Below are 72,089 nucleotides of genomic sequence, written 5' to 3'. Positions count from 1 at the left end.
AAAATTATGATTAACTAACAAATGACACATGCATCAAACTAAACTAAAAATGCGAAGATGCTTTACTCATTAAAACAGATGGAACAAGGAACAAGGAATAAAGAAGATTTAAACTATACTAATACACAAAAATAAATCGTAAAATTAACAGAACGCTTAATGAAATCAAAACTATAACTAAAACTTCAACCATGCAAGTAAAAAGAAACAAGAAAGCTCACTGAAGCACGAGAAACTCCGGCCAGTTGCTATCGTCCGAATCTTTCCAGATTTTTGACACATAACATCTCTAACCATGTGTTTTTACAAGAGAACACATGGTTAAGGATATTACGGTCCAAAATCACAGAGATTTTGGGTTAGAGTTTTGGCCAGAAATTCTTAGATCTGAAATTCGAGCCGCTTCACCGAGATTCGAAGGAAAATGGTCATGGATTTGGGTTGAGGGAAGTCTGGGGATGGTGTGGTGTGATTTTGGGCCGGTTTGGATGAGTTTGCGACTTGGCCGGAAAACTTTAATCGGATATTCGACGAGCTCCGGCAATATTCGAGGGAAACCAATAGCAGGAATGGAAAGAGGGATTCATGGGGGATCTATGGTGTTAATTTGGGGCTTTTTGGCATGGAAATCGTTTGCCGGCGTCGAGATTCCGGCGGGGCTGGAGATTGGTACGAGGAAGAAGGGTTGATGTCTCTAGGGTTAGGGGTTTATTCGGACAGTTTTATGTCAAATGGGGGAAGGGTTATGGGCCGTCGGATTAACACGATTTAAGGGCTCAGATTTAACAACGCCAAACGGCGTCGTTTGGTTGAAAGAGGGTTGGGTCCGGATGGGGTGACATTGGGCTTGGGCGGATAACATTGTTTTGGGTTGTGGCGGAATTCAATTGAAAGAGCCCAATTGTGGCTTTGTATTAAAAACCTCTTTATTTATAAATATGCAAGAATTAAAATAAAGTCCTAATATTCCAAAGCTACGCTAATTAAATTCTGAAATTATTTTAAACCTATTTTACGCCAAATTCACGACTTAAACAATTAAAATGCAAAAATGAACTATTTTGTAATTTTTCATGCTTGGTTCTAAAATAAACCAACCCCTAATTGATCCTAAAAGTATGAAATTATATCCTAAATACAAATGCATATTTTCGTATGAATTAACATGCACACATAAAACGCAACCAATATCAGAAAGTGATACCAAAATGCACAAAAATTATTTTGTTTGAATTTTTTGGGAATTATTCATATATAGGGCAAAAATCACCTGCTCACAGTCATGTAGTACCATATAAAATTAATACATACATTATTATTTTATTAAAATATCCAGGTTAAAGAAAAGCACATATTTTCTTAATTTCTAATTTTCCTAATCTCATATAAAGAGTAAAAATTTTCGTACGCTTATTCTTAAAATGGTAAAAAGATAACCTTCTTTTCTTGTGAGAAAAAATAATTTATATCTTTACAATAAAGAAAATCTCATAAGCTTTTCTCATATTATGAGTATAATTTACCATATCTGAAAATATTAATAATGGTAACTATCCAAAATTATACTCATAAAACTTTTACTAAAATATTTCACTTAAAAGAAAGTGCCACATTAACATAATACCTAACAGTATCAATGTTGTTAAACTTACAGAGTCTTACAAATCCATTGATTATTTATTTATCTTTCTAATTAAGTTGTGCACCTCAGACTTTAAAACTATGCAACTAGCAATTCACTAGAATTGGAAAAATTTAAGACGAAACGTGATATTACAAGTTGTAGAAATCATATTATTCTTGAAATGCAACCTTCCATTCCCATTTTCTGCTCAATAATAGGAAACTACTTTTACTTTCAAACTTAAGAAAGGAACTCTTTATGAAATTCGGTACTAGTAGACTTTTGAGTAAAGTATTTTATTTTTTTAAAATATTATTTAGGAATTTTTTTTTCAGTATTCGCTAAAACATATTGAATATATATATATATATATATATATATATGGAAAAACATTATATAATGGGATATTCTATTACCTTGAAATTAATTAGACTGTAAGCCATTCACTCTACATAATATATTCTCCTAGCTCAAGGAGGCTCGAATATATTCTTCATATTGGTTTTTAAAAATATTCAATTTTGATAAATAAAAAAAAAATTAGACATATTATTGGTGATTCAACACTATAATAAAAAAGAAAACCAAAAGCATTTTTCACGATTAGTAATTGCATAATATGAGACAGAGTCCTCTTTAGAAATGAAGATGCTTTTCCCAAAAAACATACTCCTCATTCTCACAAATTCCACATAAAAAGTAAAAATTACGCAATTAATCAAGCATTAAGATGAACAAGAATTATGAACAGACAATAAACTTACAGGATCTCATAATAATAATGTCTTAAATCCTCTATAACTTCCTAATAGATATAATCCCTTCGAATTTATGTGGATTTACTACGGCATATCCTAATGCTAAGGTGCGGGATGTAACAGATTTGTGGAAGAGTTTTCATTTATAGTAGCCCCGTTAACCTGGTTGACCCAGAAGGGTGCCCTGTTCAGATGGTCAGATGAGTGTGAGGCGGGCTTTCAGAAGCTCAAGACAGTTTTGACTACAACACTGGTGTTGGTTTTGCCCACAGGTTCAGGGCCTTATACGGTATATTGTGACGCATATTGGACTTAGTGCGATGTTGATGCAGGGTGGCAAAGTTATTGTATATGCTTTAAGACAGCTAAAGGTTCACGAGAAGAATTATCATGTTCATAACTTGGAGTTGGTAGCCATTATTCACGCGCTGAAGATTTGGAGGCACTATCTTTTTGGCGTGTCGTTTGAGGTGTTCACGGATCATCGGAGGTTGCAGTATTTGTTCAAGTAAAAGGAGCTCAATTTGAGGTAGAGGAGGTGGTTGGAGCTATTGAAAGACTATGATATCACCATCTTGTATCATCTTGGGAAGGCCAATATGGTGGTCGATGCTTTGAGTAGGAAGTCAGCTAGTATGGGCAGCCTTGCGTATATTCCAGTCTGTGAGAGACCGCTTGCATTAGATGTTAAGGCCTTAGCCAATCAGTTCATCAGGTTGGATGTTTCTGAGCCCAGTCGTGTCTTAGCTTGCTCAGTCGCTCGGTCTTCTTTGTTTGAGCGCATCAGGGAACGGCATTATGATGACCCTTATTTTCTTGTCCTTAGGAACACAGTGTGGCACGGTGATGCCAAGCAGGTTACTGTTGGAGATAATGGAGTTTTGAGAATGCAGGGTCATGTTTGTGTGTCTAATGTGGATGGACTTCGTGAGTTAATTCTAGAGAAGACCCATAGCTCCCGGTATTCTATTCACCTAGGCACCGCCAAGATGTATCTGGACTTGCGGCAGCATAATTAATGGAGGAGGATGAAGACGGATATTATTGCATATGTAGCTTGGTGTCTAAATTATCAGCAAGTAAAGTACGAGCATCAAAAGCCTGGTAGTTTACTTCAGAAGATAGAGATTCCTGAGTGGAAGTGGGAGCGTATCACTATGGATTTCGTTGTTGGACTCCCACGAACTCAGAGGAAGTTCGATGCAGTTTGGGTTATTATGGATAGACTGACCAAGTCAGCGCATTTCATTCTTGTGGCAGTTACTTATTCTTTAGAGCAGTTGGCAGAGATTTATATCTGTGAGATCGTTCGTCTTCATGGTGTGCCCGTACCTATCATTTCTGATTGAGGTACGCAGTTTTACTAGCACTTCTGGAGGGCAGTGCAGCATTAGTTGGGTACGCGGTTGAGTTGAGCACAACATTTCATCCTCAGACGGACGGACTTTCCGAGGGTACTATTCAGATCTTGGAAGATATGCTCCGCGTATGTGTTATAGACTTTGGGGATCGTGGGATCAGTTCTTACCGCTAGTGGAGTTTGCCTACAACAACAACTATCAGTCGAGCATCCAGATGGCTCCTTATGAGGCATTATATGGTAGACGGTGTCGGTCGCCTATTAGATGGTTTGAGCCGAGGAAGGCTCGGTTATTAGGTACATATCTGGTACAGTATGCCTTGGATATGGTTAAGATCATTCAGGATAGACTTCGCACAGCTCAGTCCAGGTAGAAGAGTTATGCAGACCGTAGGGTTCGTGATGTGGCATTCATGGTCGGAGAGAGAGTGTTACTTCAGGTATCACCCATGAAGGGTGTAATGAGGCTTGGAAAGAAGGTCAAGTTGAGCCCTAGATATATCGGGCCTTTTGAGATCCTTGAGCGAGTGGGAGAGGTGGCCTATAGACTTGTGTTTCCACCAGGTTTATCAGTGGTACATCCAGTGTTTCATGTGTCCATGCTTCGAAAGTATCACGACGATCCATCCCACGTATTAAACTTCAGCACTATCCAGTTGGACAAGGATTTGACCTACGAGGAGGAGCCGGTAGCTATTCTAGACCAGCAGGTTCGTCAGTTGAGGTCGAAGAGTTATCCTTCAGTTCAAGTGCAGTGGAGAGGTCAGCCTGTTGTGGCAGCTACATGGGATTCCGAGTCCGATATGCGGAGCAGATATCCCCACCTTTTCACGAGCTCAAGTACTTTTCTATGTCCGTTTGAGGACGAAAGGTAGTTTTAGAGGTGGAGAATGTAATGATTGTTAATACCCAATTTTTCCCTCATATTTTTAAATTTTATATATATACTTTCAAAATAGTATATTTGCATTATCATTTAGTTTATAAACCTATACAGGCATTTTCTATAATTTTTCATAATTCTTAGGGCTTTAGATCAATTTATTTCTGCATTTTATTTATCCTTCAAATTATTTTATGATGATTTAATCATCTAAACTTATCATTTACACCCACTGAATGTTTTTAAATATTTTACTATATATTTTTTTATAGTTACATTTGCATTTTTAGGACTAATTGCATATTTTTACAATAATAGCCCATATTAATGTATAATTATATTATTTATGCAAGAAATGACTTTTATATTTGTATAATATTAAGTAATTATTCTTAATCATTTTTAGTTCACAAATAATATTTTTGTTATTTATTAACTATTTTTATAAATTATTTTGCTAAATATTGGGTATTTAAATAATAGCCTAATTCTAAACCTATTTTCGAACCAAACAATGGCCCAAAATCACCCAATACACCAGCCCAATACCCCAACCCAAACCAATGACCCCTAACCCAAAAACCCGATCGGTACCCGCTTCTTTATCTCGCCCAGTCCCATTTTAAAATCCTGGTTGTTGATCTCTAAGATCAACGATCTGCAATTAACCTACCCTTTTATTACCCAACCCCAAACCCTAATTCCCCATTCCCTCTTCACCCGCTGCCTTTGAACTTTCTCAAACCCCCCTTTTCTTTGTCAAACCCTAGTCATCGTAACCCTTAATCTTCTCCGATTCCGGCTCAAACATGGAATCAATCCATGATCTACTTACCTATTTCGTAATACTCTATCATTATATGTATGATTTTGGCATCACTTAGTTCTTGCCCTATTACTTTAGTATTATTTTCACTAGTTTTTTCCTGTCACGGGTTTAATTCTGGGGTTGGCTGAAAGCCAAAGCCCTTCCCCCTAAGTCTCTTATATCAACCTCCCTAGTGTGAGCACTGCCCTGGGTTCTTGAAGCCTTTGGGAACTCTGAAGCACTAGGGTCCAAGGTTCTTTGTCACTTTTCCTAGAATGTCTACCTATAGGATGTATAATGTCTACTTTGTCAACTTAGAAACCATGCCTATAGGAAATCACACACTTCACTTAGCTTGCCTAATACCTGTACATTATTCAAAAGCATGATCGTTTGACTAAATATTTAACCTGCTCTTATGTCTATTTTTGTTCGATCATTAGATATCATGACTATAGGGAATGAATGCTAATAATAGCCCTTTCAATCTGCACCACACTCAATAGATATTATGCCTATAGGATTTTAATTACTTAAATTCGATGTTGCATCAAACTGTCCATCTAGAAAGCATGCCCATAAGAGATAAATATGTATAAAATCAGCTCAAATTGTCAACCTTTAGAAAGCATGCCTATAAAAGTTAAATATATGAGGATCAATCCCAATCGCCAGTCTATAGAAATCATGCCTATAGGACATCACTACTTGCTCTTCAAACGTTATTATCAACGCGATTATTAGGAGGCATAAGTAATTTTGAGCATCTCCAATAAGTTTTATTGTCCTACTACGTAAATCACATAGAGATCATGTCTGTAGGTTTAATAACTTAATTATAACCTATAGTGTCAATAATCAGTGTGTCATACCAAATACTCCTAAATTGTATAATCTCTTAGAAATCATGTCTATTGGTTTCATACCCCCCCCCCATAATCTGCAGATCAGTTAACTTGGGACATCAGCATCACATATACGATATTGAGTTCAGTATCACCTAAAATCCATGCATATAGGACTCTAAGTCTCAAATTCTGAAACTATGTATTGCTTAAACTGCCCGCGTGCATTTGTTTGCTTATGTGTGGAGGCTAACTTGAGCCCTTAATTGCCTTTATATGAAGTCCAACTTATTTTTGTGTGCCGCCAAGTTTTGTCATTTTTGAGCAGCCTACGTAAAGTTTAGAACTACCTAAATAGAGGTTCAAAGCCTCCTAGACCATAGGCATGAGACAGGTAGTGCACGCATAGGGTACGAGTTATAATTAAACTAGTACACTTTAGGTAACAACTTGAAGATAGTAATCGGATAGAAGGAGATGGTATTTTGTGCCCGCTGAATAATACAAATAAACCCCATCTGGAGGGAGTTACAAAGTATTATTTATGTTGCACAGGGTGATCCTTTAGGCTAAAAAACTTAGGACCCCCCCCCCCCCCTCTTTCTTCCTTTTCCTATTAGAATCAAAATAATTGTACCCTTTGTTCAAAATCTGTTTATAATAAACTTCTTAAATTTTTGTGCTCTTTCTTTGTTTATTTGATCACATAGACTAATTCATATAATTCGAGTTCGGCCGGGAACCACAGTTGTGGACCTCAAAGAGTGCCTACCACCTTCTCTTTGAGGTAATTTCGAGCCCTTACCCGATCTTCGGTGAAGCAAACTAGTCAAACAGAGTTATATACAAATAGGTGCCCTAACACACCTTAAACCCGTTAGGTGGAGACTCTCTCTTTTAACAACCTTCCTTAAAAGAGTTGCCACGTGTCGAAACCCGATTTCGCGAGCAAAAGGGGCGCGACAATGACCCAAAGGGTCATCTTATGTTTTAGAACTCGATTCTGCACTCTTAAGCCTTAAAAATCTCATTTTTACCCTCCTCGATTTGCATGCACAGTCTGGGGGTATTTTCAGAAAGCTTTTATGTCAAAAGTTGATAAAAATAATAATATTTGCCTAAAAAGATAATTTTAGTTGACTTTGGTCAATGTTTTGAGTAAACGGACCCGGACCCGTATTTTGACGGTCCTGGTAGGTCCGTAATAAAATATGGGACTTGGGCGTATGCCTGAAATCAAATTCCGAGGTCTCCAGCTTGAGATATGAATTTTCGTTAAAAATTGAAAGATTTAAAATCTAATGGTTTTAAGAATTTGGTTAATATTTGAACTTGTTGGTATCGAGTTCATATTTTGGTTCCGGAACCCGGTACAGATTCATTATGATATTTAAGACTTGTTTGTGAAATTTGGTGAGATACGGAGTTAGTTGGACGTGATTCGGACGTCCGGTTGAGAAAATAGATATTTTAAAGTATTTTAGTTCTAGGTGTTATTTTGGCGATTTGATCGCGCGAGCAAGTTCGTATGATGTTATAAGACTTGTGTGTATGTTTGTGTGATGATCCAAAAGGTCATCTTATGTTTTAGAACTCAATTCTGTGTTTCGAGGCCTTCAAAACCTCATTTCATCCTTTCTCGATTTGCCTGCGCAATCCGAGTGTGTTTCCAGAAAGCTTTTATGTGGAAAATTGATGAAATAATAGTTTTTGGCCTAAAAAATTGGTTTTAGTTAACTTCGGTCAACATTTTGAGTAAACGGACTCGGACCCGTATTTTAACGGTCCTGATGGGTCCGTAGTAAAATATAGGACCTCGGTGTATACCCGGAATTGAATTCCGAGGTCCCTAGCTCAAGATATGAATTTTTGATTAAAATTGAAAAACTGAAATTATAATAGTTTTAAGAATTTGGTTAATATTTGATCTTGTTGGTATCGGGCCCGTATTTTGGTTCTGTAGTCCGGTACAGATCCATTATGATATTTATACCTTATCTGTGACATTTGGTTAGAAACGGAACTGATTTGACGTGATTCGGACCTTCGGTTGAGAAATAGAAGTTTTAAAACTTTCATGAAAATTTCATGCAATTTGGTGCTAAATTCATAGTTCTAGGTGCTATTTTGGCGATTTGATCGCGCGAGCAAGTTCATATGATGTTTTAAGGCTTGTGTGCATGTTCGGTTTGGAGCCCCGAGGGCTCGGGTGAGTTTCGGATAGGTTTCGGGATGTTTTAGACTTAGAAGAATTTGATTTTCTGCATCACACAACATTTGTTGGTTTCCTTCTTCGCGTTCGCGAAGCTTCTCTCGAGAACGCGAAGGTTAAGTTGGGCAGGGGTGATTTTCCTTTACACGAACGTGTATACTAGGTCGCTAACGCGGAGCAGTGGGGGTCTTACCCTCCGCGAACGCAACCAGGCTATTACGAACGCGAAGCATGGGACCTGGGGTAGGGGAAAATAACTCATCGCGAACGCGACACTTGGCTCGCGAACGTGGAGGTTGGGGGAGTATGCTTTCGCGAACGCAAAGGGTTTCTCGCGAACGCGTAGGTCAATAGGCCATAGCGTCGCGATCGCGACAGGCCTCTCGTGAACGCGAAGAAGGCATGTCCAGTGATTTTAAAACAAACTTCAAAACGGGACTTCTTCCCAAATATCATATTTCATCTCTAGAACTCGACCTAGGGCGATTTTGAAGAGGGAATTCAATACCAAATCATAGGTTTGTGTTCTTTAATTCATTTTCTTTAATTTTCATCATCACCCATTAAATTTCTAGTCCTAAATCTTGTTCTTTCATGGTAGAATTAGGGATTATTGGAAGAATTGGGATTTTTTATAAATTGGGGATTTAGACCTCAATTTGGGGTCGGATTCCAGAACTAATTACATATTCGTGCTCGGGGGTGAATGGGTGAATTGGTTTTGGTCCGAACCTCGGGTTTTGACCAAGCGGGCCTGGGGTCAATTTTTGACTTTTTGGGGGAAATATTGAAAAACTTATAATTATGTATTGGAATTGATTTTTTTAGCGATAGTTGATGTTATTAAGTTAATTATGACTAGATACGAGTGGTTCGGAGGTGGAAACTAAAGGAAAAGCGGTAATTGAGCTTTGAGTTGGCCGTTGGATTAAGGTAAGTGTCGTGTCTAACTTTGACTCGAGGAATTAGGGATCCCCGACTTAATTGCTATGTGAAAATCATGTGTGTGGCGTAGAGTTGAGGTGATGAGTACCTATGTGCCGCTAATTTACATGTTTTGACTTTTCCGTTCTCGTTCTTTATATATTGTTCCCTGTCTTAACTGCTACATGCTTTATTGATATTCCATGATTTTTGCTACTTGTCGGATATTATTTTCGTTGTTAAAAGTATTGGATATCACGTAGTTTCATTGTTTCATATTTTTGGTTTAAGCTGGTTATTGTGTTATTAGTATACTTGGATTGGTTTAGTTGAGTAGTATAGTTTGAGTAAAGTTTCATAATGGTACTGCTTTCCGTTTGTTTTATTTGAGGTTTAAACATTGTGGGGAGATTGAGTTAAATTGTGAAATTTCTGTTCTTATTGTGTGGTTGGTACTGATATGGTGGGATCGGGTTGCACGCTGCAACAGGAGGAATAAGGGTGAAATATCATGATATGGTGGGATCGGGTTGCGCGTCGCAACAGGAGGAATAAGGGTGATATATTGAGGAGTAATAAGGGTGAATTGCTATTGTACGGTGGGATCGGGTTGCACGCCTCAACAGGAGGAATAAGGGTAGATTGATATGGAGTAATAAGGGTGAATGTTCATATTGTTACTGATTATATGGTGGGATCGGGATACGCGCCGCATCAGTTTATTGTTTATGTATCCTTCTTCTGCTGTGAAGTTATTCAGTAGTTTTGCATCTCACTTAAGGATTGGTTATAGCTGGGTGCTGATAAGATATTTGAGTTCCGTATTCATTTTGTTGCAAGTTACTATTTCATTTTGTCCCGTACTTCTTTTTCGCTTTATTACATACTATATGCATGTTATATTATAATTGCTCTGTCGTAGCCTCATCACTACCTCGTCGAGGTTAGGCTCGGCACTTACCAGTACATGGGGTCGGTTGTACTGATACTGCACTCTGCACTTTCTGTGCAGATTTCGGAGCAGGTAGTGGCTGATTGAGAGATTGGCTGCAGGTTCACAGTTTGGAGACCCAAGGTAGTCTTGTCGGCGTCCGTAGGCCCTGGCGTCCCCTTCTACATTTCTACATTTCTATTTTTTTTCTTTTTAAAACATATGTAATTTCTTTTAGACCGATATTTGTAGTAAATAATAGTATGTTCGTGGATTGTGATACCGGATTTTGGATAGTAATAGCAATGTTATTGGTATTAGTATATGGATAAAAAGGTTTTTTACTTACTTCCGCATTTCATTCTACCTATTCTAGCTTGTTAAATTGTATTAAATGAAATGTAAAGTAAAATGGTTAGTAAAACTCTAACATTGGCTTGCCTAACAAGTGTGATATTAGGCGCTATTACGGTCCCGTTGGTGGGAATTCCGAGTCCGGGGTCCATTTTTGACTTTTTGGAGGAAAGTTTGAGAAATCTAAATTTATACATTGTAGTTGATTCCTTTAGCAATAATTGATGTTATTGAGTTAATTGTGGCTAGATACGAGTGGTTTGGAGGTGGATACTAGAGGAAAAGCGGTAATTGAGCATTGAGTGGCCCGCGGAGCGAGGTAAGTGTCGTGTCTAACTTTGACTCGAGGAATTAGGAATCCTTGACTTATTTGCTATATGAAATCCATGTGAGCAGTGTATAGGTGAGGTGACGAGTACCTATGCGCCGCCCAATTTATCTGTTTTGCCTATTTCCTTCTCGTTCTTCTTATATTGTCTTTTCCTGTCTTAACTGCGACATGCTTTACTTGTACTTTCATGCCTAATTGCTACTTGCTAGAAATTGTATCTCTTTGTTGAAAGTATTAGTTCTCTGTAGGTTCGTTATCTCCTATCATTGTTTGAGCTGGTTATTAGTACTTTCAAGGCATATTATAGATTGGTCTCGCTAAATAGTATTATTTGTGTAAAGTCTCATAGTGTATAATCTTTCTAAATGTTTTGGTTTGAAGTTGAGCCTTGTGAAGAGTTATGTGATTTGAATTGTGTAATTTCTGTACCTGCTGAGTAAATGATATTGATATGGTGGGATCGGGTTGCGCGCCGTAACATGTGGAATAAGGGTGATATATTGAGGAGGAATAACGGTGAAATGCTATGTACGGTGGGATCGGGTTGCACGCCGCAACATGTGTAATAAGGATGAACTGTGATTGTGATTATTATGATATGGTGAGATCGGGTAGCATGCCGCAACAAGTCTGTATGCTTATATTTCCCCTTAACTGTGTTAGCTGAATGGTGGTCTTAAACTGTACTTAAGGATCAGTAATAGCTGAGCACTAATGATATGTTCGAGAACTGTATTCATTCCTTTCAAGTTACTGCCCTATTTTATCTTGTCTTTCCTTCTGCTTCTATTATACATTGTATGCATATTATATTGTGAATGCCCCGCCGTAGCCTCGTCACTACCTCGTCGAGGTTAGGCTCGGCACTTACTAGTACATGGGGTCGGTTGTACTGATACGACACTCTGCACTTCTTGTGCAGATTTTGGAGCAGGTTCGCGTTGATCGAGAGGTTGGCTGTAGGATTCACTTGCTTGGAGACCCAAGGTAGTCTTGTTGGAGTCCGCAGGCCCTGGCGTCCCTTTCTATACCCCATACTTTGTTGTTTTCCTTATTTCCTAAACAATTGTATTTTCTTTCGGACAAATTCTTGTAGTAAAATCTTAGAACGCTCGTGGATTGTCACACCAGATTCTGGGTAGTAATAGTAATAGAATATAAACAAAGAGGCTATTTACTTACTTCTGCATTTATTTTGACTCGTTTAGCTTGTTTATTGTTAATAAATCACTGAAACGTAAAGGAAATTGGTTAATAAAGTTCTAACGTTGGCTTGCCTAGGCGTTATCATGGTCCCGACGGTAGGAATTCGGAATCGTGACACATCTGTACACCCCTATCATGGACATTAACGGATCTATCAACGTCTAAACTTATGGAAAGGGTAATTCTACAAATATAGATAGATAGAAATGCAATCTTGTAGTTGCAGTATTTTCGAAAATTAGTTTACATGATATGTCCTTCACATTTCGTCACAATGACAACACTATTTAGTGAATTGTATAAGGTTCTAGCCTTGTCGAATGACAACATTGTCACCTCACCAAGTTCAACATAGTCGAAGTGGTGGCCTATTTCATTGGCACCCCTGTATAACTATATCATACTATATTTTAACATGCTTTTAGAAATAAAACAGTAATCTATTTTTTATAGTATAACCTTTTGAAAATTAAAATTTATTGACCCAACTAATCTAAATTGCATCTCTCGAATCCATTTTAAAGGAGATACATTCCCTATCAAGAATTTTTTTTTTTTAAAGCTTGAACCCGGAATCTTTAGCTAAAAATAAAACAAAAAAATTATTCATCATACCACATCTCTTTGTGGTAAACAGTAAAATAATTAATAGGCTTCCTAAAAGATATACTCCTTGTTTGTGTTTCCGTTTTTTAGACAAATAATATAATCATAATATAAATTACTTACTGTATCGAAAAGCGACGGACGAAAATTACCATAAGATGAACAACAGAAAAATATAGCAAGGCCTTACTTGTACTTTCTCATTTTTTACTTTTGAGGATCAACTATACAAATTATCCTCCTTTTCAGGTGAACAGAAGAAACAAACGTAAAACTTGAAAATAGTCAAAATCGCGTTATTTACCAGAACTGGAAAGAATTATTAATAAAAATTCTCTTGTTAAGAACCCAACAAGGTAGCTGCAAACAACCCGCATTGTTCTTTGCAAAAGCTAATTTTAACATGTGACCAAAAAAAATCAGTAATAAAACTAATTTCCAGGGGTTTGCTTCTTCTTTGCGTAATAATAATAATAGCATTTTCATTGCTAAACAGGCAAAACATTCTATTTTTTTAATTTTATTTATAACCATTGAGTATTCAGTATCAGTACTCACTAATAAAGATTCGAGTTGCATCAGGTTCACTTAAGGGGAAAACATTCTCAATCTCGAACTCGAAAATTCTAATTAAGAGTAGGCCTACAATATTCATCCCACCATACTCTTCCTTCGGTGGACACATCCAAAATGTTCAGATGCATGAAAATGAAATATCATTGTCTTTTGTGCTAAAAATAAAATAAAATAAGAGCAATAAAAGATCTCAGCAACCAATTCAAAGTTCTCGCTCGTAACTTTTTTAACAGAGAAATTATGATCACATGGTTGCAAGTATATGAAAATAATGAGTTAATCACATGCCAACATTTACAGGTTTCAGCTAAACAAACGCTATCTCTAGAAGGAAAAAAATATTTTTATCCATGAATCGTAATTATTGTTTGAAAGAAAATACACAATTGTTACAAGAAAATACACATGACTTTACACCATAACAACCTATATTTTTAAGTTTTACCTTACCTAGTCTATATTGTACATATTTTGAAAGCATTAGCAAATTCAAAATTTGTGTTCTTATAACCATTGTTTCTAAAAGCTATGGAGTTAAATCTCACAACTATTGCTTTCACTCTCTCTTCTTCTTACATCTTCTACATATGCTTCAAGGGGTCGTGTATTTTCTGCTTCTCCCCCTGCTCACAATGTCAGAAAATTGAAGAGCAGAAGTCCATCATTGAAGGTCATTCAAAACATTGCTTTCGAAAATAGGATTTTTTGAGTTTGTTAGTTGTTTGGATTGGGTTTTGTTCCAATTGATTGAAAATATCAAAAGGAGTTCAAAATTTAAATTTGAAGTGATTTGGAGTAGATTTGAGCAAAATTTGAGTGTGAAGTTGAAAAAACGCAAGGTAGAAAACGAAGTCAGTTTTTTGTATAATCTTGTATAATAGTATATATGAGTGTATAAACACATCTTATACACTATTATACACTTTTATACACCTTTATACAAGCATTTGTAGACGAACTTCTTCCACGATTTTCAGTTACAATTCTTGTTCAAAACTAGTCCAAATCTCCATTAAATGACTTCAAACTTTATATACAACCTCCTTATACTATTTCTAACAAGTCTAAATAACACCCACTCTAAATTTCTCACAAAATCAAATTCAAAATTTAAACCCACATATTTTAGCTTGTTAAAAATCTAATTTTCACCACTCAAATGGATTTGGTTTGTTGAACTAATATTTGAGTCGCAGTTATAATTCAAAAATTAACTTAAAAGCTTGAGCAATCTTTTTTAAAAATTAAATAGCAATTTCAAAAATTTATTGGAGTTAAATATTGGGTATTAGCCTATTATTTGTGGGCTAGTTGGTTGTAAATTGAAATATGGGCTATAAAGTTGAAAAGTAGGGAGCCTAGTTATTCTTATGTGAAATATTCCCATATGTCCTAATTATATACACATCATTATACCCAAGATGTAATCTAATCCCAAACTACATATTTGCAGGGGCAGATGCAGCATAGAATTATTGGGTTCAATTGAACCCAGTACTTTCGATGCGGAGCACAAATTTATGTGTAAATAATTTCTAAAATTACAATAAATAGTAGATATAAACTCATAACTTTAAATATTGAACCCATATAACTAAAATTTTACATTCGCCTCTGCATATTTGGGCTCTGATATTATCTTAGTTGATTTTTTTTGTCAATAAATGACACGTATTATTAATTTTGGCTTAAAAATTATATGCCATAAGCTCTATAAAAATGAATAGATGATGAAAAGCAAGAAACAATAATACTTCTAATAATTTTTCTTCCGTAATGAATTTTCAAGAACCTTTTAAATGTTTTCAATTATCAAAATTTTGTGATTTATAATAGTTTTCATATAATTCCAATATGTATATTTTATTTCATATATAAAATTCAAGAAATAAATATTCAAGATTATATTTTTAAATGTCATAACTTTTCTTTTTCAAGCTCGATCATAGTTGATGGCATGATGACAAAAGGATCTGTGATTAAAGCCTCGACGACCATAACTTTTTTGGACAAAAAAGGTAGCTAAAAATAGAATTCTAATAAAACAAGGTAAAATTATCAAAACAATGCATTTACTACACAAAAATATCTTAATTTGTGTAGATAGACACATTTACACTTTTTTCTCGTAATTTAAAATCATAATTAAAAGTAGATAGACACATTTACACTTTTTTTTCTCGTAATTTAAAATCATAATTAAAAGTAGATAGACACATTTACACTTTTTTATTCAAATATTTTAATATGTAGTCTATTTACACTTTTTTCTTGAAATATTTTAATAGGTAGAATTCACTTAGTTCGACACTCGATTGTTGTTAAGAGAAAATAGAAAAAACTCAGCAAACGAATAAGGTACAAATAATCCAAAATATAACGAGATGTGATAAAACAATAAAAGTAGAAGAACAATATTGCAGAGAAAGAGAGTGAGGAAATTCTTATTGAATTTTGAGATGATTTACAATGGGGTAAGACACCTCTATTTATAGGGGGAAAATGACTTAGCCACAAAGTAAAATTCTCTATAAGATAGACATTCACTCTAAATAAAATTCTATGCATAACACTCTCCCTTGAATGTCTACTCGATAAGTAATGTGCCTCATTAAAACCTTAACTAAAATAAAACCCAATGGAAAAAAAATCTAGTAAAGGAAAAAGAGTACACATGTTTAATAATACATCTTTTGGTTGCCTCGTTAAAAAGCTTGCAAGGAAAACCCAGTGGGATAAAATCTTGTAAGGGAAAAAAGAGTGCAACGCGCATTAACTCCCCCTGATGAGAGCATCTATTCACATCCTTGAGCCTTCGCATCCCGATTTTGTACACTAGCTTTTTGAAGGTTGACGTTGGTAGAGATTTTGTGAACAAATCAGCCATATTATCACTTGAACGAATCTGTTGCACATTGATATCACCATTCTTTTGAAGATCATGTGTGAAAAATAACTTTGGTGAAATGTGTTTTGTTCTATCTCCTTTTATGAATCCTCCCTTCAATTGAGCTGTGCATGCTGCACTGTCTTTATACAAAATCGTGGGTAGTTTATCACATTTCAAATCACATTTGTCTCGAATGAGATGTATTATAGACCTTAGCCACACACACTCTTGACTTGCTTCATTAATAGCAATTATCTCAGCATGATTAGATGAAGTAGCCACAATTGATTGCTTAGTCGATCGCCAAGATATGGCAGTGCCTCCACAGGTAAATACATAACCTGTTTGAGACTGAGCCTTGTGTGGTCAGATAAATACCCAGCACCAGCATAACCAACCAGATCGGGACTGTTGTTGCCATAAAATAAGCCCATATCGGTAGTCCCTTTTAGATACCGCAATATGTGTTTGATTCCATTCCAATGTCTCCTAGTAAGAGCAGAGCTATATCTTGCTAAGACATTAACTGAAAAAGTTATGTCAGACCTTGTAGTATTAGCAAGATACATTAGTGCATCAATTGCACTAAGATATGGTACATCAGGACCAAGTAACTCTTCATTCTTTTCTTGAGGTCGGAATGGATCATTATTCACATCAAGTGATCGAACAACCATCGGAGTACTTAATGGATGTGCTCCATCCATATAAAACCGTGTCAATACCTTTTCTATGTAGGCAGATTAATGAACAAAAATTTCGTTTGCCAAATGTTCGATTTGCAAACCAAGACATAATTTTGTCTTTCAGAGATCTTTCATCTCGAATTCCTTCTTTAAATAATCAATTGCCTTTTAGAGTTCTATAGGAGTTCCAATAAGGTTTATGTCATCAACATATACGGCAAGTACAACAAATTCCGATGTTGTTTTCTTTATAAAAACACATGGGCAAATGGCATCATTTATATAGCCTTCCTTTAATAAATACTCACTAAGACGATTATACTACATTCGTCCTGATTGCTTTAGACCATACAACGATCTTTGCAATTTGATTGAAAATATTCCCGGGGCTTTGAATTATTTGCATTTGGCATTTTAAATCCATCGGGAATTTTCATATATATCTCATTATCAAGTGAGCCATAAAGGTAGGCGGTAACCACATCCATTAAATACATGTCAAGCTTTTCATGGACAGCAAAACTAATGAGATAGAGGAAAGTTATAGCATTCATAACGGGTGAATATGTCTCTTCATAATCGACACCAGGCCTTTGTGAAAATCCTTGTGCAACAAGGCGTGCCTTATATCTTTGTACCTTATTTTTCTCATTTCTTTTGCGTACAAAAACCCATTTATAGCCAACAGGCTTAACACCATTAGGTGTTTGGACTACATGCCCAAAAACTTCACGTTTTGCAAGTGAATTTAACTCTGATTGGATTGCTTCTTACCATTTTGGTCAATCAAGTCTTTGTCAACATTCTCCAACAAATTGAGGTTCAAGATCCTCACTTTCTTGCATAATGCTAGATGCAACATTATATGCAAAGACATAATCCACCACTATATCCATTCGATTCAAATTTGTCTCAATATCGACTGGGTTTATTGATAGTTCCTTATTTTCTTGAGTCTCGGGCTCAGTGGATTCCTCATGAATCTCAGAATTTATTAAATCGTGGATTTCTTCATGAGATTCTTTCGTAGTGTCATTTTGATCATTTGTTTTCCTTTTATAGGATTTCGATCTTTGGAACCTAATGGTCTGCCACGTTTGAGGCGTGCTTTTGACTCATTAGCTATGACACTAGAAGATTGTCCAATAGAGACATCAATACGGATTGGAACATTCTCTGCAGGGATATATGATTTTGTTATCCTTTTCAAATCCGTAAATGCGTCTGACATTTGATTTGCTATTCTCTGCAAATGGATAATCTTTTACACCTCTTTTTCACAAATAGAGGCACGTGGATCAAGATGAGATAATGATGGATTTTTTCACAAAATTTCCCGTTTGGTTTCACCAACTTCTCCCCTAATTTTGGGAAAAGTATCTCATCGAATCGACAGTCTGCAAATCGTGCAGTAAACAAATCCCTCGTCAATGTTTCGAGGTAGCGAATAATGGAGGGCGATTCAAACCCAACATATATTCCTAACCTTCTTTGCGGACCCATTTTGGTGCGATATGGCGGTGCTACAGGCATATATACTGCGCATCCAAAAATTCTTAAATGGGATATATTAGGTTCATGACCCAAAACTAATTGCAACAGGGAATATTTATGATAATTTGTCGGTCTGAGACAAACTAGCATTGCTGCATGCAAAATGGCGTGACCCCAAACAGAAGTGGGCAGCCTCGTTTTCAGGAGTAACAGTCTTGCTATCAATTGCAGACGTTTAATTAAAGACTCTGCAAGACCATTTAGAGTGTGAACATGAGCTACATGATGTTCTACTTTTATCCCAATTGATAAGTAATAATAGTTAAATGCTTGGGATGAAAACTCAGCAGCATTATCAAGTCTAATAGACTTAATTGGATTATCGGGAAATTGTGCCCGTAATCGAATTATTTGTGCCATTAATTTTGTAAATGCGAGGTTGTGAGATGACAATAGGCACACATGGGACCATCTAGAAGATGCGTATATTAAAATCATAAAATATCTAAACGACCCACTAGGTGGGTGAATAGGTCCACAAATGTCCCCTTGTATACGTTCCAAAAACGCAGGGGACTCAATTCCAACCTTTGTTGGTGATGGTCTAATAATTAACTTGCCCTGATAACAAGAAGTGCAAGAAAATTCATTATTTAAAAGAATATTTAAATTCTTTAATGAATGCCCATTTGAGTTTTCTATAATTCGTCTCATCATAATTGATGCAGGGTGTCCCAATCGATCATGCCAAAGTACAAAAGTATTGGAATCAGTAACCTTTTGGTTTACGGTAGAATGTGCCTCAATTGCACTAATTCTTGTCCAATACAGGCCACAAGATAAAGATGGGAACTTCTCAATAACCCTCTTTTGGCCAGAGACATTCTTGGTAATGATGAGATATTCAAGATTATTCTCATCTATTGTCTCAATATGATATCCATTTCGACGGATATCTTTAAAACTCAACAAGTTCCTCTTGGACTTGGAGGAAAACATTGCATTCTCTATGATAAGTATTGTTCCCTTAGGCAGAGTTATAGTAGCTCTTCCAGAGCCTTCAATTAAATTACTACTACCAGAAATTGTAGTAACATTTGCCTTACACATACTTAAATGAGAGAAATATTTCTTCTCTTTGAATATTGTATGTGTCGTACATGAATCAATTAAACAAATATTTTTACAATTGAACTTTGATCCAAGTTTGTTTTGTGAGATATCCATATTTGCTTCTCATTGTTTGACATACAAAAGAAATATATGAATAAATATTAGTGTTTTCAGAGAAATAAATTAGGCTTACAGACAATTTGCTTGAACACAAATATTAAAAGTACAGTATATTTTTTTGAACTACTATCGGACTATGTACTAATTTTATGTGTTAATAATATTATAGTACTAGCATTTAATTATACTCCTTTTGGGTGGAGAACAGAAACAATTAAGTTTGATACTACTGGTAAATAATGAAAACTTTGTTCTCTAGTGACCAAACTGTTATTTTAACGAAAGAGACATATTTAAAATAGTTGTACATATTGCCATCTTTTAGTTAGATATGTATGTATAACAGAAATAGATAAGCCACATACGTTAGTTTATGACGTTTAAGTTATCGTCTTCTTATATGGTTGATGTCAAAATAATCACTATACTATCCTTGAAAACTAAGCAACTGAAATGTTATCCCATAAAATTAATACTACTAATTGATAATAATGACTACTACTCATGTAAAAGACTATGATTACATGATATTTATTCACTAACTACAACGAATAGGTAAAGTAAAAATAAAATTAAACTACTCAATCTTCTTTAACCACGGATCCATCACCGATCAAGTGGTCTATTTTTTCATCAGGGCGCTCAAAGAAGTCTGCCGCATCTAAGTGGGTGATGTCAAATTCATTGTCATAGACAAAGTTAGCTTCAGGGCCTTTGTTCTTTAGAGATGCTTGATAAAGCTCAAACAAATATCTTGGTACACAACAAATATTCGCCCAATGGCCTTTTCCACCGCAACGATAACATTCGGTTTCTGAACCATTTGCCTTTGGTTTCTCATCTTTCCCTTTTCACTTTTGGTGGTTATTTTTCTTTGGGGGGTGATTAACACCAGGAAAATTTCTTCCTTGTCCACGACCACGACCACGAATAGGGCCACGGCCTTTTTCACGCTTAGCATAATGGGAATACACCTCATCCACTTCAGGCAATGTTGTAGATCCAGTGGGTCGATTTTCGTGATTTCTCATGAGCAAGTCATTGTTTTGCTCAGCCACAAGGAGAAGAGAAATCAGCTCAGAGTACTTCTTGAAACCTTTCTCTTTGTACTGCTGTTGCAGAACCATATGGGAGGCATGAAATGTTGTAGATGTTTTTTCAAGCATATCATAATCAGTGATAGTATCTCCATAGAGTTTCAATTTAGAAGTAATTCTGAACATTGCAGAATTATATTCAGAAACAGACTTAAAGTCTTTGAGCCTCAGATGCACCCAATCATATCGTGCTTGTGGAAGAGTGACCAACTTTAAGTTGTCATATCTTTCCTTTAAGCCATTCCACAAAACAAGTAGATCTTTATCTGTGAGATATTCTATTTTCAACCCTTCATCAAGGTGATGTCGCAAGAAAATCAAGGCCTTAGCACAGTCTTGGGTGGATGCTTTAGTTTTGTCTTTAATGGCGTCTCCAAGACCCATTGCATCTAAATGGATTTCAGCATCTAACACCCATGTCATATAGTTCTTGCCCGAAATTTCAAGGTAACGAACTTTCTTTTCATAATATCAGTCATAATTAAAAGAGGAGAAAAGTTGTACCTTAATCTTCTTGAGACGGTTGAGTCTCATGCTGATAACGGGTGATAAAACAATAAAAGCAGAAGAACAATATTGCAGAGAAAGAGAGAGAGGAAATTCTTATTGAATTTTGGGATGATTTACAATGGGGTAAGACACCTCTATTTATAGGGGAAAAATGACTTAGCCACAAAGTAAAATTCTCTACAAGATAGACATTCACTCTAAATAAAATTCTATTCATAACACGAGAAGATAAAAAATTATATATGTATATATATATATATGTGTGTGTGTGTGTGTGTGTAAAATTGAGGGAACAGAGAAGGTGACTTGGCACCTCTCTTAGACTAGGATTGCTAGTATCTTTTTTTCTTTTTTTTTTGTCCAAAATTTTGTATTCCTTTCAATGGGCTTTTTTCTATTAATACAATTAATAATACACTTAATATTTATTCTATTATAATTTCTAATGCACGTTACTCTTTTTTAGCAATTACTTAATGTATATCACTCTCTTTATATGATAGACCCTTGTGATTCGGTCCTTTCTCGGATGTGCATAGCGAGAATTTAGTGCATAGGGCTGCCCTTTTATATCACTCTCTTTATAACCTATCATTATTATCACTTTTAAAAACACAATCGCCATTTTAGTGAAAACAAACATATGGCACGGAGGAGTCGTTTTAATATTTTCATTCAATTTGTTTAATAATTTTTATTAATTATCCTATTTATTACATCTCATTATGTCCGTAGAGTTACAAAAAATTCTCCATATCTATTTGTTTTCTCTACGTAACACGCTCTTTTTGGCTCCCTTGAGACTAACTTCTTGTAGCTTTCACCCTCTCTATGATATGAACAACATGAAGAAATGTGAACAACATGACTAATATGTCAGGGCGGTTATTTTTTTCTCTTTTCATTTTTCCCTTTTCACTTCTTTTTTTTTTCCTGTCAAATGTCTTGCTTGATTTCTTCTCTTTTGGTGCATCATACGTTGGATCAGCTAAGGATGCTAATTATAATTTTGCAGTATTTTGTTACTTTTTTATTTCTTAACTTGTATTTTGTTGGTTGAAGAATGAGTTTATTATATCCATCAAAAATAATTATTCTTGAGCATTCTTATTTTCATATTAGTTTGTGTGTTAGCCCTAGGATATGAGGACAACCGCTCAAATGGACATGTATAAATGACAAAATGATCATCCTGTTTTTTGTAGCTAGACATTCTCTTACCAGATTTTAACTTATCTTTCTTCAAAAGAGTCAAATTACGAAAAACTTATCTTCGAACCTGATATATATTATCATGGTAGTTAAGTTCATAAGTTTGACACTCCTTGAAGACCAAAGTTATTTTTTACATTTGCCTTTTTGCTTTTCTAACCATTTGCTTTATTCTGTTTTCCTTTTTATTATCTTCATATTGTTATAGTTGTAATATAGAAGAAAATATAAAGTTGTGAGTAAAATAAAAATTTGTGGCAGGCGCAGATAATAAAAAGGTGCAGTATATGAATAATTATCTCCTCCCTTTTTACAAACTGCCTATGTATCTTAAGGCGGGTTTTTTTGAGTCCATTTTCTTGACTTTATTTCATATGCTTTCTTCTTTTTCTATACTTTGATTGTTAGATTATTTATATCCCAAAAAGATCTTGCGACCATTATAATACGAATAATTTACCGCCAAATAGAAATAAAACATGAAAACTTAATTTCTTGGTTGTCAGATAGCATTGCACCCAGTAAAGCAGTGCGAATCTCTTGCTCGTGCAGAAGTACCGATGAGATTATCGTTCGTCCTTCCTTTGGAACTAATTACGTAAAAATGAATAGGTCTCAAATATATTTGCCAAAAAAATATATGATAAACTATTGCGCAAAAATATTTTTTTTTCTTTCTTCTCTTTTTCTTGTTCTTTTTGATTATGCGCTTCTCCGAAACTTGCCTTTCTCTATGTCTTATTTGGAGAGTTAATTTCTCTATTTATAAGACGAGTGACTAAAATGTCGACATATATGAAAATTATATTGCATGTTTTGTAGGGAATTACGAGGAATTAGATTTGTAAGCATAAAGAAGGGAGCAAAAGTGTTTCTTTTGGAGTAACTGTGGGAGAGAGGGAAAGTCGGTAATAAGGGTTGTTTAGATGATTATAAAATAAGAGGGATTAAGGAATGGTAACAAAAAGAAAACAAAACAAAATAGAAAAAAAAATCATAAAAGGAAAGGGATATAAAAACTTATTTTTTCCCTATTAACCTTCTCCATGAAACAAAATACATTAATTTTTTTTCTTACAAATTCTTTTTTTATTTTAACTTTTTTTTGACAATAAAATATAGTTTACTAAGTTTTAATTCAACTAAAAATATTTATAAATTGATTTTATCAGTATATATAGTTAATTGTTTATTCATATAGTCGATTTTTTTGCCTTTTCTACGTTAACTAAATATATAAATTTAGTGGCATTTTTTTAAAAACTTCACTAGTGTTATAAATATATTATATTATGGATGTTCATTTAGTACTCCGTTGTAAATAAGCTTCTTGAAGAAGCTTATCCATATGGGACTCCACCGTAAATATGTTTATCTATTTAGTACTCTATTGGAAATAAGCTTCCTGAAGAAGCTTATCACTTCGGTACCCGGTTATGGATAAATATTACCCCCGGTAGAAGATTATCCATACCGGGTATAATAAGTTTATCCTTTCAGTACCCAATTATGGATAAATATTACCCCCGGTAGAAGATTATCCATATCGGGTATAATAAGCTTATCCTTTCAGTACCCAGTTATGGATAAACATTACCCCCGGCAGAAGATTATCCATATCGGATATAATAAGCTTATCCTTTCAGTACTCCGTTATGGATAAACATTGCTCTCAGTAGAAGATTATCCATATCTGGTATAGTAGCAACTTACACAACAACTTCCTTTCTTCTATAAATAGAAGAGATTTCAGTTCATTATGTACATCAGTTTGAATTCGAATAATATAACAGTTTCTCTCTATACTTGTCTTTACTTTACAGTCTTTATTTTATAACACGTTATCAGCACGAGACTCTGACATCTCGAGCAAATACTTTGAAAGTATTAGAGGTAAGAACTTTCTTTTCCTAAATAATGTCAAATCTTTCTAAACTTGAATTTGTAGCCCTGGATATATCGGGCAAAAGCTACATGTCTTGGGTGCTTGATGCTGAAATTCATCTTGATGCGATGGGTCTGGCAGACACCATCAAGGATAAAAATCAGGCATCAAACCAAGACCGTGCCAAAGCAATGATATTCCTACGCCATCACCTTGATGAGGGCCTGAAAATGGAATATCTCACTATTAAAGATCCAGTCATACTGTGGAATAATTTGAAAGATAGATATGACCACCTGAAGATGGTCGTTCTTCCACAGGCACGTTATGATTGGACTCATCTAAGGCTACAAGATTTTAAATCTATCAGTGAGTATAATTCTGCTATGTTCAGAATTATTTCCCAATTGAAATTATGTGGTGATAATATTACTGATCATGATATGTTGGAGAAAACTTTCACCACTTTTCATGCCTCGAATATGCTCCTGCAGCAGCAATATCGAGAGATGGGATTTAAAAAGTATTCTGAACTTATCTCACATCTTCTTATAGCAGAGCAACATAATGGGCTATTAATGAAAAATCATGAAAGCCGACCTATTGGTTCTTGTCCATTCCCTGAAGTGAATGAGACGAACTTCCACCAAGCTAAACGTGGAAGAGGTCATGGCCCCAGTCGTGGTCATGGCCGTGGTCGGGGAAGAAACCCCAATCATGGTAATAATAATGCACCAAAGAAGCCTCCTCACCACCAATAGTGGAAAAGGAAGGAACAAAAGCATGAAGCGGTGCAAGCGCCAAATGCAAAAAATGCATGCTATAGATGTGGAGGAAAAGGGCACTGGTCACGTACCTGTCGTACGCCAAAGCACCTGGTTGAGCTTTATCAAGCTCCCTGAAGAAGACAGAGAAAAATGCTAAAGCAAATTTTATTTCTGAAGATAATTTAGACTTCATGCATTTGGATGTAGCTGATTACTTTGCACTCCCAGAAGGAGAAACAAGTCATGTAATCGGTAGTGAATCTGTAGAAATGTAAATATTTTAATTTTTGTTGTTTGTAATAGATAGTATGGTTATGTAATTGTTGTACATAAATAAAAGTTATGCTTTGATAATGATGTTTACTATAATATATTTTATTTATGTTATTTTGAAGAATATGGATAACCCTCAAATTATGTTTGGATCAAAGACAAATCATGAAGATATTTGTGTTATTGATAGTGGAACAACTCATGCCATATTCAACGATCAGAAATACTTTTCTTATTTGCATAAGGAAAAAGCAAATGTTTCAACAATTTCTGGTAATATAAGTTTGATTGAAGGCTCCGGAAGAGCCATAATATTTCTGTCTAAGGGAACAAAACTTATTATAGACAATGCATTGTTCTCCTCCAAGTCCCGAAGAAACTTGTTGAGTTTTATAGATATCCGCCGAAATGGGTATCATGTTGAGACAATAGATGAAATGAACAGGGAATATCTTTGTATTACAAAGAATATTTCTGGCCAGAAATGCATTGTAGAAAAGTTACCAACTTTATCTTCTGGCTTATACTATTCAAAAATTAGTACAATTGAAGCACACTCTATCGTAAACCAGAAGTTTACGGATTCAAATACTTTTGTGCTTTGGCATGGCCGTTTGGGCCATCCCGGATCAATAATGATGAGACGAATTACTGAAAATTCGAGTGGGCATCCATTAAAGAACTTGAAGATTCTTACAAATGACGAATTTTCTTGTGATGCTTGTTATCAAGGAAAAATGATCACTAGACCATCACCAATGAAGGTTGGTATTGAATCCCCTGCCTTTTTAGAGCGTATACATGGGGATATATGTGGACCTATTCACCCACCAAGTGGGTTGTTTAGATATTTTATGGTCCTAATAGATGCATCTTCAAGATGGTCTCATGTGTGCCTACTATCATCTCGCAACCTGGCGTTTGCAAAGCTATTAGCCCAAATAATTCGATTAAGGGCACAATTCCCAGATTATCCTATAAAGGCTATTCGCCTTGATAATGCTGGAGAATTCTCATCTCAAGCTTTTGATGATTATTGTCTATCCGTTGGGATAAAAGTTGAACATCCTGTAGCTTATGTTCATACTCAAAATGGCCTTGCAGAGTCATTTATTAAACGCCTGCACTTGATAGCAAGACCACTACTTATGAAAACAAAATTGCCCACTACTGCTTGGGGCCATGCTATCTTGCATGCAACATCACTTATCTGTCTCAGACCGACACATTATAATAAATATTCTCCGTCACAATTAGTTTTTGGTCATGAACCAAATATTGCCCATCTACGAATTTTCGGATGTGCTGTATATGTGCCAGTAGCACCACCACAACGTAGTAAGATGGGACCACAAAGAAGGATAGGAATATATGTTGGGTTTGAATCACCCTCTATTATTCGCTATCTTGAACCATTGACAGGAGATTTATTTACTGCTCGATTTGCAGATTGTCGGTTTGATGAAACAAATTTTCCACAATTAGGGGGAGAGAAAAAGGAAATCAAAAGAGAAATTGTGTGGAAAATTTCATCATTATCTCACTTTGATCCCCGTACCCCTATATGTAATCAGGAGGTCCAGAAGATCATCCATTTACAGAATATAGCAAATCAAATGCCAGACGCATTTACTGATTTGAAAAGGATAACTAAGTCACATATCCCAGCAGAGAATGTGCCTATCCGAATTGATGTCCCAGTAGGACCATCTACTAGCATGAGAGCTAGTGAACCTAAAGCACGCCTGAAGCGTGGTAGGCCTTTGGGTTCTAAGGATCGAAATCCTCGAAAAAGAAAATCGACAAATGATCAAAACGATACTATGAAGGGATCCCCTGAAGAGACCCAAAATCTGATTAGTTCTGAGATTCCTGAAGAAATCAATGAACCTGAAGCTCATGTGAGTGAGGAACTTTTAATAAGTTCGAACGGTGATGGGATTAATTTAAATCGATTTGAAATAGTGGTGGATAATATTTTTGCATATAATGTTGCACTTAATATTATGCAAGATAGTGAGGATCTTGAACCTCGATCTGTCGAAGAATGTCGACAAAGATCTGATTGGCCAAAATGGCAAGAGGCAATTCAATCGGAATTGAAGTCACTTGCTAAAAGAGAGGTCTTTGGACCAGTAGTCCAAACACCTGCTGGTATAAAACCAGTTGGTCATAAATGGGTTTTTGTGCGAAAAAGGAATGATAAAAATGAAGTTGAAAGATACAAAGCTCGCCTTGTTGCACAAGGATTCTCACAACGACCTGGAGTCGATTTTGATGAAACATATTCACCTGTTATGGATGCCATAACATTTCGATATCTCATCAGTTTAGCACTACATGAAAAGCTTGAAATACATCTAATGGATGTAGTTACAGCTTATCTGTACGGTTCACTTGATAATGAAATTTATATGAAAATCCCTGAAGGATTTAAAATGCCTGAAGCAAAATCTCAGGAAATGTATTCAATCAGATTACAAAGATCTTTGTACGGTTTAAAGCAATCTGGGCGCATGTGGTATAATCGCCTTAGTGAATATTTGCTGAAAGAAGGTTACATAAATGATGTTATTTGTCCATGTATTTTTATAAAGAAAATGACATCAGAATTTGTTATACTTGCTGTTTATGTTGATGACATAAATCTTGTTGGAACTCCAGAAGAGCTCCAAAAGGCAATTGAATATCTTAAGAAAGAATTTGAGATGAAAGATCTTGGAAAGACAAAACTTTGTCTTGGTCTGCAAATTGAACATTTAGCAGACGAGATCTTTATCCATCAATCTGCCTATACAGAAAGGGTCTTAAAACGCTTTTACATGGACAAAGCGCACCCATTGAGTACACCAATGGTTGTTCGATCACTTGAAGTGAATAAGGATTTGTTCCGACCTCCAGAAGAGGACGAGGAACTCTTTGGTCCCAAAGTACCCTATCTCAGTGCAATTGGGGCACTAATGTATCTTGCTAATGCTACAAGGCCTGACATAGCATTTTCTGTTAATATACTAGCAAGATATAGTTCTTCTCCTACACGGAGACATTGGAACGAGATTAAGCATATATTGCGATATTTAAAGGGAACTCTTGATATGGGTTTGTTTTATGCTAACAAAGATAGTGCAGACCTTGTTGGTTATGCAGATGCAGGTTATTTATCTGATCCCCATAAAGCTCGATCTCAAACCGGCTACGTATTTACATATGGAGGTACTATCATATCATGGCGCTCCACAAAGCAATCTATTGTTGCTACTTCTTCAAATCACGCTGAGATAATAGCTATTCATGAAGCAAGTAGGGAATGCGTATGGTTGAGATCAATAATTCATTTTATTCGAGAAAAATGTGGTTTGGAATGTGAGAAAAGACCCACAATTTTATACGAAGACAATGCTGCATGCATAGCCCAATTGAAGGGAGGATTTATAAAAGGAGATAGAACGAAGCACATTTCACCAAAATTATTCTACACACACGATCTTCAGAAAAGTGGTGACATTGATGTGCAACAAATCCGTTCAAGTGATAATCCAGCAGATTTATTCACTAAATCTTTGCCAACTTCAACTTTTGAGAAGATGGTATACAAGATTGGAATGCGGAGACTCAAATATTTGAAACAAGGTTTTCATCAGGGGGAGTAAAATATGCGATGCACTCTTTTTCCCTTACTAAGGTTTTCCTTATAAGTTTTTAATGAGGCACCAAGCAATGCGTCTTACTAAATATGTGTACTCTTTTTCCTTCACTGAGATTTTTTCCCACGTGGTTTTTCCTAGTAAGGTTTTAATGAGGCACATTATCTTTTAATGAACATCCAAGGGGGAGTGTTATAAATATATTATATTATGGATGTTCATTTAGTACTCCATTGTAAATAAGCTTATTGAAGAAGCTTATCCATATGGGACTCCACCGTAAATATGTTTATCTATTTAGTACTCTATTGGAAATAAGCTTCTTGAAGAAGCTTATCATTTCGGTACCCGATTATGGATAAATATTACCCCCGATAGAAGATTATCCATACTGGATATAATAAGCTTATCCTTTCAGTACCCAGTTATGGATAAACAGTACCCCGGTAGAAGATTATCCATACCGGGTATAATAAGCTTATCCTTTCAATACCCAATTATGGATAAACATTACCCCCGGTAGAAGATTATCCATATCGGATATAATAAGCTTATCCTTTCAGTACTCCATTATGGATAAACATTGCTCTCTATAGAAGATTATCCATATCTGATATAGTAACAGCTTACACAACAACTTCCTTTCTTCTGTAAATAGAAGAGATTTCAGTTCATTATGTACATCAGTTTGAATTCGAATAATATAACAGTTTCTCTCTATACTTGTCTTTACTTTACTGTCTTTATTTTATAACACCTAGTTTCTATATTTCTATAGTAAAAATGGATAAATTTGGACTTTTCCTATCAAACAATAAGCTTCAATTTTGCAATTTAACCCCTGCAGAAAAAAGCCAAGGTGTAGGTTCCTCTCCATCTCAAAAGCCCCCTAAAATCTTCTTTCTTAACAAATTTATACGTACATAAATACAGATGCACACATTTGCACCAAATCTCATCAGCAAAAAACTCTCTTATCTTCCATTTTCCCTTTTCTCCTTTTATTTCTATCTAAATTCTCGATTTATCTTCGATCCTTCAATAATCGAATTTCACTGTTAGATTCTCAGTCTACACTTTCAATCCGATTTTTTCACACTCTTTTAATCGGATTGATATTATTAAACTTAGATTCATTTCTACTTTATTCATAAAAAATTATCTAATTCTCGATCTATAATCATTCGGAAAAAATCGATTATTAATCGCGCTATAGAGATTTGAGGAGAGGATGTTTATTAGAAATTGAGGAGAAAATGCCTGGGTTAGCGCAGAAAAATGATGAGGAATACGTGAATGAAACGGTGGCGTTTAATGCGTCGAGTAAATCAATTTCGAGTAATGTCGGCTTCTGGTCAAAGCACAGTGAGGATGTCAGCTATAATCAGCTTCAGAAGGTAGTAATTTAATTGGATTAGTTTCTTATTGGTTAAACTTCTGAATATATTTGTTGCATTTTATTGTTTTCTTTGGGTGAATTTTGAATTAGTATTTAATTGTTCTATGCAATTTTAACTAAATGCGATTAAATTAGCTACTTGCTTGTTCGTTAGCAGGTTTTACGTGCTAATGAGGTACTATTTATTGTGACTATTTGACTGGACACAGAGTTTTGATGTTAATTTGATTTGTATAGCATAGTGTAATTGAAGAAAATTTTAAGAGTAGTAATAGAAAATATTAAGTTCCCCTATGTGCGGGTCCATGGAAGGGCCTGGCTATGTTGGGTCTATCGTACGCAATCTTACCTTACATTTTTGCTAGAGGCTGTTTTCATGGCTTGAACGTGTGACCTCCTGGTCACATGGCTACAACTCTTGCCAATGCGCCAAGGGTCCCCTTTGTTTAATGAATGTGAAAGTTGTATAAAAATGGAACTGCATCAAACAATTTTCAAGTGTCCCAAAATGGAAAGAACGTCACTATTATATAAGTTGGATGGAATAAAAAGATAGGGAAATTCTTCGAATTAATTACAACTGTATCAGATATGCTTTCATGAAACCAGTGTTGTGAAGAGCGTGAAGCGAGAAAAAGCGACAACCCCCATTTCACTTAAAGCGAGAAGCGAGAAGCGAAGCGCTCGCTTTTTTTGAAGTGAAGCGGAATTTAAAAAAAAAAAATTAAAATAAATACTGCATAGAGGAAGGGCAGTAATTCTCTGTTAAAAACTGGGAAGAGAAAGAAGAACCCAAATTGGCATCAATTCTGAGAAAGAACCGAAGGTTAAGAAAAAAATTCGCTAGCATTTCGCTACTATTTGGACATTTAAACAGTGAAAGAAGAAGAAGGAGGAGGAGGAGGAAAATCAGAACATACCTTCCAGTGCCTTTGCTTTAAAACCTTAGTCGACCCTAGTCGCATTTGTTCGTTTAATGAAAGACCAGACATCTCGTTTTTAATAAAATAGGGCTGGGTCTGTTTTAAAACACGGAAGCGGTCGCTTCCTTCGCATCGCATCGCTTTCCCGCTTCTCGCTTTTTTGTGGGAAGCGGTCGCCTTTCTATACCTGAGTCGCTTCACCCTACTGAAGCGTGCACCTTCTCGCTCCGCTTCGCACTTTCTCGCTCCGCTTCGCACTTTCTCGCTCCGCTTCGCACTTTCTCGCTCCGCTTCGCTTCTCGCTTAAAGCGAGAAAGCGGGCGCTTTTTTAAACATTGCATGAAACTATCATCAGTTACGTACCAATCTGCAATAAAATTAGTTATTAACTTGAAAATATTCTTTAACATTGGTTAACCATGAGACACTAACAATTTCTTGCGAGCCTTCCTTGTCTCTATTGCCCCTCTTACTTGATTAGTGCTGGTCGATACGCACTCAAGTAGTCGTTAGAATTCAAAGTGATGATTAGTCAGGATGCAACACCGACAAGTTTGCAGAAATGCTCCTTTATGAATGAACTGCTATGTAGTATTTGTTCGGATAACTTGGTTGCCTTAAGCCTCCACCATTTTGGTTTAATGGTAAGGATGCAGTACGAGATGTGTGGATTGAGCGCACGTCACAAGTTTGAGCCTTGCGTTTACACAAAGCTGGTATTGAAGTGGAGCAGGTTAGAAGGCTGGGCCCATACTCCCCTAGTCCCCTCGAGTTTCGAACATGTGAGAGTTGCGTTGGTTAACTCACAGCTCACAGGGGATTTTTCGCTTATGCAAGAAAAAAAAATTTGGTTACCTTAAACTTCATTCCATTTTCATTTTATTTTATTTTTGGTATATCTTAATTTTATTTTACTATAGTTTTAGTTGCTTGAATATCAAACAGGAGGATTATTTGGTTATAATAGCTAATAAATGCTAAAGGTTTCTTGGTTGTATTGTAGTTCTGGAGTGAGCTATCACCACAAGCTCGGCAGAAGCTTCTAAGGATTGATAAGCAAACCCTCTTTGAGCAAGCTCGTAAGAACATGTACTGTTCTAGATGCAATGGGTTACTTCTTGAAGGTTTTTTCCAAATTGTCATGTATGCAAAGTCTTTGCAGCAGGAGGGCGCAGGTGCTCACCGTCCATGCAGCAGAGTAGGAGCGTTGAAGAATCATTGTGATGGAGAGTTGTGTGCGACAACAGGGTCTGAGTATGTTGTTCAAGATCCAGCTGTACATCCTTGGGGAGGTCTAACCACAACACGAGATGGGATGCTTACTTTGTTGGACTGTTATCTATATACCAAATCCCTGAAGGGACTTCAAAATGTAAAATTGTTTTAGGTCATAAATGTTTTTCATATCTTTTGTCTTTCGTTTTCTGACCTTCCCTTTATATCAGGTGTTTGACAGTGCACGTGCAAGGGAACGAGAGAGAGAATTGCTTTATCCTGATGCATGTGGTGGAGGTGCTAGGGGTTGGATAAGCCAGGCGATGGCAACTTATGGCAGAGGGCATGGAACAAGAGAAACATGTGCTCTTCATACTACCAGACTTTCTGTAGACACTTTGGTAGACTTTTGGACTGCCCTTGGCGAAGAGACACGTCAGTCTCTTCTGAAAATGAAGGAAGAGGACTTTATTGAAAGGCTCATGTACCGGTGCGTATAAGGACCTTTCTTCAGTTTGCTCTCCTTACTTACTGCTACCCCCTCTTTCCGTCTCACCCATTAAATGTAATCCAGACATTAGATGCGCGGAATGGGCAATTGTAGTTAACTCTGGAATTGCAAGTTTAGTTGAGGGGTTCCATTATTTTGAAGTCTCATCCTATGAAGAACAAAGGTCTGTAGATCAGGTGGCTTCTGGATTTGTACTGTTCAAACTCTGGTCTTAGCAATTGGCTTCTTTAAGTTAAGAAGCCATACAGACTAACTGGAGCAACAACAACAACAACAACTATGCCTTAGTCCCAAACAAGTTGGGTGGGCGATATGAATCCTCATTTCTTTCTTTAAGCTCAACTCATATCCTCATCATTACCAAAATAAAATAAAAAGCGATGGAGTTTCACTTTAAGAAATAAATTGTCTTAAAAGGTGAATGATTGGTATTAAATGTAGAGAAGTTTATAAAAGATCAATTTCACTTGCTTGAAAAAGATAGATCTTGCACTCCAGTCAATAGCACATGGAGTCCTTTCTCCTGAGTCCTGATAATTTCTACCAGATTAGAGAATTCCAGAGCTGGAGTAAGATAGCTCCAATAAGTTCCATGTTTTGGGGTTTTATCAACAAAAGCTACCTAGATGAAAGAATGCACCTGTTTTGAATATGTTCAGGGTGATATATGCAGTTTTGGCACCTTGATTGAAAGTGTCAGGCTCCACCTTTATAATCCTTCCCTTGTCAAAGTGAATGATGTACATGAAGATTCTGAATTTTTCCCAGCTCTTTGTTGAAAAATAAATAAGAAAATCAGTTGTAAAGCTGCCTGAAGTTATGCTTATCAAGGACTTTCTTCTTGGCACTGGAAAGCTGTTCTCATGACTATCTTAATGATGGTCCTCCAATACATATGGTGAAGGACTATTGGCACAGTAATTAGCCTTCCATTAAGCTTCATATATGCACTACATCTTGTCTTGCTTTGAGGTTGTTTATTTTCTGTACAGAATTTGGGAATGTAACCAGATTAATAAAAAGATGGCTCCGGATTATTTTCTGGCCCAAGTTTGAGGATTTATGCATTTGGCAGCCAAATATGCGTTCATTTGCTTGATGCCTGTGGGTAAATGTCCAGATCTTCAATTTTCATGAGCCCACATATACTAATATGCCATGGGTTAAATTTTAGTATGAAGTACAATGGTACCAGATACCTTGTCTTCTCTCTATGTCATTGTGATTTGGAGAAGTAATTGCATCATAAATGAGGTAGTGGGAACTGGGAAGGTTCAAAATCTGCCAACGCATAAGTTCTGTGTCATTGCTAGTGGATCTTTTTTGTTACTGTAGGTGTTTGGTAGCGGGTGTTCTTTGCAATTTGGGGTTCAGGAATTGATAAGATGATTTTTGGCTGTGATAAAATTACTGACATCTTACTGTTGCCAATGAAGAATGGTGGAATTGTAGATAATATATGGTAAAACTGTAAGTTTCTTTGACTTCATCCTTATGGTTTGAAAAAGTGAGGTTGGCTCGGTCTAGAAGCCCGCTAGAGCAATGGTGTAATGTGCGAAAGCTGAGCCATTTAGTTTCTGACTTGAAGCATCATCAAATCAATGTTTGCCTTTTTTTATATCCCGTAGTTAGTATATTCTTTAAGGGACTTAATATCGGCTATACTATGAGCATTTGATTTTACCTTTTATCATGGTAGAAGTTGAAGTTCACACAAAAGTCAGGTTGCAGAGTGGTATTATGCTCTAGGAAAAATCTAGACGTGACATCTTTATTTTTGCCTGCTCTATGTTAGCAAGTTAATATGCACTTTGCAGGTTGTCTTTTGGTTTCTGGGCTGCTGTGAATATATGAATCAAAATCTGTTGCAATGTCTCTAGTGTACTTTAAGGCAATTCCATGAGATGATTTACTTACTGTCAAAGTTTGTTGCTCATCACAGGTTTGATAGCAAGAGGTTTTGTAGAGATTGTAGAAGGAATGTAATCCGTGAATTCAAGGAGCTGAAGGAATTGAAACGCATGCGCAGGGAACCTCATTGCAGTAGTTGGTTTTGTGTTGCTGATGCAGCATTCCAGTATGAGGTGTGATCAATTCTTCAAGTTCATCTTTTTCATTGCTCATGTGGTGTGCAAAGTAGAACCAGAAGCACAGCTAAATTAGTGCCTAATCTCATTTTTGCATGCATATCTTATAGGGGACTGATGTTAGGATTTTTCTACCGCTTTAATTTTTGGATTACCTGATTTGGCTCTTTCGACCCTGTCAATTTTTACATTCATGAATTATTAGTAAATGTTACCATTATGGTTAATAGTTCTTTCTGCATTTATATCATTGGTGGTATTTCAGTTGTTAAAAAAAGGACTCGAGAGTGAAACACTGCTCCCAACTTCTTTCCCCTTCCACTACACTAGAGACATTTCGACAGATTTTGATTCATATATTCAGCAGCCCGGAAACCAAAAGACAGCCTGCAAAGCGTATATTAACTTGCTAACATAGAACATGCAAAAATAAAGATGTCACGTCTAGATTTTTCCTATAACATAATACCACACTACAAGCTGAACTTTTGTGTGAACTTCAACTTCCAACATGATAAAAGGTAGAATCAAATGCTCATAGTATAGCTGATATTAAGTCCCTTAAAGAATATACTGTCTATGATATAAAAAATGAAACATTGGTCCCAACTCCCCCCTTCCACTACACTACTCCTGCTACCCACCAATGTGGAATTAAAAGAGAGCTAATAACAAAAGACCTAAGAATACTAATGCTACCGATCTAACCACTCCCTGAGCTTAGTGCATATAAAGTGAACGCGAGAGTGGAGGTTTGGAGACAGCCCTTGGAGTCTAAAGGTTTCAAATTGAGTAGGACCAAGGCATAATACTTGGAGTGCAAGTTCAGTGACGGGACCAATGAAGCGGACGTGGACGCGAGGCTTGATGCACAAGTCATCCCTAAGAGAGATAGTTTCAAGTATCTTGGGTCTATTATCCAAGGAAATGGGGAGATTGACGAGGATGTTGCACATCGTATTGGGTGTGGTGGTGGGTGAAATGGAGGCTCGCATCCGGTGTTTTATGTGATAAGAATGTGCCACCTAAACTTAAAGGTAAGTTCTACAGAGTGGTTGTTAGACCACTATTTTGTACGGGGCAAAGTATTGGCCAGTTAAGAACTCCCATGTCCAGAAGATGAAAGTAGCAGAAACGAGGATGTTGAGATGGATGTGGGGGTATATTAGGGTTGATAAAATTAGGAATGAAGATATTCGGGCTAGGGTAGCAGTGGCCCAGTTGGAGGACACGTTGCGGGAAGCGAGCTTTAGATGGTTTTGGTATGTGAAGATGAGAAGCGCAGATGCCCCAGTAAGGAGGTGTGAGAGGTTGATCTTGGTGGGTCTTCGAAGAGGTAGATGTAGGCCAAACAAATATTGGGGAGAGGTGATTAGGCAGGATATAGCGTTGCTTCAGCTTACCGAGCTTACCGAGGACATGACCCTTGATAGGAACGTATGGACTTCGAGAATTAAGGTAGAAGAGTAGTTAGTCGAGAATGTTTCTTGCCATATACCAGTAGTAGTGGTAGTGTGAGTCTTGAATTCTGTTATTGTTAGATTTCTATCACTACGTGATGTTCCTTTTGCTTTGTTTTCTTATTATTTGTTGTTGTTACTGCTTTCTTTTCATCTTTCCTTGAGCAGAGGGTCTATTGGAAGTCTCTCTACCTTCAAGGTGGGGGTAAGGTCTGCGTACACACTACCCTCCCCAAATCCCACTTGTGGGATTATTCTGAGTTTTTTGTTGTTGTTGTTGACTGTTGTTATAATGCACCAAGATTAATGCCATTTACTCTCTTATTTTCAGGTTTCTCACGACACAATCTTAGCTGATTGGCATCAGACGTTCATTGATACCTTTGGGGCATATCATCACTTTGAGTGGGCAGTTGGAAGTGGAGAAGGAAAATGTGATATATTGGACTATGAAAATGTTGGCTTGAGTGGAAGAGTTCAAGTCAGTGGTCTAGACTTGAGTGGTCTCAATGCCTGCTATATCACTCTACGGGCATGGAAGCTGGATGGTAGATGTACTGAACTTTCTGTCAAAGCACATGCATTGAAGGGGCAACAATGTGTACATTGCAGGCTTGTAGTTGGGGATGGTTTTGTTACAATGACAAGAGGGGAAAGCGTTAGAAGGTTCTTTGAGCATGCTGAAGAGGCTGAAGAAGAAGAGGTTGTCAAGTTTGTGAAGCTTATTAACCATGCCTCTGTCTCTACTGTATTGTCTATAATTGCTACCTTTGATGCTACGATATTCTTTATATCAGAAATTCTCACCTTATGGTTGTTGCTTGATGATTTCTTTTCAGGATGAGGACTCAATGGACAAGGATGGAAATGAACTGGATGGTGAATGCCCTCGTCCTCAAAAACATGCAAAGAGTCCTGAGCTTGCTCGGGAATTTCTTCTAGATGCTGCAACTGTAATTTTTAAAGAGCAGGCAAGTCTCTCCTTTGCTTCTTTATTGTCAAGTCATTAATCAGGTGCTTTAGTCAACTGTCAAGCTGCTCTAAGAGCAGCTTTACTTTGATCCTTTTGACTTTTCAACTTATTTATGTTGTTATTATTATTAAAAAAATACTTATTTTGCTTTGTTGAATGCCTCTTAAGCAATAGAGAGGTTTATAGTCTACTAGATAAGCAGACCAGAAATCTCTTTGAATTCTAGCTACTTCCTGACAATATCTTTTGGCCAGTACCGCTACCTAACTGAAGTAATAGAATTAATTTCAATCATAAACCTCTATGACTCCTTAAGTAGAGGTTGACTGTTCTATTTAAACTCATGACTGGGCAGTACTCCAAAACTTTTTTCTCCACGGAATCTGCTTGCAGGGGGTTTGAGGTGAGTAAGGGGTGCATTGGGTATAAGTTTATCCAGGATTTTGGATTTTACTCTGCTTTGCATTGGGTATAAGTTTATCCAGGATTTTGGATTTTACTCTGCTTAATGAAGTTAATAACTTTGGAAAGCCAATCTTTGCTTGGAAGGTCTCCTCTTCTTGGACTTGGACTTTCTAAAAGTTGGGAGACCTAAAACAATGCAATGTAGTAGCTTTATCTCTTTTAAAATCCTACACTTGTCTTGCAAGTCCTGCTCTTCATTCCTTCTGTGTTGGGGATTTGCTGTGATATGCTTTACAATTAAATGAAGCTGCCTTGGAAAGTTGAAATTCATTGTAGGACTGAGACTTTCTTAGGCAATTGGGTTGCAGTTTTTGGTCATTGTGGTGCTCGAAAGTGTTTTGACACTTAAAAATATTTGCAGGTTGAAAAGGCTTTTAGAGAAGGAACTGCACGGCAAAATGCACATAGTATATTTGTATGTCTTGCGTTGAAGTTGCTGGAGGAACGCATTCATGTTGCCTGCAAGGAAATTGTTACTTTGGAAAAGCAGGTATAAAAGTTATGATTCTGGTTTAAGAAGTTCTACTTCTTGTGAGATCATTATGCCGTTTTTTAAGAGGTATAGTTCTGAGTCTTAGATAATCTGTTCAGATGAAACTTCTTGAGGAAGAAGAGAAGGAAAAGCGTGAAGAAGAAGAACGCAGGGAGAGGAGGAGGATAAAAGAAAAGGAAAAGAAACTGCGGAGGAAGGAGAGATTAAGAGAAAAAGAAAAGGATAGAGAGAAGAAAAGTTGCGACTCAAACCATAGTAATTTTGCCCTTGATAGTGTTCAAAAGGATGAATCATCACCTAACGACGATGAGGAATCTAATCTGATGAGCTATACAGACTCAGTAAGTGAAGCTGGTGAGGTTATTTTATCCAGCCCTTTATCCCCCAATGATGAAGATGATCTGCTTTTGGATGGATATAATCACCCAAATATGCAAATCCACTCTGATGATTATCTTGAGGAATTCAATATGGATGACGGCTCATCTGCAACTGGTCATGTGGGACAGTATGGGAGTTTGAAATTTCGAAAAGAATTCAAACCAGATTCAAGCCTGAAATGGTTCGATGGACGGCAGTTTACTATTGTTTCAGGCACTGGAGATGCAGTGAGCAAATATGATCCAAGACGTCGCTGTGATAACGTTGAAGCTTCAAGAAGTACCGACAGGTTAAATAAGCAATTAAGAAATAGTGCTGCAAAATCCAGCATGAAAGATGGTGCCTCCAAGTTCACTGAGAAATTTAATTGTTTCAATAACAGGATGTATGATCGATACGACTCCTCAGCTTGCAGCTGTAACCAACACATTGACTACAGAGCAAAGTTGTATCCAAACTCCAGAGGAATCGGGAACAACAAACCTGTGAGTAAGTCAGGATCCGAATCAGATATCTCCAAGCCCTACTATGGAAACAAATATAATCAAGTTGAATATGTGCGTGAAAATTGTGTCAGACCCAAAAGCAAAATGGCTATACGTAATAATCTGTCCAGCAGAGATTCATCTGTTCCTAAGAAAGTATGGGAACCAATGGAATTGCAAAAGAAATATCCACGGAGCAGCTCTGACTCTGATGTTACCTTGAGATCTTCAACCTTCCAGATTGAGAGCACTGGAATTGGTAAGCATCCTGAGCCTTCTATTTCTAATGACTTGGGGGTATCCAGTACTCTTCAGATAAATGAAGAAAAGGGAATACAAGAATTAAGAAACTCTAGTTCCGAAACAAAAAGCAATTGCGCAAGTGGTTTTCACTTAGAAGATAAATCACTTCGTTATGTGAAACAAGTGGCTGAAGATGATGAAGTTGAATCATGTCTGATACCGAGGTCTTCATCTCAGAGGACTTTGAGTTTATCACAAAGCAGCTCTTCTAATTCTGATAATTGCTCATCCTGCCTTAGTGAAGGAGACAGTACTACATCCTTTTCAAATCCTCATAATTCAGAATCATCATCAACGTCAGATTCAGAAGATTGCAGCCAAAACTCTAAAGGAAGAGAAACTTCTGAAATTATGCCGAATGGTTTTTCTGAATGTTACGATGTTGCGCAAGGAAAAAGGAATGCTACTGATAGAGGTGAGGATGTCAGTTGCCTGACACCAGATTCTGCAGGAACAACTGCTGTTGGAGGTTTCCCTACCACAGTTGCTTCAAAAAATGCAAATGTTAATGGAAATCTTGGCATGCGACCTCATTCCTTGCTTCCATCAATCCCCAGTCAAGGCACACACTTCCCAAGGTTTCAAGCTCCTGCAACGGATTACTATTATCAAACTCCACCTTCTTGGGCGACTGCTCCTGCAAATGGGTTCATGCCATTTCCTCATCCAAGCCATTATGTATTTGCTAGTCCATTTACATATGGTCTAAATGGGAATACCCATTTTGTGCAGTATGGTGCACAGCATCTAATCCCTCCTCCTGTTAACCCTGGTCACTTGCCTGCTTTTCAGGCAGTTGCTCCATCCAATGACAATTGCACCAAGGAAAATGCCAAGGTTTCCACTGTAGGTAGGTTCAAAGATGCCCATCATGAAGCTAATGTGCAGAGGATGGCTGCAGTAGGACAGCACCCAATGGAGAAATCAACAACTGTTGGAGCTGGTGAAAATGACAAGTCAGGAAAATCAGGCTTCTCTCTTTTCTCTTTCACACCCGATCCTTTTTCTTTAAAAGAAGGGATGGTGAGGAACATTTCTTCAAATTTGACGGCCAATCACGTTGAGGGTGATAGTGGCTGCAATAAGAAGGAACCCATTGAAGAGTACAACCCATTTGCAAATCGAATCGAGTTTTCCTTTTCTGATATAGTTAGATAGAGAGAGGGTGGCTTCTTGCCCAAGATTTAAGTTTCTATTCTCAGCTGAGTGATGGAAGTTTGAGTACTTGTAATTTTGGTACACAATAATCCACCTCAGGAAATTTTTTACCATGTTGTCATGATTGCTTTTTATGGTTTGAATGTTATTTTAGAAAATTGTTTTTACCTTATGCAGGGAGAGTAAAGGTTGAGAGGATGCCATGTATTTCAAGTTTTCTTGACGGAATGAGTATTTGTCTTTACAGATTATTGTGGTATTTGGTTGGCAGGATATCCTTTATATTTAGAATCACAAACCAGGAATTATGTTATTTAGTAACTTACGAAAAGATTGCGTAGATTGGTTATTTGTTTACTTGGAGTTTGAGCACTCTTTCATTCCTTTAGGATTCAAGACCAAAAAAATTGTTCAATTGTCACGACCCAAAACTTAGCCTGTCATGATGGCGTCTAACGTGGTACTAGGCAAGCCGACGCTTCAAAATACTTCCAATGCTTCTAAATGAAAAATAAAATAACACAGGTTTAAATCATCAAACTCTCAAAAACTGGGTAGAAGTTCAAAACCCAAATATAGAAAATTCCCAATATTGGGGTGTCACTAAGTACATGAGCGTCTGGAAATATTGTCTATGAAAGGCTAAAACAAAATACATAAAGCGGAAAGATAGGGAAGGAGAGACAAGGTCTGCGAATGTCGGGTAGCTACCTTGGAATCTCCAAACGGTCAAGCCGCGCAAAGAATCAACACCCCCGTGCCGAAAATACCTGGATCTGCACACGAAGTGCAGGGTGTATCGTGAGTACAACCAACTCAGTAAGTAACAAGACTAAATAATGGACTGAAAGTAGTGGCGAGCTTTACAGATATAGTTCAATTACAGAAATTACAACATGGGAAGATAGGCATGCTTTCAAGTTCGACAATTAAAGCCAAAACAGTTAATTCACGTCAAGTTCAATTGAAACAGGATATAATATCTTTCATAAATTACATGACAGTGATATATGCCAGCTGAAGTACAACAATAATGAAATACAAAATCTCAGAGCAACTGTCACTCAGTCCTCCCATACACTCCAACCTCACAGTCACTCATTCCTCTCAGTCGCTCGACACTCGCACTCAGTAGGTACCTGCACTCACTGGGGGTGTGTACAGACTCCGGAGGGGCTCCTTCTGCCCAACCGCTATAACAAGCCAATCATGGCATGAGTCAATAAAACATGCAGCGACATGCAGCTCGATCCCATAAGTATCCTCACAATCAGGTCCTCGACCTCACTCAGTTATCAATCTCTCCAATCTCTCAGACTCTCAACAATCATGATAATCACCCCAAACAACAATGATATAATGTATCAATAAAGAACAATAGAGACTGAGATATAATATGCAAGTAAATCTGTGACTGAGTACAAATAGCAATTTAGCAGACAATTCAACATTTAGCACCATCTCTATGGGTCCCTACTGTACCAACACATAACCTAAGCATGATTTCTAACATGTTTTGTAGTTAAATTTCTATTATACACGGAGAATATACGGATAACAACAGATTATTCAACTACACAATTCCATGGGATTGACTAAGTCACAATTTATACGGTGCGCGTCCACACGCCCATCACCTAGCATGTGCATCACCTCAAAACCAAGCACATGACACATAATACGGGGTTTCATACTCTCAGAGCCAAATTTAAAACTGTTACTTACCTCAACTCGTGCAAGTCTCTACTCCAACACACCCTTGCCTTGCGAATCGGCCTCCAAATACCTCGAATCTTACCATAAACAGTTCGATACAATCAACACGGGCTAAATGAATCAATTCCATAAAAAAAAACTAAGTTATTAATCAAAAGTCAAAAGTAGACTCAAAAGCCGGCCCTCGGGCCCACATTTCGGAATCCGATAAAAGTTACAAAACCAAAAAATCCATTCAACCACGAGTCCAACTATACTAAATTTACCAAAATCCGACATTAAATCGCCACCCAAATACCCAAATTAAACGCTCCAAATCCCTAGCCTCAAACTCCCAAATTCCACCATAAATGCACACAAACTAGGTGGAAAATTCAACGAGGAAACAAGATTATTGAACAAAAAGGAGCACAAGTGACTTACCTCAAGAAACCCCTCGAAAATCCTCTCAAATCGCCCAATCCCGAGCTTGAAATGTTTAAAATGGTGAAAAATACGGAACCCTCGTTTTTAATACACTGCCCAAGCCTATTCGCACATGCGGCCACTTACCCTTTTCTGTGGTGTCACAAAAGCAACTTTTTCCTGCTTCTGCAATTTCCTTCGCTCCCGCGGCCCAAGATTTCGCTCCTACGGACTCGTTTCTGCGAGCCACAAAGCCATTTATACGGACCCAGCTCCCACTTCCATTTCCGCTTCTGCGCTCCAATCACCGCATCTGCGGCCACACAGCTATCGAAAATTCCCTCGCACCTGCGATCAGTGCACACTTACCTCCAAATTGCATCTGCGCAACACAGCTCGCACCTGCGATCAAAACTCCGCAGGTGCGATTACACCAGCAAACTCCCAGCTTCAGCAATCATCCAAACTCCAAATTCGATCCGTTAAACATCTGAACTCCACCCGAGACCCCTGGGACCTCAATCAATTATACCAACAAGTCCTAAAATACAATACGAATTTAGTCGAGCCCTCAAATCACATCAAACAACATCACAAATACGAATCGCACCCTAATTCAAGCCTAATGGAGCTAAGGAAATCCAACTTCTACAAACGATGCCGAAACCTATCAAATCACGTCCGATTAACCCCAAATTTTGCACACAAGTCAGAAATGATACCACGACCTAACCCAACTCCCGAAACTCCAACCCGAGACCGGTATCCACAAAGTCCACTCTCGGTCAAACTTCCAAATTTTTAACTTTCTCCATTTCAAGCCTAATTCCACTACGGACCTCTAACTCACAATCCGGACACGTTCCTAAGTCCAAATCACCTAATGGAGCTAACAGAACCATCAAAACTCCATTTCGGAGTCGTTTGCACATAAATCAATATCCGGTCAACCCTTTTCAACTTAAACTTCCAACCTTGAGACTAAGTATCTCAATTCATTTTGAAATCTTTCCAGACGCGAACCAACTACCCCGGCAAGTTACATAACAACTGTAAAGCATAAACTGAGTAGTAAATGAGGGAACTGGGCTACAACTCTCAAAATGACCGACCGGTTCGTTACATGAATCTATTCTGGTAAGAGAAGATGGTGAAATTATTTCTATATTTCAGTAATTAAGGTTGCTTAAAGAGCAATTATTTTTAAAATATTATAAATATATTATTACCCAAAAACAACAATTTTCACATTTGTTACAAAGGAAACAAAGCAAGGAAGTTAATATTGCACACCGTAGGGAGATTAGTGTTGAAAGCCAAACATTTTTTCGTCTTTTTCTTGGCCATTTGTATTATATGGGTGTTAGGGGGCAGGCCGGGCCGATTCGGGCTAGTGAAAAATGACACCGGCCAGTTTCGGTACCGGTCCGGCCACCGATTTTATATACTGCTCTTACCGATACCGGTCTCAGCCGGTGAAAAGATGAACCGGAACGGTATCGGGCTTAGTGGGCTGGCCGATCTTATTTAAAAAAAATTAATATTTTTAATTATATATAACGACCGTAACTTATATTAAGATAAAATAAAATGTAAATACGTAAAAACTAACTTATAAAAATAATGTTTGAATAAAAATTTTAAAGGCTTTAAAAGCCTTATATCTCAACATTTCATTAAGAATTTAAGATAATATAGTAAATATGAAAAATAACTTTAACTTATAATTTGCAAGTTCTTTTTTTAATTTAAACGTGCAAATTAAAGTTTATATTTTACAACAACTAAATTAAAGAAAAAATAGTACATTCAAATTTAAATTATTAAATATAGTCTTCAAACTTCAAAGGTTTTGTATTACCCTAGTAAGTTCTTCATAGTCATATGAATTTCTTGGCCATCTTCCAGGGTGTTGAATTCAAATATGTTACCATTTGTTAATATATTTTCAAGTTTCTCGTCTTCTGGTTTATCAACATCTTCACGTTCTGGATTTCTTTGCTTCGATCTAATCCAATTTCTGAAACATACGAGAACTTTTAAAGCATTGCTTCCTAATGAGTGACAGGTGTCTCCTAACTGTTGTCTTGCTTGACTAAATGCGCTTTCTGATGCAAAGGTTGAAATTGACACATTTAGCACGTCCGAGTCATTGCCAAAAGAACGGGAAACTGCTTTTCATTTTCATGCCAACAATGAAAGTGCCTTTCGAGGCTCAGCTTGCTTTTGCTAGTAGAATTAAAGTTCATCAATGTTCCTGCTATGAGTGGAAGAAAATGTACACCAAATATTAAAACCATCAAGGCCCTCATCTTCTTCCATAGTAGTAGATGTTGAAATAGAAGTATTGAAAATGGGATTAACATTTCTACAACATTAGTAGGATTGTCAATTAAATTTTCATAATAATTATATAATTATTGTAAATAATCATTTAGCTTATTCATACAAGAATATATATGTGAGATTTCAGTCGGTCAAATCTCCATATAAGTATACAAAGCATTGATTAATTGGTGACAATTAGATATCTTAATAGAAGGATTTAAAATAGCACCAATTAAGTATATAGGAATTGGAAAGAAATATTTTTTGAATTTTGCTTGCATTTTTCAACAACATCCTTATACTTTTTCTTCTTCTTGAAACAAGAGATTAAAAGAGAAATTTCAGCTATATGTACTAAAATCATAATAAGAGTAGGTAATAACTCCAGAAAACTCAACAACAGCTACATAAAAAATTTATGTAAAAATTTAACAACATCATTAATGATATCTCAAGTATTAACTGTTAACATACAGTTAGGATCAGTACATTGCACATTAGCAACTTCAATTATATGCAATCTAGATTTGTAGCGACACCTTAAGAATAAGTATGTATAACTCCACCGAGTAACAATTTCATCTGACATGAATTTGGGGTTAAGATTATGTTCGGTACACTTAGCCTTAAACTTCCTAATTCTAGATTGTCTATTATTTTTTTGAATAATACTAACTGCTCTTCTAACATGAGTAATCTCAGTCAAAAATAAATTAAGGTCACTTTTAATAATTAAATTATAAACATGACATGCACACCTAACATGAAAGATATCATCAAATGGTGGTTGCAAATGCATTTTAATAGTGAAATAACAATATTATTATTAGAAGCATTATTAAAAAAAATACAATACATTTTTATAAAGATTATAAAATGCTACAACTTCGCAAACAATAGTACTTAGAAAAACAAAAGTATGACTGTGATCTTCATCATATTTAAAAGCAATACTACGTTTTTGCATATAAAAATTATCATCTATCCAATGATATGTAATTTTCAAATAATAATTTCTATTAACAACACGGCTAATATCAGAAGTTAGAGAAACTCTAGCAGGAAGGCGGTCAAACAAATAACGTATGTATGCCCGATATTGTCCATGAAGCCTAAAGATATCATATCTACAAGTACTTCTAATAATATCTTTAATCAAAGGATTATAAATCCATTGAATATACATAACAAGATATGATTATGAAGCAAAAGAAAAAAGTAGACAATCCAAATCAATCATTTTTGCTAACTCCTCCTTGTCTTTCATTTAGTACTAGGGTTTAGAGTTCCTTAATTTTCATCTAAATCAGAGCCCCATTCTATAAGATAAGTAATTTTCATATGTCTACTAAGGGCCCTAGTCTCCCCTAAATTTCCTCCAGTCTTATGTTTAAAATCATCTTTATAAATTTTGCATCTAACTATATCAGAATTCTCTATTTTCTCAAAAAACAAAATTCAAACTTTACTTCTCCTTCTTCAATGACTAGTAGTCGGGGCCATGTGTGGTCTACCAATGCCACAACCACCACCCCTACTAGATTGCGTCTGATCAACTCCAACACTGCTAGGTGTAGGTGGTGTCTCATCTTCAATCCTAATTCATTATCTTCTATACCGTAATCTTCCTGTAATTGTTCGTATTCTATATTATTATCAGGTAATGTTTGAAAGAGATGTGTAAAGTCATTTATATTACTACCAGAAGTTGAAGTAGCACATCTTTTTCTATTTTTGGATTACCCCGTTTAGCAACCTCATATTGTAAAAATTTAACTACTAATAAAAATTAAACGTGCAAATAAAATATTAAATAAAAAAAGAGATGGAACGAGTGCATCAAATTCCGCAATAAATTGAATACTTGATGATTTGTGAAGTCTTGAAATTGAATTTAGCAACTCCAACTATCACGACCCAAATCTCAACATGTCGTGATGGAGCCTATAACAGTACTAGGCAAGCCAACAATCACAAAATAACTACGCAGTCTAATTTAAAAGCATGATATATTAAGTTTAACAGTGAAAATCTAATAACTAACCGATAAGAATAACTGCGACTCAAATACAAAATCCTCAAAATCCGGGTGTCACCGAGTACATGTGCTACTAAATGTCAACACAATGAAAACTTCTAATACAACTGTCTGGAAAGATAGAACAACGCTAGATAAACAGAAGAGAAGGAGAGTCGAGGTCTGCAGATGCCATACCAGCTACCTCAAAGTTTCCAAGCAGGTAAGGCTCCAAGTCTAGCAATCACCGGGTCCAGATGTACCTAGATCTACACACGAAGTGCAAAGTGTAATATGAGTACAACCGATTCAATGTACTTTGGGTTGAAAGAAGTGGTGTGCTCAGAAAGGGACATTCCAAATCTAGATAATAACAGTATAGATATGTCACGACCCAAGTTTGCCCTCCGTGAACTGTCGTGACAACACCTAGTCTCTACGACTAGGTAAGCCTAACAATTGCGGAAAAAAGGAAAAAACAACAGAATCAACAAATAAAAACTGCGGAAAACAAAATGAAGGTTTAAAAATGCCGCTCGACATATACAATATAACTCGTAAACTGAATAACTTTCCAAAACCGGGATCTCATGAAATCACAAGCTATTGAATAACTATAAGTGTCTAACTCCAGAATGTCTAAACAAAAGTAAATACAGAAGGGCTAATACTATAAGAGAGAATGGAAAAGGGACTCCTCGATCTACGGACGTGGCAGATATACCTCGAAGTCTTTGGAGAATCACCTTGCCTCAAGGGTAGTAGGGATGAGTCGAAGTACCTGGATCATGGGTACACCACAGCGGTACTCAGTAAGTGCCAAGCCTAACCTCAAAGTCGAATAGTGACGAGGGGTCAGGGCCCTACTGAGTTTAAATGAAAAACAAGGTATAACAGTATAGAATAAGACAGTATAATTAATGCAACAATAAGAAGTAACACAGTATAGAAAGAACAACAACAACTACAACAGAGTCAAAATAATCACAGAAAGGAATACAACTCAACAGAGAGATAAAAACCAGGGATCTCCCAGGATACTATCCTGTAGTCCCAAATATAAATATCCAGTGGATCTCCCGGGTGCCGTCCCGTAGTCCAACTCATAATGCGCAGGGATCTCCCGGAATACCGATCCATAGCCCCAAATGTAAATATCCAGTACTGGGGGAATCTACCGGGTGCAGTCCCGTAGTTCCAATATAAAAGTGCAGGGGGACTCCCGGAATACAAATCCGTAGTACCAAAGTAAACATGTAGGGAGATCTCCCGGGATACCATCCCGTGGTCCCAAAGTAAACACACAGCAACAACACGAAGAACACTCAATTCAATTCAAATTTCATACCAAGGTAAAACAGGCATTTCTAACCTAGCATGCTGCACAGAATCCAAATAAGGCAGTTTAAGCAAATAAAGCAATTAAGTCAATTAGACATGCTTCCCTAAGCTAACAGTAAGCTTAAATTGCAAGTAGTATAGACAGGAAAAGAAGCACAATTATATTTAATTAATGAAATAGGATTTTCAAAAATTAGCACAAGTACTTATTACCTCACGTAAAAGGCATTTTAAATATCAACAATACCAAATCCTAAGGGGAGTTCCCCCACACAAGTTTATGCAAGCCATTTACCTCGAACCGGCTCAAATAATCAACCCGAAACCACGCTCTTGCCATGAGTACTCGACTCAAAATGGCCCAAATCTATTCAATTCAATTGCATAATGTAAATATAACTTCAAGTAACTGATTTCACTAATTAATTCTAAGCTAATACGCGAAATTAGGAAAAAATGACCAAAACGCCCCGCGGGCCCACGTCTTGGAATCGGGTAACATTTACAAATTCGGAATCCTCACACTCTCACGAGTTCATATATATAGAAATTACTCCAATCCGACATCAAAATCTTGATCCAAACTCAAAAATTAGGTCTAAAATTTTTCCACCTTTTTTCCAATTTTTCCACCCCAAATCCGAATTTATAGGATGAATTTAAGCATAGATTCGTAGAAATTAGTCAAAACCGAGTAAGAATTACTTACCCAAAACACCCAAGTGAAAATCTCTCTCAAAATCGCCAATCCCGAGCTCCCAAATCAATTTCTAAGGTTTTGAAACTAAACCCTCGATTCTGCCCCTTTTCTGACTAGTGAAACCGCATCTGCGGCTCTAGGACCGCACCTGCGGCTCTAGGACCGCACCTGCGGTCCCGCTTCTGCGAAGACCAAGTCGCACCTACGACTTTTCATTAAACGGGGACTTTCCGCTTCTACGACTGCCTTTCCGCACCTACGGTCTCGCAGATGCGTTCCACGTCTCGCACTTGCAACTTTTGGAGCCTGGACCAAATTCCGCTTCTGCAGTCACCTAGCCGCTTTTGCGGCGATGCACCTGCGGTCCCCCACACGCAGGTGTGGTTATGACATGTTCAACAATCAAATTTTTGCCTAAGTCTAAAATCAATTTCAAACTCACCCGAGGCCCCCGGGACCTCAACTAAACCAGCCAACCAATCCTAAAACATCATACGAACTTGTTCCAACCTTTAGAACGCTCAAAACAACATCAAAACACCAATTTAACATCAGATTCAAGCCTAAGAACCCCCAAAACTCTCAAATTATGCTTTCGATCAAAAAGTCTATTAACCCTTGTCCGAATGACCTGAAATATTGCACACACGTCACATTTCACACTACGGAGCTACTCCAACTTTCGGAATTCCATTCCCTAGGGCAGGGCAATGTTCTTCCGAAGAGGGGAAGGTGTCATCGGCTTCCAGGCCGAATGGCGATGGTGATAAGAGAGATCAGCACCTGCGGTGTGATGGAGCCTTAAGTGGTGCTGGACGGGTTCACTTTTTCGGGGAAAGGGCGTCGCCCAAGTCTACTTCTCCCGGAGTGTCTGATTCCCAGTCGACGGTTCCTTTGAGAGAATATGCTATGCTCGGGGTCGGTTCTTCCAAGGCCTCAGGGGTAGGATCAATAGAAGTGTGTTCCGACTTCGAGGAAGTCCGTCGGCTTCACTTTGTGGTGAGTTTTATGTAAAATTTCCTTGTATCCCGTGTCCTCCTTCCTCTGTTGAATCTACCTCGTGCAGGCCTATGATGGGCTCAGGTCTGAGCTATTCCGTCAAGGGGCCAAGCTTCAAAAAATTCTGGGTGAGGGTGAATCTCTTGGGCCCCTCAGCGAGGAGAAGGAAGTTGAGCTGCAGCGTTGGCGATATGAGGCGTACTGGAGCTCAAATTATGAGAGCTATTTGATGGAGCAGGTAACTTCCTGTAATGCGTGCTTTGCCCTCTTCTAACCTTAAGGCTAATTCCCTGTTGCCGTATCAGTTGCAGAAAAAGTCGGAGGCCTTGGAGTACCTTAAGGGTGACGTCAATCGCATCAGAGTTGCTTGCTAGGAGATAAGGGCTCAGGTGCAGGCTCGAGCTTTAGAGGAGATGAGCACTTCGGCTAAGGTCCCTGCCTTCGAGGCTCAACTCAGCTTGACTCATGACAACGCCAAAGTTGAGGCGAACATGATTGGGAGACTTTAATCTGATCTCTCGAAGGTCAGAGCCGAGATAATCGTTGCCCGGGCAGAAGCGATATTAAGCCGAACCAGGGCTGATCGTGAGATGGCGATTCATATGAAAGATGCTGCCGATGCCCAAGCTAAACTGAAGCGAGCCCTCGATCGGGAGAAGAAGATCGAGGAATACGTTCGCTGTAGGTCCCGAAGAAAGGTACTTGAGGAGGTCAGTGCAAGGGGCTTCGTTCTCTCGAAGGAACTGGCTCGAGCAAGGGAGGACGAGCGTGCCGCTTGGTTACTTCTTGTTGACGTTGCGGAGGGCGAATTTGACAAGCTGTAGCTCTTTTGCGCAGAGTGTATATCTTGCCGTTTTGTTGCTTTGTCTCTGATATATGTAGGATATGCCTGTAGATGGAGAATGCGCCCTTTTCGCACGTGTAATATATAGGAAAAGATTTGAAGATTTATTTCTTCTCTCTCTTTTTCTTTATTGTTGCTTCCGACCGGTCAGGCCGGTTTCAATGTTTAGCGAGGTCCTCATAGATCCGGAATGGATAGGACAGACTCGGGGGTCCTTCAGTGCGATCCTTGACGCGAGTAGGTGCTGGGGACTCTGTGCCTGGCCTGGCCGCTTACGCTTAGTCCCCAAGTTGCATGGTGGCTCGCGCTTCAATCGACCCTCAGGCTCTTTCCTGCCTTCGTGGGCGAATAATGATGGCTTTTGTGCTTTTGGGTCGAAGTGACCTTATGGGCGCTTGGTTCGGAGGTTTATTCGGCTGGCGATAGTGACATTCATGTCGCGCCCTTAGGCATATTGCAACTTTTGGGTCCAGTATCCGAGTTGTGTGCTATTCGAGCTGTAATCGACCAGTATATTTTCTTGAGTTTTTGGTTGGTGACAGTGGTGTTCATGCCGTGCCCTTAGGCACGTCGCAGCTTCTGGGTCTAGTCTCCGAGTCACGTTGCGATTCGAGCTATAATCGACCCGTAAATTTCCTTGATTCCCTAGCCAGCAATAGTGGCATTTATGCCGTGCCCTTAGGCATATTGCAGCTTTTGGGTCCAGTCTCCGAGTCGCGTTGCGATTCGAGCTGTATTCGACTCGTAGATTTTCATAATTCTCTGGCCGGCGATAGTGGCATTTATGCCGTTTGGTCATTTGAAACCTTTTAGTATGTGGCCCGGAGGCTTTGCATAGTTAACTATTTTGGATCCGATCTCCGAATCGGGTTACGATTCGAGCTCACTTTAATCCTCAAGTTGTCAAGATTTTTTAGCTAGAGACAATGGCTCATACGCTGTTTGGTCGTAGAGACCTTTCAATATGAGGCCCGTAGGCTTGCTTAGCTGGCAACAATGGCTCTTACGCTATTTTTGCCCGTGGGCCTTTTGTAGGCTTTGATTTCGCTCATTAAGGTCTTTTTATAATATTTTTGCCTGACCTGTCGTCAGTTCCAGAGGAACCTCGATTTAAAGTCATTGTCGGCGATGTTTCGAGCACCTCGTAAGGTTTATAGCTCGTAGGTCGAGTAGATCGATGCTCTTGCATTTTGGAGCCGACGTTGTCGGAGCTCGTTTTTGCCTATGGAGGGAAACCTGTTTTAACCGGTTTTTTTGAAGTATATTCGGAGTAGTGGCCTGCGATTTTTTAGCGACAGTCGGGCGTCCACGAGTCGCATTTTTTTTGGATGTATCAGCCATTTTGACCGTAGTCATATGCATTTGGCCGTATCCATTTTTGATCCATAGTGATAGTTTAGGCGTCTACATCGAGGGTATGCCCTTTAAGGATTGTTACAAATGCGATGTATAGCCTAAACTTCGGGATTTTTCATGCCTGTTGAGGTCTTACAGTTTGCCATGCCTATTGAGGTCTTATAGTTTGCCATGCCTATTGAGGTCTTACAGTTTGTAGAATAGATCTGGTTACGCCGAGGCTGCCCGCTAGGGGTCTTATAGTTTTGGGTTTTCCAGTTGTATGGCGATTAACAGCAGTCTCCGAGTCATCGAGTTTGTTTGAGCTTGAAGACAGCTTCTCGTGAGCTCGGAGTTGCCTTCCAGGGGCTTGATGAGCCTGGAGTTTTGACCCTAAGGTCATGCAAGTTGTCGAATTGCTGATGCTGAGTCTCCGAGTATATCATAGCTCATTTAAAGGAGAAGCATTTGCTGCGAATATGTCGAAATCTTCCCGAAATAAGAAATGCCGAAAGGGTATTCTTTATTGCTTGGCGTAAATATATGCTGTAAAAACATATTGTCCTGTTGTTGCGAGCTCAGCCCGAATGGGTGCGGCTCCTCTGATTATCTGATCTATTTACATGATTTCGTTTTTGGAACTTAGCTTGCCAATTGTTGGCCCTTCCGAGGGGATGGTGCCCTTAAAAGGAGGTCATCGCGCGTCGTTTGACTGTAGAAGAAAGGACTGCGATCTTGTCGAATCCCTTTATTGGGGGTACGTTGCTTCGCTAATAATTTCGCTGGGGGGACCTTTAGGCTAAAAAACCCGGTCGAGGAGAGAGAGCTCGGTGGGTCCCGCAGAGGCCTCGGTTCTTCGAGTGGAGTTTAGGATTTCTGAATGCCTTAGCTGACTGCCTGCATGTAGGTTAGTAAAAGGAAAGAAGCAACAAAGGAGCAAAGTAGTTCTTCCCTGTTGCGGGGTGTGTAGGCGACGTTTTTGAGGTCAGGTATGTTCCTGCCGTTTTGAGGCGTGAGCCCTAATGCAGCCTTCTGCCGCGTTAAACCAGGCTCGGCCGAAGAGGTGGTTCTGCTTACCCTCTGATCACTTCGAGGGCGGATTCATTGATGCCAGCGACGGGTTACATGGTGAGCGATTTCCTCTCATCGCGCGTAGCTTTTTGTCGAATGCCTTAGTCCCACCTTTGTCGGGGAGTTTCACCCTTTTGGCGGAGTGGGGTCGAAATTGCCTCTAGGCGGTGCGCCTATTGTCTTCCAAATAAAATCGTCAGCGCTTCGCGGACTTGGCGTTCCAGTCCGAGCTCAAGCGAGCTGTGTAGAGGGAGCGGCCTTCCTGATTGTTGTGGCGATCGACATCTGGAATCCATCAAGGATTTGAGGTGTGGGAGTGATTTGGTTTGTTAGTTCGAACTGCCTTATTAGCTTTGGCCTGACGCCACCGGTGTAGTTGGTCGAAACACCTGCATTCATGAACACATGCTTTACTTGGAATAGGTTAAATGAGGGAGGGGGTTACCAACGCGTGAATACGAGGCCGAGGAAAAGTCTCGGCGTCTCTTTCCCTGGATGCAACGGTATCCTTAGAGTATATTCCCCGAACCCGCATTTTCCTGGCAAAGAGCGCTTTCTCTCTGCATTTTACGGATCTTTGAAGGGTGCCGCCACCCCTCTACTGTCGTGGCAATACACTGTGGCTTGTCGGCTTCATTTTTCCTGATATCCTTCCTTCCTTGGAGTTGGATTCGAGCCTGGCTGCTTGATGATACTTGGTAGCGACCTCTATTGAATAGCATGGTTGTTGTTCTTTTGGGCTGGTGATCCCACGCGCCCTGTGGTTCTTGTGCCGGGCCATAGTTCTCTTGGAAGAGTCTTGGTCAAACAGGTTTGAGCCTCCTGGCATTTCTGGATTCGCTTATGGTGATCACGATGTTCGGTACATCAATTCTGAAATCGTACCCGGCTGGGCGGGATTTCCCTACCAACTGTGCCTTGTTGAATCTGGTTCCTTTGGAGGTTCCTCGAGGGTGCTGTCCTCGGGCCATCCCCCTGCTGTTCTGAGGTAAGTTGCTTCTCAAGTCGTTCCTTCCATTCGCCGCGCATGGATGATACCTCCATCTGCTTTGTATCAGCTCCTTTGTTGGGGGTCTGCTTGGATATACCGAACCCGAGGGGGTTCCTGGAGGGTTTTCCATGGCTCTGATTTGGGACTGGTGCCCAGTGTGAGTATCCAACCGGACCTCGGCTGGGTACCTGATCGGGCTCCGCTCGAAATGCCCCGGAGTCGTTGGGCATGCTTTGCTTAGGCTTCAGGTGAGGGTCTGTGTTGGCCAGTCATCCGAGACCGGGAGCGATCTCATTTGTCTTATTAGGAGATAGGGTGCGGCTTCCTACGACATTTCATTTCTTCTTCGTTCGACCTTAGGTGTATCGGGCCTTCTTGATACTACTTTGGTGGCACTGGCGCGCGCTTCCGCGGAGGACCATGCTGGTATGGTAAGCGAGTCTGTGAGGTCAAGTGCCAGGCAATAGCGTTGCGTCACGGTTCTTCTAGAAAGAGTTTCTTCGAACTTCCTCAACGAGACGGGATCGAACCCATCGTCTCGGGTACCGCTGCCTCTGAATGAGTACGCGCAAGCGGTGGTGCGCCCGTTGGGATCCGAGGTCCTGTCGCACCTAAGGAGTGCTGGCGTTCCGGGTTTCTGCGAAGCGAGTTCCGGGACTGTTTCCTCGGGAGACGATTGCTATAGGAGCTTCCACAAACCTGATTTGATCCCTTTGAAGAGATTCCCAAGCATCTTCACTGCGGCAGGGTCGGTTACTGACCCGTCGTTACTTGATCTCTCGGGTACTAGCTCATCGTACGGGGGTGTCTCCGTCGCTATTGCATTGGGGGTCCCCAGGCGGCTTTGCAGCTGAGAGATAGCCAACTGTCGTGCCTGCAACATTTCAAAAATAACATGAAGACTAACTTCCTGTTCTACCTGGGCCGGGGTTTTTTATGCTTCCTGTTGGCCGCTGTGCCGTGCGATCCTGGCGGTATGAGAAGTTTCGTCGACTCGTTGTGCATCCTGTGAATCTGCGTCCGCTGGAATTGGTCTGGCAGCGATATCAGGACCACACAGTGGTGCTCCAATGGCTGGGATAGCCACACCATTTTCCCCGCAATTTTCAAAGTTGTCGTTCTCAACTTCGTTTATCGAGCCGGACTTTTTGGCCTGAAATCAAAGGATCTTGGACAAGAAAAAGTGTGAAAGATAATGTATGTTTACGTGACGAAACCAGCAAGAAAATAATCACTATTATATTTAGCCCCACGGTGGGCACCAAACTGTTTACCGTGAAAATGGTAACAACAATTAAATTTGTAAATGGGACTCTAAAAATACGTGATCTATTCTCGAGATAGTTGTTAAAGCAGTTATTGCTAAGAGCGTGAAGTATAAAGATAAAATGCAAGTTAAGGCAAGGCAGTAATCAAACCAAAAGGGCCTGTTGCCCGAGCTCGGAGATGGTTGATGGGAACTCGGGGTCGGCGTTGGTATCGATCTCGGACTATCGGGGATGACCGGAGATGGGATAACAGTTAGAGGTATGATTAATCAAGGCTCCATATTGCCAATACTAAACGATACAGTGAAGAACAAGTAAGAAAATAATAAAAGCGAAGGAGGTCTCGAGCCTCTGAGGATGAAACACTTAGAAGAAAAGAGAGAGAGATATTATTGCACTTGTGGGGAAAATGGAGCAACATCAGCCCTTTACAAGGTGGTGTGAGTCCCCTTTATATAGGAAGGGAGACTCGGCTACAAGTATGTCGGGGTCAGTTACAAATTACGCTGATGGGATGGCCTGACATGATGCTTCAGCATAGACTCTAGATAGGCCATGCCTGTCAGATATAGCCATGTGCCTAGAAGGCTTCCCCCTGTCCTGGCTTTGTTCTTCGTCTTCTCCGAATCGGGCTTCGACGAGACCCGAGGTCGAGGATTCGGTTGCGACCCCCTGCCCTCGGGGTCCCGGGGCATGCTCCCGAAATGTCTTGTCAGCGAGAAATCAAGTCTTCTGATTTTGCCGCGTACAATAAGAACCCGATGCTGAAGGCAAAACTAGAACTGAAGCTATGGTAAAGGCACTCTTGTGCTCCTGAAAGCTCTCCTCACACTCATCCAACAACTTGAAAAGGAGCACCCTTCTAGGTCAACCTGGTCAAAGGAGCTATAATGGACGAGAAACCCTCCACAAAGCAATGATAATATCTGACCAAGCCAAAAAAATTCCGAATTTCAGTAGCTGAAGATGGTCTGGTCCAACTCTGAACCGTCTCAATCTTCTTCATATCCACCTTGATCCCATCACTGGACACCACGTGCCCGAAGAAAGGCATCAAACTGAGCCAAAACTCATACTTTGAGAACTTATCATAAAGCTTCTCCTCCCTCAACGTCTGTAGTACAATCCTTAGATGTTGTACACGCTCCTCCTAGCTACGTGAGTACACCAAGATGTCATCAATAAATACTATGACAAGCGAATCAAGATATGACTGGAACACACTGTTCATTAGATGCATGAATGCTGCTGGGGCATTAGTCAACCCAAAAGACATCACAAGGAACTCATAGTGACCATAGTAGGTCCTGAATACCATCTTCAGAATATCAGAGTCTCGAATCTTCAACTGGTGATATCTAGACCTCAAATCAATCTTAGAGAACACTCTAGCTCCCTGACGCTGGTCAAATAAGTCATCAATATGCGGTAAAGGATACTTGTTCTTAATTGTAACTTTGTTCAATTGCCTATAGTTAATGCACATCCGCATGATACCATCCTTCTTCTTCACAAACAGAACTGGTGCACCCCAAGGCGACACGCTAGGCCTAATAAACCCTTTATCAAGAAGCTCCTAAAGTTGTTCTTTCAATTCCTTCTACTTTGCTGGTGCCATATGATACAGAGGGATAGAAATGGGCTAAGTCCCCGGCACCAAGTCAGTACCAAAATCAATGTCCCTGTCGGTGGCATGCTCGGCAAGTCTATAGGAAACACATCCAGAAAGTCTCGTACTACTAGAATAGAATCAATGGTAGGAGTATCAGCACCAACATCCCTCACAAAAGCCAAATATGACAAACACCCTTTCCCAACCATCCGTTGGGCCTTCAGATATGAAATCATCCTACTAGGAACATAGTCTAGCGAACCTCTCCACTTGATCGTAGGTAACCCCAGCATCGCCAAAGTCACGGTCTTAGTGTGACAATCAAGAATAACATGACATGGGGACAACCAATCCATGCCCAGAATCACATCAAAATCAACCACACTAAGCAATATGAGATCAGGCCTCGTCTCCAATCCCCCAATGGTCACCACACACGACCGACACACATGGTCCACAATAATAGAATCGCCCACCAGTGGCATGTATACAAACTCATACATGTGGCATACAGGCATATACGACCAAAAATGATCATTTGTACACTCAAAACATAGGCCGACAAGGCCATACAATTATCCATATACATGACATATGTGTACAAGTCTCAAAGAGTTCATAAACGTCATAAAGGTCGGGATAGGGCCCTTCCATACCAATCTATAAATGTCCAAATTATACTGACCAAATAGGCAGCTCCGGCGCAAGTGAAGTGCGCCAACACCTTCCGCTGAGCTGATATCCTACTAGGAGGACTGTCAACCTGTCTGTTGGGGCCTCCGGGCATAAAATGCAGCGTCTCCAGGCAAAAGGTACATTAGTACAAATAATGTACCAAGTATGTAAGGCATGAAAAACAGTGTATAAAATACATGAAAGAAACATGGAGTAAAGAACTCAACTTGTAAGTCCGAATAGCTCTGTGAATCATGAAGCATTTATAATTTCATGCAAATGCATATAAATGTCATATACCACATAGGTATATGCGTACATAACGTCATCAAGCCTCTGAGGGCATCCCATCATATCATCTCAGCATCTATGGGCAAAATCATCAACATATACCAGCAGATCAGTTGGTGGTGCGCGTATAACGCCGTAACCTTTCCCCATACCCCATGTACATATAATATACGCGCACATAATGCCATTTGTTCATGGGTCAATGTACATGTATAAATGAATGCAATGCATAATAAAGTAAGTCAATAAGATCTCTCGAAATGTCATAAGATCATTATGTCTTTGGATAAACTTTATCAACATACGTATTTTCTGAGTCCCATGAACAGATGATATAATAATAGGACACATGGAGAATCAAGAACATAGGCAACCCTAGTACTTCTAAGAATAGAGTCACTTATGAAAGTTACGTGTTTGCTCGTTTCATTGTATCATATGGATCATGCCAAAAGGAAAGAAGGGATAGCCTTAATACACCTTATAGAAATCTGTCCAATAACAATGCTAAACTAAACTCACTGCACCTTAATCTACAACAATGGCAGTGAAGCTATCGTCAAGTTACGAATGACTCTCTCATTTATATAACGAAAGTAACTCAATCTGTAATAAAAAAACGGGCAGCATTTCCCCTGATTTTACTGTTCTCTCAAGCCTACTTTAGGCAAGACAACAACGCAATATAATCAGCAACTCAAAAACAACCTAACTACAATTCGGGGCCTTTAATACAACAAAAACCCCAAATATACCATAACACACCCAATCAACAAGTTATCAAGTAGCTGACACTGCAACGACGAGCGACTAGACCACTAACCCACCACATGTGGCATTTCTCCAAGCCCTTTATCCTTCAAAACTCCATAAATCAGCAACACAAGAGGCCAACACGAGTGGACTACAAAATAGTCCGCTAAAAGTAGAATAAATCAAACTCACGACTTTCGATCACCATCCCGTGAGTTCTAACTATTAGAAAATAAATTTATCAACCTTCCTTGATATGTAAAAGCTTAAATACATAAATTATGTGTTTTAGTTACTATGAAGTACATTCCAAAACTCAAATTACAAAGAAAAAGAGAGGCAGTATAATGATACTTACGTCGTAAGGATCATTCTAATGTTATCGCTTCTTGATTTTGTACCCGGGATGTTAATATTCTTTTGAAACCCTTGTAGAGAGCTTAAGGATAGGTTTATGGGGGTTCTCTGTTCGTTTTCTATGAAAAATTAAGAAAAAAAACAACTTAAAACCTATATATCTACTTTTGAAAAGTTAAAGAGGTGCTAGCTTGGCATTTTGGCATTGGCCCTTCTTCAAACGCTTATATCTTTTTATCCGTACGTCGTATGAATGAACGGTTAAGAGTGTTGGAAACTAAATTCCAAGACATTCAATTTGGTATTATATGTCCCAAAAATATTTCTTATAACACACGAAATGTATTGCTCAAAAAGCTTCGTTACAAGGTAAATCCTTAGTCGGTTTTTCCGCAACTTAAATCTGATTTTTCCCAAACTTATATTTTATATCCAAACATCATATATATTAATATTATGACTTTAAAATCATTTAAATCATGATTAAAAGTCTCATATTTATTATACATCACATTGGAACGCACAAGCTGTAACAAATTCCAAGTATAGTGGGAGAAAATTGCAGCTATATTTGACCTAATTTTTAGCACATTTATGAATGTAACTTGTGATGACCTTTGAAACTTTTGTTCCACAAATCGCTTGACTTCAAAACGTAATACACGATGATTATATACTAAAATAACTCATAACATAACCTCCATATCATCTTAAGCACCCAATTCTTATCCCAAGAGTACATATTCCCAACTTGTCAACTTTCGATGAATCTTATTTTCTTCAGTTTGTTTAGCTTCTAAGTCTATCAAATCTCTTGGTTCTTGTTATCCGTGATCTTAAAAATTTGTAACCTCCAAGGTAACATGATTAATTTACCTTATGTACTTTAAAAAATGATCTCATTTCTGAGTTTACATCAATTGTCTTACGACATACTCTTACGTATGAAAACATGGGGTATACCATCATTCCCCCCTTTGGAACATTCGTCCTTGATTGTTGATTGATGGCTTATCAGTCTCATAACCTATTGCTCTTGCAAATACTTTAATATTGTCCTTGCTATCTAGGCAATTATTCTGTGAATAAATTCAAAGGACAGGGCATTCCCCTCTTTAGGCTTCTTTCTCACACTATGACTGGTGGTCGGAATACTTTGAATCTCGTAACTGTTGCTGTAGACATGTAATTCTTGACCCTCCCCAAGATTTTACACATTTTAGCATTTACATATTTAGTTTAGGTCTAATATAGTTATTTCAACTAGTTTTGACTCCTTTATTTTATTTTGTCACAAAAATAAAAATTACAAAAATATTTTCTTTTTGATATTTTATCTAGTTACTTTTAGTTTATATATCTTTCATAAAATCAAAAAAATACAAAAATAGTACCTTATTTTTATTTTAATATGATATTTGAAAATACCAAAAAATAGTTGATTTTGCATTTTTAGATAAATTTTATAAGGAAATACCTAATATTTTTCATATAATACATTCAGATTTATTGAGTCTAGTTTTGAATTGATTTCAAAGAAATTTAGCACATTTAATTAGCCCATTTTCAGATGTTCATGGGCCCAAATTTGGGCAGACCACCCCTTACCCTTCATTAACCCAAAACCTTTAAAAAATTCCCTAACCTAGACAGCCTAAGATCGGCAACCTAATAGACATATAGATGAGCCGTTTATCTTCATCTTCTCCATACCCTAGAGCAGCTAACACACACACACACAGATACAATAGGAGGCAACGATGACTCCCATGTTCTTCATCTCACAAGCTGATGACCCCATCGATGACACCCCTTCATCTTCTTCACACCTCATAAAAAATGTAAACAACCACCAAGAGCCACCCGCTTCTGCCATCTCCAACTCCCAGCCACACCCACAACCCCCTTTTTCCATGAACTTTCCGAAAACGCATGCACATAGATGGAAACAGAGGACGAAACAGGCGGAAAAATACAGAGGAGCGAATGGAGATGGATTTGGACAGAGTTTGGGAAACAAACAACACTTAAGGATTGGTCCTGGTTTTCAATCTTCCTTCTTCTGACTTATCACCTTAGCTCTTTGATGTAACCAAAAAAGAAGAAGAAATAATTCAATCCTTTCCAGTTTCTTTTTTACCTTTAGTCCAAAAATACTCAATATCTTTACTCTCTTATTTGATTTTTGGGAATAGGTCTCGTGTGAAGTTTAGAGTTGAGTTCGAGTCCGGTGAGATCCGTTCGAATCTTTCGATTTGAGGTCAGTTTGAAATCGCCATTTGAGGTTTTCCGACCGCTGGTTCTGTTTCTTCACTGAAATTCCACGTTGGAAATTCTTGATTATTGTGAAAGGTAATTTTTCTCATTAAGGTATGTTTCTCTTAATTTTCATTATGTTCTCATCTCATTACATTAGCTTGAAGAGTGTTTGGCATGACTTGTGACTTTCTTTATTTTTCTTACATTTATGGTGTGAGTTCAGCTTCTTTCAATCCGTTGAACAGTCAAATTTATAGAGAATAAGTTTTGTTCTAGTTTGAACGTATTGGAGTCCGATGATTTTTTTGGTAGGTGTTAAAAATTGTTGATAACAGGAGAATTCTTTCCAATCCTTTGATTCTTTAAACAAGTGTGTATTTGTTGCTGATTGATTCCATTCTTTGTTACAAATAGAAATATATTATTATACAACTTTATAAGATCATCATATAGGACACACAGATATCACATTTGTTTTGATTTTCTTTGGCATCAGATTCCTATTTTTGTTTTTCTTGGAACTTCACACATTCACATATAGACATTGTTCTGTTTTTCTTTGAATCCTCTAAAGAACTTTAGTGTTTAACAAACTTGTATATTTCATTGTGAAAATGTGATGACCTGGCCGGTTGTCTTAAGAATTAACACTAAGATCCCCTATTAACTACCTTTCCCGTATTTATTTCTACTATTTTGATTTGCGGGGATGTTCGATTTTGAGTTTCGGAGAGTTTTGGGACACTTAGTCCTTAAATAAGTGCTTAAGTGTTAGAAGTTTGACCGTAGTTGAAACGGTGTGAATACGACCTCAGAATGGAATTCCGATGGTTTCGTTAGCTCCGTTGGGTGATTTCGAGCTTAGGTGCATGTTCGGATTGTGTATTGGATGTCTGTAGCTAATTTAGGCTTGAAATGCCGAAAAGTCAAATTTTGAAGTTTCCGGTTCGTTAGTGAGATTTTAATCTGAGGGTCAAAATAGAATTTCGGAAGTTGGAGTAGCTCCGTAGTGTTGAATGTGACGTATGTGCAAAATTTCAGGTCATTCGGACGAGGTTTGTTCGGCTTTATGATCGAAAGCGTAAATTTGGAGTTTTTGGAGTTCTTAGGCTTGAATCCGTGGTTGATTCGTTGTTTCGATATTGTTTTATGTGTTTTAAGGATTGGTATAAGTTTGAACAGTGGTATTAAACTTGTTTGTGTGTTTGGTTGAGGTCCCGTGGAGCCTCGGGATGATTTCGGGTGGTTAACGGGAAGTTTGGAGTTGAGCGTTTGTAGCTGAAGATTCAAATCTGCTGTCATAACCACACCTGCGGTTTGGGGACCGCAAATGCGAGCTAGCAGAAGTGATAAGGGAAGCCGCATATGCGGCCAAGAGGAAGATGGGCTGGAACCGCAGATGCGGGAGATAGGTTGCACCTGCGATGTCGCAGGTGCAGGAAGCATATCGCAGAAGCGGAATTTTTGATTTAATGAAAAGTCGCAGGTGCAACTGGGTCTTCACAAAAGCAGGTTCACTGGTCAGAAAATAAGGATTTTGAGGGTATAGTTTCAAAACTTGGAAAAATCAAATTGGAGCTCGGGAGAGGGTGATTTTGGGAGGAAGTTGTAGAGGAAATCATTGAGTAACAATTCTTTAACCTTTTCTTGTTATATTCCATCAATCTATTGTTTGTTTTATCATTTAATCTCGGATTGGAGATGGAAATTGGGGAAAGATTTGAAGAATGTTCTTACACCTAGGATTCAAAATTTGATTGGGTATCTGACCCGGATTTGGATAATTTTGGTATGCATGAACTCGTGAGAGTATGAAGATTCTGAAAATATAAATTTTACCCGATTCCAAGACGTGGGCCCGAGGGGCGTTTTGGTCATTTTACCTAATTTCGCGTATTAATTTAGAATATCTTTATAGAATCAGTTACTTGAAGTGTTATTTACATTATGAAATTGAATTGAATAGATTTGGGCCATTTGGAGTCGAGTACTCGTGGCAAGAGCGTTGTTTCAGATTTATTTGAGCTGGTTCGAGGTAAGTGGCTTGCCTAACCTTGTGTGAGAGACATTCCCCTTAGGATTTCGTATTTGTGGTAACTAAAATGCCTTGTACGTGAGGTGACAAGTGTGTACTTGTGCTAATTGTTGAAAATCCTGTTTTCACTAAAGTAGCTTTAATTGTGGTTTCCTTTCCTGTTTATTCTACTTGAAATTTAAGCCTGTTGTTAGCTCAGAGAAGCATGTTTAATTAACTTAACTGCCTTATTACTTGAACTGCCTTATTTGTATTATGTGAAGCATGTTAGGTTAGAATTTCCTATTTTGCTTTGGTACGAAATGGAGTTTAACTGAGTATTCTTTGTGTTATTGCTTTGTGTTTTACTTTGGGACTACAAGACGGTATCCCGGGAGCTCCCCTGTACGTATTTTATGATTTGAGCTGAGGTGCGGGATACCGAGAGATCCCCAGCTCGTATATTGAGGATACCAAGAGATCCCTGACATATATTGAGAGTACCAAGAGATCCCTGACATATATTGAGGGTACCAAGAGATCCTCGGGATACCAAGAGATCCCTGACATATATTGAGGGTACTAAGAGATCCTTGGGATACTGAGAGATCCTCGGTTACTATCCTTGTGTAGAGTGGTATTCCTAGTGGTTGTTTTTGCCTCTGTTTCAGTTGTAGTTATCCTTATTATCCTGTATTAATTCTTATTGTTATTTTGCAACTGTACTGCTTTATCTTATACTGTCACACCTTATATTTCTTTATTTAATCTCAGTAGGGCCCTGACCTTGCTCGTCACTAACCGACGGAGGTTAGGCTTGGCACTTACTGAGTACCGCTGTGGTGTACTCATGCCCTTTCTATGCATGTTTTTTCATGTGCAGATCCAGGCACCTCCACCTAGACTTATCACGCTTGAGGCGAGGCATTTGTAGAGACTCCGAGGTATATCTGCCGTGTCTGCAGACCAAAAAGTCCCTTTCTACTCTCTCTTTTGTATTAGCCCTTATGTTCTTTTGTTTCCTTGTTAGACATTCTGGAGTTAGATATTTGTAGACATTTAAAGGCTTATGATCATGAGATTCTGGGTTTTGGGAAATGTATTAGTTTTTGAGAGTTGATATTGTGTATGTCGAGAGGCACTTTTAAACACTGTTCTGAGACCTAAGTATGCCATTCTCTTCGTCAAGAAAGATCGAGCAACATAGAAGCCTTGACTTTTCGCTATTTCGGTTTTAATTGTTTCTTTTCGCAAATTGGTTTATTTTCAGCATTGTTAGGTTTACCAAGTCGTAGAGACTAGGTGCTGTCACGATGGTTCACGGAGGGCGAACCGGGGTCGTGAAAAGTTGGTATCAGAGCTCTAGGTTCATAGGAGTCATGAATCACAAGATGGTTTATTAGAGTCTCGTGGATCGGTATAGAGATGTCTGTACTTATCTGCGAGAGGCTATGTAACTGTTAGGAAAATTCCACTTCATTTGATTTCCTTGTCATGCGAGATTTGATGTCATAATTCTAAACTTCTGTCTTCTATTCTCTCACAGATGGTGAGGACACGTGCTACTCGAGATGAGCAGGCACCCGCGCCCCCTTACTGCAGCCGTCAGAGGTCGGGGCCGGGGTAGAGGCCGAGGACGTGCATGTGGTGCAGCCAGAACACCTGCGCGAGCTGGCTCTGAGGTACCACCAGCAGTTCTAGCCAGATTCCAGGCACCTAATACACCTACTGCTACTACTACTCCAGCACTTCAAGATACTCTAGCATAGTTCATGAGCATATACACCACTTTGTCTCAGGTAGGGTTGCTTCCCCTTGCTGCAGCTACATCTCAGGCCGGGGGAGGAGCACATACTCCCGTCGCCCGCACCCCTGAGCAGCAAGTGCATGTTGAGCAGGTCCCCGAGATTATTCCTTTACAGCCTGTAACCCGAGATCAGCCCGAGGATAGGGCAGCAATTTCTGAGGATGAGTAGATAAGGCTTGAGAGGTTCAAGAAGTACAAGCCTCCTGTATTCAGTGGTCTAGCATCAGATGATGCTCTGGGATTTCTAGATGAGTGTTAGCGCATTCTCGGTACCATGGGTATATCAGGGTCGAGCGGGGTTTCCTTTACTACCTTCCATCTTCGAGGAGCCGCCTATGAGTAGTGGCACACCTATGAGTTAGACAGTCCGGATGAGGCTGCTTCACTGACTTGGACTCAGTTTTCAGATCTGTTCCTAAGAGAGTATGTTCCTCAGAGTCTCAGGGACGCATGACGCACATAGTTTGAGCATTTGCGCCAGGGTGCTATGATTGTCTTAGAGTATGCTATCCGTTACACTAGTTTGGCTAGACATGCAACGTCATTGGTTTCTACTATTCGTGAGAGGGTTCGCCGGTTTATTGAGGGGATTATTCCCAGCATTAGGTCTAGCATGGCTCATGAGTTGGTGATGGATATTTCTTACCAGCAGGTGGTGAGCATTGCTAGGAGGATTGAGGGTATGCATGCTAGGGAAAGAGAGGAGAGAGAGGCCAAGAGGTCTCGAGAGTCGGGCCATTATTTTGGTGCCCGTGGCCCAGCAGCAGGATGTCATGGTAGGGGTTATATGAGTCGCCTTGTTCATTCAGCTCTTCCAGCAACTAGTGGTATTCTAGCTCCTCCTAGGCCTTAGGAGCCTTATTATGCACCTCCAGTATCTAGCGCGCCTCCTACGCGGGGTGCTTTCAGAGGTCAGTCCAGTAGACCTGGCCCAAGCCAATCACAGTCGCCACGTCCTCCCAAAGCTTTTTTTGAGTGTGGTAACATACGTCATATAGTAAGGGATTGCCTAGACTTGGGAGGAGTGCGCCTCCACAGACTTCTCAGCCACAACGCGCCCCACAGAGTTATCAGGCTATGGTTACAGCTCCAGTTGCTACCCCACCTACTCAGCTAGCTAGAGGTGGAGGTCGGGGAGGTAGAGGTTGCCCTAGAGGGGGAGGCCAGGCCTGATACTATGCCCTTCCTGCCCGTACTAAGGCTGTTGCCTCCGATTCTGTCATTACAGGTATTATATTGGTTTTTCGCAGAGATGCATCGGTTCTATTTGATCCAGGATCCACTTACTCTTATGTATCTTCTTATTTTGCTCCGCATTTGGGTGTACCTCGGGATTCTTTGAGTTCTTCTATTTATATTTTTACTCCTGTGGGAGATTCTCTTGTTGTGGACCGCATTTATCGGTCGTGTTTGGTTGCTCTTAGTGGTTTTGAGACCCGAGCCAATTTATTATTGCTCAGCATGGTAGATTTTGATATTATCTTTGTCATGGACTAGTTGTCGCCCCATTATGCTATTCTTGATTGTCACGCCAAAACCGTGACGCTGGCTATGCCAGGTGTACCGCGTGTTGAGTGGAGGGGTACTTTAGATTACACTCCTAGTAGAGTTATTTCTTTTCTTAAGGCTCACCGTATGGTTGAGAAGGGGTGTGACGCATATCTAGCTTATGTGAGAGATGTTAGTATTGATACCCCTTCAGTTGATTCAGTCCCAGTAGTATGGGATTTTCTCGATGTGTTTCCGGCTGATCTTCCAGGCATGCCACCTGATAGAGATACTGATTTTGGTATTGATATATTGTCGGGCACTCAGCTCATTTCTATTCCTCTGTATCGTATGGCTCCTCCTAAGTTGAAGGATCAGTTACAGGAATTGCTTGATAAGGGTTTTATTCGGCCCAGTGTATCACCTTGGGGTGCTCCTATCTTGTTTGTGAAGAAAAAGATGGTTCTATGCGTATGTGTATTGATTATCGCTAGTTGAACAAAGTTACAATGAAGAACCATTATCCTTTGCCTCGTATTAATGATCTGTTTGACCAACTTCAGGGCGCACAAGTGTTTTCTAAGATTGACTTGCGCTCAGGTTACCATCAGTTGAAGATTCGGGATCCAGATATCCCGAAGACTGCTTTCAGGACTCAGTATGGTCATTACGAGTTCCTTGTTATGTCATTTAGGCTGACAATGCCCCAAAAACCTTTATGCATTTGATGCACAATGTGTTTCGGCCGTATCTTGACTCGTTTGTCATTGTCTTTATTGATGATATTCTGGTGTATTCCCGGAGTCGGGAAGATCATGAGCAGCACCTGAGGACAGTGCTTCAGACCTTGAGAGAAAAGAAGTTATATGCTAAGTTCTTGAAATGTGAGTTTTGATTGGATTCCGTGGCATTGTTAGTCCACATGGTGTCGAGTGAGGGTATTCAGGTGGATCCGAAGAAAGTAGAGGTCATGCAGAGTTGGCCCAGACCATCCTCAGCTATAAAGATTCACAATTTTCTTGGATTGGTGGGTTATTACCGTCATTTTGTTGAGGGGTTTTCATCAATTTCAGCCCATATGAACAGTCTAACCCAGAAGGGTGCTCTGTTCCAGTGGACGGAAGAGTGTAAGACGAGCACTTCAGAAGCTCAAGACAGCTTTGACAATAGCCCTAATTTTGATATTGCCTACAGGTTCGGGGTCTTACACTATCTATTGTGATGCCTCAAAGATTGGCCTTGGAGCGGTTTTGATGCAAGACGGTAGGGTGATTGCCTACGCATCCAGACAATTGAAGGTGCATGAGAAGAACTACCTTGTTCATGATCTCGAGCTAGCTGCCATTATTCATACCTTGAAAATCTGGCGTCATTATTTGTACGGTGTCCCTTGTGAGATTTATATTGATCATCGGAGCTTACAACATTCGTTCAAGCAAAAGGATCAAAATTTGCGCCAGAGGAGATGGTTAGAGTTGCTGAAGGACTATGATATCACTATTTTGTATCATCCGGACAAGGCCAATGTGGTGGCCGATGCCTTGAGTTGCCGGGCAGAGAGTTTGGGGAGTTTGGCTTATTTACCAGCATCGGAGAGGCCTATGGCGATAGATGTTCAGGCCTTAGCCAGCCAGTTTGTGAGATTGAATCTTTCGGAGCCCAGTTGGGTTCTAGCTTGCATGGTTTCTCGGTCTTCCTTATTTGATTGTAACAGGGAGAGTCAGTATGATGACCCTCATTTTCTTGTCCTCAAGGACAAGGTTCAGCATGGTGAGGCCAGAGATGTGACTATTGGTGATGACGAGGTATTGAGGATGCAGGGTCGGATTTGTGTATCCAATGTTGATGGGCTTCGGGAGTTGATTCTAGAGGAGGCCCATAGTTCGCGGTATTCCATCCATCCAAGTGTCGCAAAGATGTACCAGGATTTGAGACAACACTATTGGTGGAGGCGATGAAGAAAGATATAGTTGGGTTTGTAGCTCGGTGCCTCAGTTGTCAACCGGTCGAGGAGGTGACCTGGGAGACCGAGCAGGATATGCGCAGCCGTTACCCTCATCTTTTCACTACTTCAGGTATGTCTCTATGCTCGTTCGAGGAAGAACAAATGTTTAAGTGTTGGAGGATGTGATGACCCGGCCGGTCGTCTTAAGAATTAACACCTCGATCCCCTATTAATTGCCTTCCCCGTATTTATTTCTACTATTTTGATTTGCCGGGATGTTCAGTTTTGAGTTTCGGAGAGTTTTGGGACACTTAGTCCCTAAATGAGAGCTTAAGTGTTGGAAATTTGATCATAGTCGGAATAGTGTGAAGACGACATTGGAATGGAATTCCGATGGTTGCATTAGCTCCGTTGGGTGATTTCGGGCTTTGGGGCGTGTTCAGATTGTGTATTGGAGGTCTGTAGCTAATTTAGGCTTGAAATGCCAAAAAAGTTAAATTTTGAAGTTTCCGATTTGATAGTGAGATTTTGATTTGAGGGTCGGAATGGAATTCCGGAAGTTGGAGTAGCTCCGTAGTATTGAATGTGACGTGTGTGCAAAATTTTAGGTCATTCGGACGAGGCTTGATAGACTTTTTGATCGAAAGCGTAAATTTGGAGTTTTTGGAGTTCTTAGGCTTGAATCCATGGTTGATTCATCGTTTCGATGTTGTTTTAGGTGTTTTAAGGATTGGTATAAGTTTGGATAGTGGTATTAGACTTATTTGTGTGTTTGGTTGAGGTTCCGGGAGCCTCGGGATGATTTAGGGTGGTTAACGGGAAGTTTGGAGTTGAGAGTTTGCAGCTGAAGTTTCAAATCTGCTGTCATAACCGCACCTGCAGTTTGGGGACCGCACGCGCGAGCCCGCAGAAGAGATAAGGGAAGCCGCAGATGCGGCCAAAAGGAAGATGGGCTGGAACCGCAGATGCGGGAGATAGGCCGCACCTGCGAGATCGCAGGTGTGGGAAGCATGTCGCAGAAGCAGAATTTTTGATTTCATGAAAAGTCACAGGTGCAACTGGGTCTTCGCAGAAGCGGAAGCACAGGTGCGGTCCCAGGACCGCAGATGCGGGTTCACTGGTCAGAAAATAGGGATTTCGAGAGTTTAGTTTCAAAACTTGGAAAAATCAAATTGGAGCTCGGGAGAGGGCGATTTTGGGAGGAAGTTGAAGAGGAAATCATTGCATAACAATTCTTTAACCCTTTCTTATTATATTCCATCAATCTATTGTTTGTTTTATCATTTAATCTCGGATTGGAGATGAAAATTGGGGAAAAATTTGAAGAATGTTCTTAGACCTAGGATTTGAATTTTAATTGGGAATCTGACCTCGGATTTGGATAATTTTGGTATGTATGAACTCGTGAGAGTATGAAGATTCTGAAAATATAAATTTTACCCGATTTCGAGACGTGGCCCAAGGAGCGTTTTGATCATTTTACCTAATTTCGCATATTAGCTTAGAATTATTTTGTAGAATCAGTTACTTGAAGTGTTATTTACGTTATAAAATTGAATTGAATAGATTTGGGCCATTTGGAGTCGAGTACTCGTGGCAAGAGTGTGATTTCAGATTTATTTGAGCTGGTTCGAGGTAAGTGGCTTGCCTAACCTAGTGTGAGGGATATTCCCTTTAGGATTTGGTATTTGTGGTAATTGAAATGCCTTGTGTGTGAGGTGACGAGTGCGTACTTGTGCTAATTATTGAAAATCTTGTTTTCATTAAAGTAGCTTTAATTGTGGTTTCCTTTCCTGTTTATTCAACTTGAAATTTAAGCTTGTTGTTAGCTTAGAGAAGCATGTTTAATTAACTTAATTGCCTTATTGCTTGAACTGCCTTATTTGTATTATGTGAAGCATGTTAGGTTAGAATTTCCTGTTTTGTTTTGGTACAAAATGGAGTTTAACTGAGTGTTCTTTGTGTTATTGCTGTGTGTTTTACTTTGGGACTACGGGACGACATCCCGGGAGCTCCCCTGTACGTATTTTATGATTTGAGCTGAGGTGTGGGATACCAAGAGATCTCCAACACGTATATTGAGGATACCAAGAGATCCTCGGGATACCAAGAGATCCCTGGCATATATTGAGGGTACTAAGAGATCCTCGGGATACCAAGAGATCCCTGACATATATTGAGGGTACCAAGAGATCCTCAGGATACCAAGAGATCCCTGATATATATTGAGGGTAGTAAGAGATCCTCGGGATACTAAGAGATCCCCGGTTACTGTCCTTGTATAGAGTGGTATTCCTGGTGGTTGTTTTTGCCTCTGTTTCAGTTGTAGTTATCATTATTATCCTGTATTAATTCTTATTGTTATTTTGCAACTGTACTGTATTATTTTATACTGTCACACCTTATATTTCTTTATTTAATCTCAGTAGGGCCCTAACCTTCCTCATCACTACCCGACCGAGGTTAGGCTTGGCACTTACAAAGTACCGTTGTGGTGTACTTATGCCCTTTCTGTGCATGTTTTTCATGTGCGGATCCAGGTACCTCTAGCTAGACTTATCACGCTTGAGACGAGGCGTTCATTGAGACTCCTAGGTATATCTGCCGCGTCCGTAGACCGAAGAGTCCCTTTCTACTCTCCCTTTGGTATTAGCCCTTCTGTACTTTTGTTTCCTTGTTAGACATTCCGGAGTTAGATACTTGTATACATTCAAAGGCTTGTGATTATGAGATTCCGGGTTTTGGGAAATGTATTAGTTTTTGAGAGTTGATATTGTGTATGCCGAACGACACTTTTAAACACTATTTTAATTCGGTATTTTGGTTTTAATTGTTTCTTTATGCAAATTGGTTTATTTTCCGCATTGTTTGGCTTACTTAGTTGTAGAGACTAGGTGCCATCACGATGGTT

General features: G+C 38.8%; 2 protein-coding genes across 7 annotated transcripts; one reads left to right on the top strand and one right to left on the bottom strand.

The window, feature by feature from the left end:
* Positions 1-20,572: 20,572 nt before the first annotated feature.
* LOC138883270 (uncharacterized) lies at positions 20,573-21,352 on the bottom strand. The gene is made up of 2 exons (XM_070163949.1): positions 21,323-21,352; positions 20,573-21,049 (listed from the first exon to the last, which is right to left on the bottom strand). Exons 1-2 carry the CDS (start codon positions 21,350-21,352, stop codon positions 20,573-20,575), a joined length of 507 nt encoding a protein of 168 aa, XP_070020050.1.
* An 8,629-nt stretch (positions 21,353-29,981) lies between these two features.
* Positions 29,982-41,213, top strand: LOC104235195 (uncharacterized). Of its 6 annotated transcripts, XM_009788904.2 has the most exons (9): positions 29,982-30,506; positions 32,435-32,803; positions 32,877-33,136; positions 35,100-35,241; positions 37,036-37,407; positions 37,544-37,675; positions 38,504-38,632; positions 38,734-39,305; positions 39,399-41,213. In XM_009788904.2, exons 1-9 carry the CDS (start codon positions 30,366-30,368, stop codon positions 40,960-40,962), a joined length of 3,681 nt encoding a protein of 1,226 aa, XP_009787206.1. In that variant the 5' UTR covers positions 29,982-30,365; the 3' UTR covers positions 40,963-41,213. The 6 variants fall into 6 exon arrangements, with proteins under 6 accessions (XP_009787206.1, XP_009787205.1, XP_070021714.1 ...); XM_009788903.2 differs by having other exon boundaries at positions 38,734-41,213; XM_070165613.1 differs by lacking the exon at positions 29,982-30,506 and having other exon boundaries at positions 32,433-32,520; positions 32,597-32,803; positions 38,734-41,213.
* Positions 41,214-72,089: the final 30,876 nt, after the last annotated feature.

This window comes from Nicotiana sylvestris, chromosome 12, assembly GCF_000393655.2.
Source record: "Nicotiana sylvestris chromosome 12, ASM39365v2, whole genome shotgun sequence".
Taxonomy (NCBI): domain Eukaryota; kingdom Viridiplantae; phylum Streptophyta; class Magnoliopsida; order Solanales; family Solanaceae; genus Nicotiana; species Nicotiana sylvestris.
This window is presented reverse-complemented; position numbering and strand designations above follow the sequence as displayed.

Bases quoted from the DNA above. Each gene is read 5' to 3' on its own strand.
- LOC138883270 (XM_070163949.1), bottom strand. From the start codon at position 21,352: ATGAGACTCAACCGTCTCAAGAAGATTAAG. The intron at 21,050-21,322 runs GTACAACTTTTC...AATGGCTTAAAG, and splicing joins ACCGTCTCAAGAAGATTAAG to GAAAGATATGACAACTTAAA.
- LOC104235195 (XM_009788903.2), top strand. From the start codon at position 30,366: ATGCCTGGGTTAGCGCAGAAAAATGATGAGGAATACGTGAATGAAACG. The intron at 35,242-37,035 runs GTGTGATCAATT...TCTTATTTTCAG, and splicing joins ATGCAGCATTCCAGTATGAG to GTTTCTCACGACACAATCTT. The intron at 37,408-37,543 runs GTTGTCAAGTTT...ATTTCTTTTCAG, and splicing joins AAGAGGCTGAAGAAGAAGAG to GATGAGGACTCAATGGACAA.